This window comes from Pleurodeles waltl, chromosome 2_1 (assembly GCF_031143425.1).
Source record: "Pleurodeles waltl isolate 20211129_DDA chromosome 2_1, aPleWal1.hap1.20221129, whole genome shotgun sequence".
In the NCBI taxonomy this organism is placed as follows: Eukaryota; Metazoa; Chordata; class Amphibia; order Caudata; family Salamandridae; genus Pleurodeles; species Pleurodeles waltl.
The window spans coordinates 525,490,227-525,562,315 of NC_090438.1; the positions used below are offsets into that span (position 1 = coordinate 525,490,227).

The 72,089-nt window shown below is 32.2% G+C and overlaps 4 non-coding genes across 4 annotated transcripts; all 4 read right to left on the reverse strand.

Annotated features, from left to right (window-relative positions):
- Positions 1-2,013: 2,013 nt before the first annotated feature.
- Positions 2,014-2,085, reverse strand: TRNAQ-CUG (transfer RNA glutamine (anticodon CUG)). The gene has a single exon. It is a non-coding gene; the product is annotated as a tRNA-Gln (tRNA).
- Positions 2,086-4,349: 2,264 nt separating this feature from the next.
- Positions 4,350-4,421, reverse strand: TRNAQ-CUG (transfer RNA glutamine (anticodon CUG)). The gene has a single exon. It is a non-coding gene; the product is annotated as a tRNA-Gln (tRNA).
- A 9,288-nt stretch (positions 4,422-13,709) lies between these two features.
- Positions 13,710-13,781, reverse strand: TRNAQ-CUG (transfer RNA glutamine (anticodon CUG)). The gene has a single exon. It is a non-coding gene; the product is annotated as a tRNA-Gln (tRNA).
- Positions 13,782-18,386: 4,605 nt separating this feature from the next.
- Positions 18,387-18,458, reverse strand: TRNAQ-CUG (transfer RNA glutamine (anticodon CUG)). The gene has a single exon. It is a non-coding gene; the product is annotated as a tRNA-Gln (tRNA).
- Between the last annotated feature and the right edge of the window lie 53,631 nt (positions 18,459-72,089).

A 72,089-nucleotide genomic window follows, 5' to 3' on the forward strand; every position in this document is an offset into this window, starting at 1 on the left:
CAGTATCTCTGTCTCTGGTAGAGGTGGTTCCATGGTATAATGGTTAGCTCTTTGAAATTTGAATTCAATTATCTGACTTCATCTTTAGTGGGCCGTTTTGTTGCTCATGAACTACTACTCATCTGTCAGCTTTGCTCATTGATTGCACACAGCAAATATCAGTAGGCTGAAATAGTCATTACATTATTGTTTTCTAAATGTCTTTCAGCTGTTTGCAAGTTGTAGAAACTCAAAATGTGCAATACATGTGACACAAAGGTCTTGTCAAAATACCTAGACATTTTTAAATCATATCCTGTTTTTCTCAAACACATTTCAGAGAGCTAATTCACAACACTACCTTTTTAACCTTCCTGTTATTGATCAGGACAAGATAGCACATTTTAAAGTAGACGCAGTCCTCAAAACAAAACTAGAGGAATCAAAATTGCAGCATTATTGAGATACAAGATTTGTCATTCTGAACATTAATGTTGGACTTGTGTAGTAGAAAGGTCCTCAGACAGATTTCCAAGAGTCAATCTGCAATCATAAAGTATAATCATTTGATTAGATGTATTATAGGTAGATACTGATCTGATTTTCTTTTTACCACTATACACAACTCATGCGCACTGTATAAATCAGCTATATTGTTACAAAATCAATGAGCAAAAAACAACTATCTCAATTTCTGAATATATAGAAAAAAGAGGAAAAGATACTCATGATTCAAATGTGGATAGGCATCAACTCTTTGTTATTTTCACCTCTACTAGCTATGTTTAGTTATGATTTATATGTTTATATTTTAATATAGTCATACACACTCGCACTGCTACATATGCATAAATACTTATCTATAGGGTAATAAGTCACAGTAAGTTCTTAAATATTACATTTTTCAAACCAAAAATTCCAACAAGTAAAGTCAAACAATAATCTTACAGCTCAGGAAGGTCAAACTGAAATTTGAACAGGGATCACTGGATTAAGTGTTCAAGGTGCCTACCATTACATTATGGACGGCTTCTGTACTAGTGTGAAGTTTCCATTGTTACCGAAGATAATTCCTCAGTTTGCCGCTTATATGTTATTGCAAAAAGATACCCCATGTGGTAAGGAATATCCAACAAAGTTTAATGTCATATAACTGCTTTGGGCAACATCCTTTCCAAGCAGTTTTAAATATGCAAATGTTTACCAAAATATGAAATTAATAAAATGCTGTTCATCTTAGTTTGCGTAATATTAAAAACTACCATATTTCAAAATTGCTGCAGCAATTTGTGCTTTTTTTTTTTGCATGAGTGGTTCTATGATGTAATGGTTAGCACTTGGGCCTTTGAATCCAGCTATCTGAGTTCAAATCGCTGAGGGGCCATTTTACAAATATATCAGGGTTTTTTAAAAACTCATTTCAGAAGGATTACTCAAGACACTACATTTTTAAATCTTCTGTTTACTGATAATGTAAATGGGGCATAATTTAATTAACAAGCCTCCATAAACCATGAGTAGAGGAATCAAAAGTGGGGTATTACTGTGATTGAAGAAATACAGTTTTGATCTTAACCTTGAAACTGAAAAAGGAAACAAACTTCACACTGTTTTTCAATGGTAATTCCACAATCAAAAAATACTCTCATTTGATTAGACGTATCATAGGTATTAATCTTGTTTTCTCTTTCAAAATAATTAACATATGAAATGCACTGTAGAAGTTAAGAATATGGTCAGAAAGAAATGAGCAAAAAGAAACTATCTCATTTCCTGGACATAGAGAAGATAGAGGAAAATCTACTTGTGTTAAAATGTGGATAGACAACATCTGTTTCTGATTTTCACCTCTACAGATTCAATATTTAATCATTTGTATTTTATATTTTCATGGAGCTACAAAGAAAGATATGGCTACATACACATCGATGGCTATATACAAGTTTATATGTATAAGTATATAAAGTGAAGATTATATTTTCTGAGACTAAAATTCTTAAAAGTCAATGGCATATTAAATTCTAAAAGGTTGGAAGGTCCCACCGAGATTTGAACTCGGATCACTGGATTCAGAGTCCAGAGTGCTGACCATTACAGCATGGAACCCTCCATGAGTTTAGATTTTTTGCCATTGTGAAAGAAATGAATGCCTCAGTGGGTAGCTTTATTGTTGCTGCAAAAATTATATCCCAATTGGATATTAATAGTAAAAAGAGTTATAATGCTATTTGTATTTTTTGAATGGCATCCTTCCATAAGTATTTTAAATATGTAAAAGTTTACCATATTATGAAAGTTATAAAATGTTGTTCGTTTTTGATTGTACAACAATAAAACCGTTTAAATTTACAAATTGCTGCAGCAGTATCTCTGTCTCTGGTAGAGGTGGTTCCATAGTATAATGGTTAGCTCTTTGAAATTTGAATTCAATTATCTGACTTCATCTTTAGTGGGCCGTTTTGTTGCTCATGAACTACTACTCATCTGTCAGCTTTGCTCATTGATTGCACACAGCAAATACCAGTAGGCTGAAATAGTCATTACATTATTGTTTTCTAAATGTCTTTCAGCTGTTTGCAAGTTGTAGAAACTCAAAATGTGCAATACATTTGACACAAAGGTCTTGTCAAAATACCTAGACATTTTTAAATCATATCCTGTTTTTCTCAAACACATTTCAGAGAGCTAATTCACAACACTACCTTTTTAACCTTCCTGTTATTGATCAGGACAAGATAGCACATTTTAAAGTAGACGCAGTCCTCAAAACAAAACTAGAGGAATCAAAATTGCAGCATTATTGAGATACAAGATTTGTCATTCTGAACATTAGTGTTGGACTTGTGTAGTAGAAAGGTCCTCAGACAGATTTCCAAGAGTCAATCTGCAATCATAAAGTATAATCATTTGATTAGATGTATTATAGGTAGATACTGATCTGATTTTCTTTTCACCACTATACACAACTCATGCGCACTGTATAAATCAGCTATATTGTTACAAAAACAATGAGCAAAAAACAACTATCTCAATTTCTGAATATATAGAAAAAAGAGGAAAAGATACTCATGATTCAAATGTGGATAGGCATCAACTCTTTGTTATTTTCACCTCTACTAGCTATGTTTAGTTATGATTTATATGTTTATATTTTAATATAGTCATACACACTCGCACTGCTACATATGCATAAATACTTATCTATAGGGTAATAAGTCACAGTAAGTTCTTAAATATTACATTTTTCAAACGAAAAATTCCAACAAGTAAAGGCAAACAATAATCTTACAGCTCAGGAAGGTCAAACTGAAATTTGAACAGGGATAACTGGATTAAGTGTTCAAGGTGCCTACCATTACATTATGGACGGCTTCTGTACTAGTGTGAAGTTTCCATTGTTATCGAAGATAATTCCTCAGTTTGCCGCTTATATGTTATTGCAAAAAGATACCCCATGTGGTAAGGAATATCCAACAAAGTTTAATGTCATATAACTGCTTTGGGCAACATCCTTTCCAAGCAGTTTTAAATATGCAAATGTTTAACAAAATATGAAATTAATAAAATGCTGTTCATCTTAGTTTGCGTAATATTAAAAACTACCATATTTCAAAATTGCTGCAGCAATTTGTGCTTTTTTTTTTAACATGAGTGGTTCTATGATGGTTAGCACTTGGGCCTTTGAATCCAGCTATCTGAGTTCAAATCGCTGTGGGGCCATTTTACAAATATATAAGGGATTTTTTCAAACTCATTTCAGAAGGATTACTCAAGACACTACATTTTTAAATCTTCTGTTTACTGATAATGTAAATGGGGCATAATTTAATTAACAAGCCTCCATAAACCATGAGTAGAGGAATCAAAAGTGGGGTATTACTGCGATTGAAGAAATACAGTTTTGATGTTAACCTTGAAACTGAAAAAGGAAACAAACTTCACACTGATTTTCAATGGTAATTCCACAATCAAAAAATACTCTCATTTGATTAGACGTATCATAGGTATTAATCTTGTTTTCTCTTTCAAAATAATTAACATATGAAATGCACTGTAGAAGTTAAGAATATGGTCAGAAAGAAATGAGCAAAAAGAAACTATCTCATTTCCTGGACATAGAGAAGATAGAGGAAAATCTACTTGTGTTAAAATGTGGATAGACAACATCTGTTTCTGATTTTCACCTCTACAGATTCAATATTTAATCATTTGTATTTTATATTTTCATGGAGCTACAAAGAAAGATATGGCTACATACACATCGATGGCTATATACAAGTTTATATGTATAAGTATATAAAGTGAAGATTATATTTTCTGAGACTAAAATTCTTAAAAGTCAATGGCATATTAAATTCTAAAAGGTTGGAAGGTCCCACCGAGATTTGAACTCGGATCACTGGATTCAGAGTCCAGAGTGCTGACCATTACAGCATGGAACCCTCCATGAGTTTAGATTTTTTGCCATTGTGAAAGAAATGAATGCCTCAGTGGGTAGCTTTATTGTTGCTGCAAAAATTATATCCCAATTGGATATTAATAGTAAAAAGAGTTATAATGCTATTTGTATTTTTTGAATGGCATCCTTCCATAAGTATTTTAAATATGTAAAAGTTTACCATATTATGAAAGTTATAAAATGTTGTTCGTTTTTGATTGTACAACAATAAAACCGTTTAAATTTACAAATTGCTGCAGCAGTATCTCTGTCTCTGGTAGAGGTGGTTCCATAGTATAATGGTTAGCTCTTTGAAATTTGAATTCAATTATCTGACTTCATCTTTAGTGGGCCGTTTTGTTGCTCATGAACTACTACTCATCTGTCAGCTTTGCTCATTGATTGCACACAGCAAATACCAGTAGGCTGAAATAGTCATTACATTATTGTTTTCTAAATGTCTTTCAGCTGTTTGCAAGTTGTAGAAACTCAAAATGTGCAATACATTTGACACAAAGGTCTTGTCAAAATACCTAGACATTTTTAAATCATATCCTGTTTTTCTCAAACACATTTCAGAGAGCTAATTCACAACACTACCTTTTTAACCTTCCTGTTATTGATCAGGACAAGATAGCACATTTTAAAGTAGACGCAGTCCTCAAAACAAAACTAGAGGAATCAAAATTGCAGCATTATTGAGATACAAGATTTGTCATTCTGAACATTAGTGTTGGAATTGTGTAGTAGAAAGGTCCTCAGACAGATTTCCAAGAGTCAATCTGCAATCATAAAGTATAATCTTTTGATTAGATGTATTATAGGTAGATACTGATCTGATTTTCTTTTCACCACTATACACAACTCATGCGCACTGTATAAATCAGCTATATTGTTACAAAAACAATGAGCAAAAAACCACTATCTCAATTTCTGAATATATAGAAAAAAGAGGAAAAGATACTCATGATTCAAATGTGGATAGGCATCAACTCTTTGTTATTTTCACCTCTACTAGCTATGTTTAGTTATGATTTATATGTTTATATTTTAATATAGTCATACACACTCGCACTGCTACATATGCATAAATACTTATCTATAGGGTAATAAGTCACAGTAAGTTCTTAAATATTACATTTTTCAAACGAAAAATTCCAACAAGTAAAGGCAAACAATAATCTTACAGCTCAGGAAGGTCAAACTGAAATTTGAACAGGGATCACTGGATTAAGTGTTCAAGGTGCCTACCATTACATTATGGACGGCTTCTGTACTAGTGTGAAGTTTCCATTGTTACTGAAGATAATTCCTCAGTTTGCCGCTTATATGTTATTGCAAAAAGATACCCCATGTGGTAAGGAATATCCAACAAAGTTTAATGTCATATAACTGCTTTGGGCAACATCCTTTCCAAGCAGTTTTAAATATGCAAATGTTTACCAAAATATGAAATTAATAAAATGCTGTTCATCTTAGTTTGCGTAATATTAAAAACTACCATATTTCAAAATTGCTGCAGCAATTTGTGCTTTTTTTTTTTGCATGAGTGGTTCTATGATGTAATGGTTAGCACTTGGGCCTTTGAATCCAGCTATCTGAGTTCAAATCGCTGAGGGGCCATTTTACAAATATATCAGGGTTTTTTAAAAACTCATTTCAGAAGGATTACTCAAGACACTACATTTTTAAATCTTCTGTTTACTGATAATGTAAATGGGGCATAATTTAATTAACAAGCCTCCATAAACCATGAGAAGAGGAATCAAAAGTGGGTTATTAGTGCGATTGAAGAAATACAGTTTTGATCTTAACCTTGAAACTGAAAAAGGAAACAAACTTCACACTGTTTTTCAATGGTAATTCCATAATCAAAAAATACTCTCATTTGATTAGACGTATCATAGGTATTAATCTTGTTTTCTCTTTCAAAATAATTAACATATGAAATGCACTGTAGAAGTTAAGAATATGGTCAGAAAGAGATGAGCAAAAAGAAACTATCTCATTTCCTGGACATGGAGAAGATAGAGGAAAATCTACTTGTGTTAAAATGTGGATAGACAACATCTGTTTCTGATTTTCACCTCTACAGATTCAATATTTAATCATTTGTATTTTATATTTTCATGGAGCTACAAAGAAAGATATGGCTACATACACATCGATGGCTATATACAAGTTTATATGTATAAGTATATAAAGTAAAGATTATATTTTCTGAGACTAAAATTCTTAAAAGTCAATGGCATATTAAATTCTAAAAGGTTGGAAGGTCCCACCGAGATTTGAACTCGGATCACTGGATTCAGAGTCAAGAGTGCTGACCATTACAGCATGGAACCCTCCATGAGTTTAGATTTTTTGCCATTTTGAAAGAAATGAATGCCTCAGTGGGTAGCTTTATTGTTGCTGCAAAAACTATATCCCAATTGGATATTAATAGTAAAAAGAGTTATAATGCTATTTGTATTTTTTGAATGGCATCCTTCCATAAGTATTTTAAATATGTAAAAGTTTACCATATTATGAAAGTTATAAAATGTTGTTCGTTTTTGATTGTACAACAATAAAACCGTTTAAATTTACAAATTGCTGCAGCAGTATCTCTGTCTCTGGTAGAGGTGGTTCCATAGTATAATGGTTAGCTCTTTGAAATTTGAATTCAATTATCTGACTTCGTCTTTAGTGGGCCGTTTTGTTGCTCATGAACTACTACTCATCTGTCAGCTTTGCTCATTGATTGCACACAGCAAATACCAGTAAGCTGAAATAGTCATTACATTATTGTTTTCTAAATGTCTTTCAGCTGTTTGCAAGTTGTAGAAACTCAAAATGTGCAATACATTTGACACAAAGGTCTTGTCAAAATACCTAGACATTTTTAAATCATATCCTGTTTTTCTCAAACACATTTCAGAGAGCTAATTCACAACACTACCTTTTTAACCTTCCTGTTATTGATCAGGACAAGATAGCACATTTTAAAGTAGACGCAGTCCTCAAAACAAAACTAGAGGAATCAAAATTGCAGCATTATTGAGATACAAGATTTGTCATTCTGAACATTAATGTTGGACTTGTGTAGTAGAAAGGTCCTCAGACAGATTTCCAAGAGTCAATCTGCAATCATAAAGTATAATCATTTGATTAGATGTATTATAGGTAGATACTGATCTGATTTTCTTGTTACCACTATACACAACTCATGCGCACTGTATAAATCAGCTATATTGTTACAAAAACAATGAGCAAAAAACAACTATCTCAATTTCTGAATATATAGAAAAAAGAGGAAAAGATACTCATGATTCAAATGTGGATAGGCATCAACTCTTTGTTATTTTCACCTCTACTAGCTATGTTTAGTTATGATTTATATGTTTATATTTTAATATAGTCATACACACTCGCACTGCTACATATGCATAAATACTTATCTATAGGGTAATAAGTCACAGTAAGTTCTTAAATATTACATTTTTCAAACGAAAAATTCCAACAAGTAAAGGCAAACAATAATCTTACAGCTCAGGAAGGTCAAACTGAAATTTGAACAGGGATCACTGGATTAAGTGTTCAAGGTGCCCACCATTACATTATGGACGGCTTCTGTACTAGTGTGAAGTTTCCATTGTTACCGAAGATAATTCCTCAGTTTGCCGCTTATATGTTATTGCAAAAAGATACCCTATGTGGTAAGGAATATCCAACAAAGTTTAATGTCATATAACTGCTTTGGGCAACATCCTTTCCAAGCAGTTTTAAATATGCAAATGTTTACCAAAATATGAAATTAATAAAATGCTGTTCATCTTAGTTTGCGTAATATTAAAAACTACCATATTTCAAAATTGCTGCAGCAATTTGTGCTTTTTTTTTTTTGCATGAGTGGTTCTATGATGTAATGGTTAGCACTTGGGCCTTTGAATCCAGCTATCTGAGTTCAAATCGCTGAGGGGCCATTTTACAAATATATCAGGGTTTTTTAAAAACTCATTTCAGAAGGATTACTCAAGACACTACATTTTTAAATCTTCTGTTTACTGATAATGTAAATGGGGCATAATTTAATTAACAAGCCTCCATAAACCATGAGTAGAGGAATCAAAAGTGGGGTATTACTGTGATTGAAGAAATACAGTTTTGATCTTAACCTTGAAACTGAAAAAGGAAACAAACTTCACACTGTTTTTCAATGGTAATTCCACAATCAAAAAATACTCTCATTTGATTAGACGTATCATAGGTATTAATCTTGTTTTCTCTTTCAAAATAATTAACATATGAAATGCACTGTAGAAGTTAAGAATATGGTCAGAAAGAAATGAGCAAAAAGAAACTATCTCATTTCCTGGACATAGAGAAGATAGAGGAAAATCTACTTGTGTTAAAATGTGGATAGACAACATCTGTTTCTGATTTTCACCTCTACAGATTCAATATTTAATCATTTGTATTTTATATTTTCATGGAGCTACAAAGAAAGATATGGCTACATACACATCGATGGCTATATACAAGTTTATATGTATAAGTATATAAAGTGAAGATTATATTTTCTGAGACTAAAATTCTTAAAAGTCAATGGCATATTAAATTCTAAAAGGTTGGAAGGTCCCACCGAGATTTGAAATCGGATCACTGGATTCAGAGTCCAGAGTGCTGACCATTACAGCATGGAACCCTCCATGAGTTTAGATTTTTTGCCATTGTGAAAGAAATGAATGCCTCAGTGGGTAGCTTTATTGTTGCTGCAAAAATTATATCCCAATTGGATATTAATAGTAAAAAGAGTTATAATGCTATTTGTATTTTTTGAATGGCATCCTTCCATAAGTATTTTAAATATGTAAAAGTTTACCATATTATGAAAGTTATAAAATGTTGTTCGTTTTTGATTGTACAACAATAAAACCGTTTAAATTTACAAATTGCTGCAGCAGTATCTCTGTCTCTGGTAGAGGTGGTTCCATAGTATAATGGTTAGCTCTTTGAAATTTGAATTCAATTATCTGACTTCGTCTTTAGTGGGCCGTTTTGTTGCTCATGAACTACTACTCATCTGTCAGCTTTGCTCATTGATTGCACACAGCAAATACCAGTAGGCTGAAATAGTCATTACATTATTGTTTTCTAAATGTCTTTCAGCTGTTTGCAAGTTGTAGAAACTCAAAATGTGCAATACATTTGACACAAAGGTCTTGTCAAAATACCTAGACATTTTTAAATCATATCCTGTTTTTCTCAAACACATTTCAGAGAGCTAATTCACAACACTACCTTTTTAACCTTCCTGTTATTGATCAGGACAAGATAGCACATTTTAAAGTAGACGCAGTCCTCAAAACAAAACTAGAGGAATCAAAATTGCAGCATTATTGAGATACAAGATTTGTCATTCTGAACATTAGTGTTGGAATTGTGTAGTAGAAAGGTCCTCAGACAGATTTCCAAGAGTCAATCTGCAATCATAAAGTATAATCTTTTGATTAGATGTATTATAGGTAGATACTGATCTGATTTTCTTTTCACCACTATACACAACTCATGCGCACTGTATAAATCAGCTATATTGTTACAAAAACAATGAGCAAAAAACCACTATCTCAATTTCTGAATATATAGAAAAAAGAGGAAAAGATACTCATGATTCAAATGTGGATAGGCATCAACTCTTTGTTATTTTCACCTCTACTAGCTATGTTTAGTTATGATTTATATGTTTATATTTTAATATAGTCATACACACTCGCACTGCTACATATGCATAAATACTTATCTATAGGGTAATAAGTCACAGTAAGTTCTTAAATATTACATTTTTCAAACGAAAAATTCCAACAAGTAAAGGCAAACAATAATCTTACAGCTCAGGAAGGTCAAACTGAAATTTGAACAGGGATCACTGGATTAAGTGTTCAAGGTGCCTACCATTACATTATGGACGGCTTCTGTACTAGTGTGAAGTTTCCATTGTTACCGAAGATAATTCCTCAGTTTGCCGCTTATATGTTATTGCAAAAAGATACCCCATGTGGTAAGGAATATCCAACAAAGTTTAATGTCATATAACTGCTTTGGGCAACATCCTTTCCAAGCAGTTTTAAATATGCAAATGTTTACCAAAATATGAAATTAATAAAATGCTGTTCATCTTAGTTTGCGTAATATTAAAAACTACCATATTTCAAAATTGCTGCAGCAATTTGTGCTTTTTTTTTTTGCATGAGTGGTTCTATGATGTAATGGTTAGCACTTGGGCCTTTGAATCCAGCTATCTGAGTTCAAATCGCTGAGGGGCCATTTTACAAATATATCAGGGTTTTTTAAAAACTCATTTCAGAAGGATTACTCAAGACACTACATTTTTAAATCTTCTGTTTACTGATAATGTAAATGGGGCATAATTTAATTAACAAGCCTCCATAAACCATGAGTAGAGGAATCAAAAGTGGGGTATTACTGCGATTGAAGAAATACAGTTTTGATCTTAACCTTGAAACTGAAAAAGGAAACAAACTTCACACTGTTTTTCAATGGTAATTCCACAATCAAAAAATACTCTCATTTGATTAGACGTATCATAGGTATTAATCTTGTTTTCTCTTTCAAAATAATTAACATATGAAATGCACTGTAGAAGTTAAGAATATGGTCAGAAAGAAATTAGCAAAAAGAAACTATCTCATTTCCTGGACATGGAGAAGATAGAGGAAAATCTACTTGTGTTAAAATGTGGATAGACAACATCTGTTTCTGATTTTCACCTCTACAGATTCAATATTTAATCATTTGTATTTTATATTTTCATGGAGCTACAAAGAAAGATATGGCTACATACACATCGATGGCTATATACAAGTTCATATGTATAAGTATATAAAGTAAAGATTATATTTTCTGAGACTAAAATTCTTAAAAGTCAATGGCATATTAAATTCTAAAAGGTTGGAAGGTCCCACCGAGATTTGAACTCGGATCACTGGATTCAGAGTCAAGAGTGCTGACCATTACAGCATGGAACCCTCCATGAGTTTAGATTTTTTGCCATTTTGAAAGAAATGAATGCCTCAGTGGGTAGCTTTATTGTTGCTGCAAAAACTATATCCCAATTGGATATTAATAGTAAAAAGAGTTATAATGCTATTTGTATTTTTTGAATGGCATCCTTCCATAAGTATTTTAAATATGTAAAAGTTTACCATATTATGAAAGTTATAAAATGTTGTTCGTTTTTGATTGTACAACAATAAAACCGTTTAAATTTACAAATTGCTGCAGCAGTATCTCTGTCTCTGGTAGAGGTGGTTCCATAGTATAATGGTTAGCTCTTTGAAATTTGAATTCAATTATCTGACTTCGTCTTTAGTGGGCCGTTTTGTTGCTCATGAACTACTACTCATCTGTCAGCTTTGCTCATTGATTGCACACAGCAAATACCAGTAGGCTGAAATAGTCATTACATTATTGTTTTCTAAATGTCTTTCAGCTGTTTGCAAGTTGTAGAAACTCAAAATGTGCAATACATTTGACACAAAGGTCTTGTCAAAATACCTAGACATTTTTAAATCATATCCTGTTTTTCTCAAACACATTTCAGAGAGCTAATTCACAACACTACCTTTTTAACCTTCCTGTTATTGATCAGGACAAGATAGCACATTTTAAAGTAGACGCAGTCCTCAAAACAAAACAAGAGGAATCAAAATTGCAGCATTATTGAGATACAAGATTTGTCATTCTGAACATTAGTGTTGGACTTGTGTAGTAGAAAGGTCCTCAGACAGATTTCCAAGAGTCAATCTGCAATCATAAAGTATAATCATTTGATTAGATGTATTATAGGTAGATACTGATCTGATTTTCTTTTCACCACTATACACAACTCATGCGCACTGTATAAATCAGCTATATTGTTACAAAAACAATGAGCAAAAAACAACTATCTCAATTTCTGAATATATAGAAAAAAGAGGAAAAGATACTCATGATTCAAATGTGGATAGGCATCAACTCTTTGTTATTTTCACCTCTACTAGCTATGTTTAGTTATGATTTATATGTTTATATTTTAATATAGTCATACACACTCGCACTGCTACATATGCATAAATACTTATCTATAGGGTAATAAGTCACAGTAAGTTCTTAAATATTACATTTTTCAAACCAAAAATTCCAACAAGTAAAGGCAAACAATAATCTTACAGCTCAGGAAGGTCAAACTGAAATTTGAACAGGGATCACTGGATTAAGTGTTCAAGGTGCCTACCATTACATTATGGACGGCTTCTGTACTAGTGTGAAGTTTCCATTGTTACCGAAGATAATTCCTCAGTTTGCCTCTTATATGTTATTGTAAAAAGATACCCCATGTGGTAAGGAATATCCAACAAAGTTTAATGTTATATAACTGCTTTGGGCAACATCCTTTCCAAGCAGTTTTAAATATGCAAATGTTTACCAAAATATGAAATTAATAAAATGCTGTTCATCTTAGTTTGCGTAATATTAAAAACTACCATATTTCAAAATTGCTGCAGCAATTTGTGCTTTTTTTTTTAACATGAGTGGTTCTATGATGGTTAGCACTTGGGCCTTTGAATCCAGCTATCTGAGTTCAAATCGCTGTGGGGCCATTTTACAAATATATAAGGGATTTTTTCAAACTCATTTCAGAAGGATTACTCAAGACACTACATTTTTAAATCTTCTGTTTACTGATAATGTAAATGGGGCATAATTTAATTAACAAGCCTCCATAAACCATGAGTAGAGGAATCAAAAGTGGGGTATTACTGCGATTGAAGAAATACAGTTTTGATGTTAACCTTGAAACTGAAAAAGGAAACAAACTTCACACTGATTTTCAATGGTAATTCCACAATCAAAAAATACTCTCATTTGATTAGACGTATCATAGGTATTAATCTTGTTTTCTCTTTCAAAATAATTAACATATGAAATGCACTGTAGAAGTTAAGAATATGGTCAGAAAGAAATGAGCAAAAAGAAACTATCTCATTTCCTGGACATGGAGAAGATAGAGGAAAATCTACTTGTGTTAAAATGTGGATAGACAACATCTGTTTCTGATTTTCACCTCGACAGATTCAATATTTAATCATTTGTATTTTATATTTTCATGGAGCTACAAAGAAAGATATGGCTACATACACATCGATGGCTATATACAAGTTTATATGTATAAGTATATAAAGTAAAGATTATATTTTCTGAGACTAAAATTCTTAAAAGTCAATGGCATATTAAATTCTAAAAGGTTGGAAGGTCCCACCGAGATTTGAACTCGGATGACTGGATTCAGAGTCCAGAGTGCTGACCATTACAGCATGGAACCCTCCATGAGTTTAGATTTTTTGCCATTTTGAAAGAAATGAATGCCTCAGTGGGTAGCTTTATTGTTGCTGCAAAAACTATATCCCAATTGGATATTAATAGTAAAAAGAGTTATAATGCTATTTGTATTTTTTGAATGGCATCCTTCCATAAGTATTTTAAATATGTAAAAGTTTACCATATTATGAAAGTTATAAAATGTTGTTCGTTTTTGATTGTACAACAATAAAACCTTTTAAATTTACAAATTGCTGCAGCAGTATCTCTGTCTCTGGTAGAGGTGGTTCCATGGTATAATGGTTAGCTCTTTGAAATTTGAATTCAATTATCTGACTTCATCTTTAGTGGGCCGTTTTGTTGCTCATGAACTACTACTCATCTGTCAGCTTTGCTCATTGATTGCACACAGCAAATATCAGTAGGCTGAAATAGTCATTACATTATTGTTTTCTAAATGTCTTTCAGCTGTTTGCAAGTTGTAGAAACTCAAAATGTGCAATACATGTGACACAAAGGTCTTGTCAAAATACCTAGACATTTTTAAATCATATCCTGTTTTTCTCAAACACATTTCAGAGAGCTAATTCACAACACTACCTTTTTAACCTTCCTGTTATTGATCAGGACAAGATAGCACATTTTAAAGTAGACGCAGTCCTCAAAACAAAACTAGAGGAATCAAAATTGCAGCATTATTGAGATACAAGATTTGTCATTCTGAACATTAATGTTGGACTTGTGTAGTAGAAAGGTCCTCAGACAGATTTCCAAGAGTCAATCTGCAATCATAAAGTATAATCATTTGATTAGATGTATTATAGGTAGATACTGATCTGATTTTCTTTTTACCACTATACACAACTCATGCGCACTGTATAAATCAGCTATATTGTTACAAAAACAATGAGCAAAAAACAACTATCTCAATTTCTAAATATATAGAAAAAAGAGGAAAAGATACTCATGATTCAAATGTGGATAGGCATCAACTCTTTGTTATTTTCACCTCTACTAGCTATGTTTAGTTATGATTTATATGTTTATATTTTAATATAGTGATACACACTCGCACTGCTACATATGCATAAATACTTATCTATAGGGTAATAAGTCACAGTAAGTTCTTAAATATTACATTTTTCAAACGAAAAATTCCAACAAGTAAAGGCAAACAATAATCTTACAGCTCAGGAAGGTCAAACTGAAATTTGAACAGGGATCACTGGATTAAGTGTTCAAGGTGCCTACCATTACATTATGGACGGCTTCTGTACTAGTGTGAAGTTTCCATTGTTACCGAAGATAATTTCTCAGTTTGCCGCTTATATGTTATTGCAACAAGATACCCCATGTGGTAAGGAATATCCAACAAAGTTTAATGTCATATAACTGCTTTGGGCAACATCCTTTCCAAGCAGTTTTAAATATGCAAATGTTTACCAAAATATGAAATTAATAAAATGCTGTTCATCTTAGTTTGCGTAATATTAAAAACTACCATATTTCAAAATTGCTGCAGCAATTTGTGCTTTTTTTTTTTGCATGAGTGGTTCTATGATGTAATGGTTAGCACTTGGGCCTTTGAATCCAGCTATCTGAGTTCAAATCGCTGAGGGGCCATTTTACAAATATATCAGGGTTTTTTAAAAACTCATTTCAGAAGGATTACTCAAGACACTACATTTTTAAATCTTCTGTTTACTGATAATGTAAATGGGGCATAATTTAATTAACAAGCCTCCATAAACCATGAGTAGAGGAATCAAAAGTGGGGTATTACTGCGATTGAAGAAATACAGTTTTGATCTTAACCTTGAAACTGAAAAAGGAAACAAACTTCACACTGTTTTTCAATGGTAATTCCACAATCAAAAAATACTCTCATTTGATTAGACGTATCATAGGTATTAATCTTGTTTTCTCTTTCAAAATAATTAACATATGAAATGCACTGTAGAAGTTAAGAATATGGTCAGAAAGAAATGAGCAAAAAGAAACTATCTCATTTCCTGGACATGGAGAAGATAGAGGAAAATCTACTTGTGTTAAAATGTGGATAGACAACATCTGTTTCTGATTTTCACCTCTACAGATTCAATATTTAATCATTTGTATTTTATATTTTCATGGAGCTACAAACAAAGATATGGCTACATACACATCGATGGCTATATACAAGTTTATATGTACAAGTATATAAAGTAAAGATTATATTTTCTGAGACTAAAATTCTTAAAAGTCAATGGCATATTAAATTCTAAAAGGTTGGAAGGTCCCACCGAGATTTGAACTCGGATCACTGGATTCAGAGTCAAGAGTGCTGACCATTACAGCATGGAACCCTCCATGAGTTTAGATTTTTTGCCATTTTGAAAGAAATGAATGCCTCAGTGGGTAGCTTTATTGTTGCTGCAAAAACTATATCCCAATTGGATATTAATAGTAAAAAGAGTTATAATGCTATTTGTATTTTTTGAATGGCATCCTTCCATAAGTATTTTAAATATGTAAAAGTTTACCATATTATGAAAGTTATAAAATGTTGTTCGTTTTTGATTGTACAACAATAAAACCGTTTAAATTTACAAATTGCTGCAGCAGTATCTCTGTCTCTGGTAGAGGTGGTTCCATAGTATAATGGTTAGCTCTTTGAAATTTGAATTCAATTATCTGACTTCATCTTTAGTGGGCCGTTTTGTTGCTCATGAACTACTACTCATCTGTCAGCTTTGCTCATTGATTGCACACAGCAAATACCAGTAGGCTGAAATAGTCATTACATTATTGTTTTCTAAATGTCTTTCAGCTGTTTGCAAGTTGTAGAAACTCAAAATGTGCAATACATTTGACACAAAGGTCTTGTCAAAATACCTAGACATTTTTAAATCATATCCTGTTTTTCTCAAACACATTTCAGAGAGCTAATTCACAACACTACCTTTTTAACCTTCCTGTTATTGATCAGGACAAGATAGCACATTTTAAAGTAGACGCAGTCCTCAAAACAAAACTAGAGGAATCAAAATTGCAGCATTATTGAGATACAAGATTTGTCATTCTGAACATTAGTGTTGGACTTGTGTAGTAGAAAGGTCCTCAGACAGATTTCCAAGAGTCAATCTGCAATCATAAAGTATAATCTTTTGATTAGATGTATTATAGGTAGATACTGATCTGATTTTCTTTTCACCACTATACACAACTCATGCGCACTGTATAAATCAGCTATATTGTTACAAAAACAATGAGCAAAAAACAACTATCTCAATTTCTGAATATATAGAAAAAAGAGGAAAAGATACTCATGATTCAAATGTGGATAGGCATCAACTCTTTGTTATTTTCACCTCTACTAGCTATGTTTAGTTATGATTTATATGTTTATATTTTAATATAGTCATACACACTCGCACTGCTACATATGCATAAATACTTATCTATAGGGTAATAAGTCACAGTAAGTTCTTAAATATTACATTTTTCAAACCAAAAATTCCAACAAGTAAAGGCAAACAATAATCTTACAGCTCAGGAAGGTCAAACTGAAATTTGAACAGGGATCACTGGATTAAGTGTTCAAGGTGCCTACCATTACATTATGGACGGCTTCTGTACTAGTGTGAAGTTTCCATTGTTACCGAAGATAATTCCTCAGTTTGCTGCTTATATGTTATTGCAAAAAGATACCCCATGTGGTAAGGAATATCCAACAAAGTTTAATGTCATATAACTGCTTTGGGCAACATCCTTTCCAAGCAGTTTTAAATATGCAAATGTTTACCAAAATATGAAATTAATAAAATGCTGTTCATCTTAGTTTGCGTAATATTAAAAACTACCATATTTCAAAATTGCTGCAGCAATTTGTGCTTTTTTTTTTAACATGAGTGGTTCTATGATGGTTAGCACTTGGGCCTTTGAATCCAGCTATCTGAGTTCAAATCGCTGTGGGGCCATTTTACAAATATATAAGGGATTTTTTCAAACTCATTTCAGAAGGATTACTCAAGACACTACATTTTTAAATCTTCTGTTTACTGATAATGTAAATGGGGCATAATTTAATTAACAAGCCTCCATAAACCATGAGTAGAGGAATCAAAAGTGGGGTATTACTGCGATTGAAGAAATACAGTTTTGATGTTAACCTTGAAACTGAAAAAGGAAACAAACTTCACACTGATTTTCAATGGTAATTCCACAATCAAAAAATACTCTCATTTGATTAGACGTATCATAGGTATTAATCTTGTTTTCTCTTTCAAAATAATTAACATATGAAATGCACTGTAGAAGTTAAGAATATGGTCAGAAAGAAATGAGCAAAAAGAAACTATCTCATTTCCTGGACATGGAGAAGATAGAGGAAAATCTACTTGTGTTAAAATGTGGATAGACAACATCTGTTTCTGATTTTCACCTCTACAGATTCAATATTTAATCATTTGTATTTTATATTTTCATGGAGCTACAAAGAAAGATATGGCTACATACACATCGATGGCTATATACAAGTTTATATGTATAAGTATATAAAGTAAAGATTATATTTTCTGAGACTAAAATTCTTAAAAGTCAATGGCATATTAAATTCTAAAAGGTTGGAAGGTCCCACCGAGATTTGAACTCGGATGACTGGATTCAGAGTCCAGAGTGCTGACCATTACAGCATGGAACCCTCCATGAGTTTAGATTTTTTGCCATTTTGAAAGAAATGAATGCCTCAGTGGGTAGCTTTATTGTTGCTGCAAAAACTATATCCCAATTGGATATTAATAGTAAAAAGAGTTATAATGCTATTTGTATTTTTTGAATGGCATCCTTCCATAAGTATTTTAAATATGTAAAAGTTTACCATATTATGAAAGTTATAAAATGTTGTTCGTTTTTGATTGTACAACAATAAAACCTTTTAAATTTACAAATTGCTGCAGCAGTATCTCTGTCTCTGGTAGAGGTGGTTCCATGGTATAATGGTTAGCTCTTTGAAATTTGAATTCAATTATCTGACTTCATCTTTAGTGGGCCGTTTTGTTGCTCATGAACTACTACTCATCTGTCAGCTTTGCTCATTGATTGCACACAGCAAATACCAGTAGGCTGAAATAGTCATTACATTATTGTTTTCTAAATGTCTTTCAGCTGTTTGCAAGTTGTAGAAACTCAAAATGTGCAATACATTTGACACAAAGGTCTTGTCAAAATACCTAGACATTTTTAAATCATATCCTGTTTTTCTCAAACACATTTCAGAGAGCTAATTCACAACACTACCTTTTTAACCTTCCTGTTATTGATCAGGACAAGATAGCACATTTTAAAGTAGACGCAGTCCTCAAAACAAAACTAGAGGAATCAAAATTGCAGCATTATTGAGATACAAGATTTGTCATTCTGAACATTAGTGTTGGACTTGTGTAGTAGAAAGGTCCTCAGACAGATTTCCAAGAGTCAATCTGCAATCATAAAGTATAATCATTTGATTAGATGTATTATAGGTAGATACTGATCTGATTTTCTTTTCACCACCATACACAACTCATGCGCACTGTATAAATCAGCTATATTGTTACAAAAACAATGAGCAAAAAACAACTATCTCAATTTCTGAATATATAGAAAAAAGAGGAAAAGATACTCATGATTCAAATGTGGATAGGCATCAACTCTTTGTTATTTTCACCTCTACTAGCTATGTTTAGTTATGATTTATATGTTTATATTTTAATATAGTCATACACACTCGCACTGCTACATATGCATAAATACTTATCTATAGGGTAATAAGTCACAGTAAGTTCTTAAATATTACATTTTTCAAACGAAAAATTCCAACAAGTAAAGGCAAACAATAATCTTACAGCTCAGGAAGGTCAAACTGAAATTTGAACAGGGATCACTGGATTAAGTGTTCAAGGTGCCTACCATTACATTATGGACGGCTTCTGTACTAGTGTGAAGTTTCCATTGTTACCGAAGATAATTCCTCAGTTTGCCGCTTATATGTTATTGCAAAAAGATACCCCATGTGGTAAGGAATATCCAACAAAGTTTAATGTCATATAACTGCTTTGGGCAACATCCTTTCCAAGCAGTTTTAAATATGCAAATGTTTACCAAAATATGAAATTAATAAAATGCTGTTCATCTTAGTTTGCGTAATATTAAAAACTACCATATTTCAAAATTGCTGCAGCAATTTGTGCTTTTTTTTTTTGCATGAGTGGTTCTATGATGTAATGGTTAGCACTTGGGCCTTTGAATCCAGCTATCTGAGTTCAAATCGCTGAGGGGCCATTTTACAAATATATCAGGGTTTTTTAAAAACTCATTTCAGAAGGATTACTCAAGACACTACATTTTTAAATCTTCTGTTTACTGATAATGTAAATGGGGCATAATTTAATTAACAAGCCTCCATAAACCATGAGTAGAGGAATCAAAAGTGGGGTATTACTGCGATTGAAGAAATACAGTTTTGATCTTAACCTTGAAACTGAAAAAGGAAACAAACTTCACACTGTTTTTCAATGGTAATTCCACAATCAAAAAATACTCTCATTTGATTAGACGTATCATAGGTATTAATCTTGTTTTCTCTTTCAAAATAATTAACATATGAAATGCACTGTAGAAGTTAAGAATATGGTCAGAAAGAAATGAGCAAAAAGAAACTATCTCATTTCCTGGACATGGAGAAGATAGAGGAAAATCTACTTGTGTTAAAATGTGGATAGACAACATCTGTTTCTGATTTTCACCTCTACAGATTCAATATTTAATCATTTGTATTTTATATTTTCATGGAGCTACAAAGAAAGATATGGCTACATACACATCGATGGCTATATACAAGTTTATATGTACAAGTATATAAAGTAAAGATTATATTTTCTGAGACTAAAATTCTTAAAAGTCAATGGCATATTAAATTCTAAAAGGTTGGAAGGTCCCACCGAGATTTGAACTCGGATCACTGGATTCAGAGTCAAGAGTGCTGACCATTACAGCATGGAACCCTCCATGAGTTTAGATTTTTTGCCATTTTGAAAGAAATGAATGCCTCAGTGGGTAGCTTTATTGTTGCTGCAAAAACTATATCCCAATTGGATATTAATAGTAAAAAGAGTTATAATGCTATTTGTATTTTTTGAATGGCATCCTTCCATAAGTATTTTAAATATGTAAAAGTTTACCATATTATGAAAGTTATAAAATGTTGTTCGTTTTTGATTGTACAACAATAAAACCGTTTAAATTTACAAATTGCTGCAGCAGTATCTCTGTCTCTGGTAGAGGTGGTTCCATAGTATAATGGTTAGCTCTTTGAAATTTGAATTCAATTATCTGACTTCATCTTTAGTGGGCCGTTTTGTTGCTCATGAACTACTACTCATCTGTCAGCTTTGCTCATTGATTGCACACAGCAAATACCAGTAGGCTGAAATAGTCATTACATTATTGTTTTCTAAATGTCTTTCAGCTGTTTGCAAGTTGTAGAAACTCAAAATGTGCAATACATTTGACACAAAGGTCTTGTCAAAATACCTAGACATTTTTAAATCATATCCTGTTTTTCTCAAACACATTTCAGAGAGCTAATTCACAACACTACCTTTTTAACCTTCCTGTTATTGATCAGGACAAGATAGCACATTTTAAAGTAGACGCAGTCCTCAAAACAAAACTAGAGGAATCAAAATTGCAGCATTATTGAGATACAAGATTTGTCATTCTGAACATTAGTGTTGGACTTGTGTAGTAGAAAGGTCCTCAGACAGATTTCCAAGAGTCAATCTGCAATCATAAAGTATAATCATTTGATTAGATGTATTATAGGTAGATACTGATCTGATTTTCTTTTCACCACTATACACAACTCATGCGCACTGTATAAATCAGCTATATTGTTACAAAAACAATGAGCAAAAAACAACTATCTCAATTTCTGAATATATAGAAAAAAGAGGAAAAGATACTCATGATTCAAATGTGGATAGGCATCAACTCTTTGTTATTTTCACCTCTACTAGCTATGTTTAGTTATGATTTATATGTTTATATTTTAATATAGTCATACACACTCGCACTGCTACATATGCATAAATACTTATCTATAGGGTAATAAGTCACAGTAAGTTCTTAAATATTACATTTTTCAAACCAAAAATTCCAACAAGTAAAGGCAAACAATAATCTTACAGCTCAGGAAGGTCAAACTGAAATTTGAACAGGGATCACTGGATTAAGTGTTCAAGGTGCCTACCATTACATTATGGACGGCTTCTGTACTAGTGTGAAGTTTCCATTGTTACCGAAGATAATTCCTCAGTTTGCTGCTTATATGTTATTGCAAAAAGATACCCCATGTGGTAAGGAATATCCAACAAAGTTTAATGTCATATAACTGCTTTGGGCAACATCCTTTCCAAGCAGTTTTAAATATGCAAATGTTTACCAAAATATGAAATTAATAAAATGCTGTTCATCTTAGTTTGCGTAATATTAAAAACTACCATATTTCAAAATTGCTGCAGCAATTTGTGCTTTTTTTTTTTGCATGAGTGGTTCTATGATGTAATGGTTAGCACTTGGGCCTTTGAATCCAGCTATCTGAGTTCAAATCGCTGAGGGGCCATTTTACAAATATATCAGGGTTTTTTAAAAACTCATTTCAGAAGGATTACTCAAGACACTACATTTTTAAATCTTCTGTTTACTGATAATGTAAATGGGGCATAATTTAATTAACAAGCCTCCATAAACCATGAGTAGAGGAATCAAAAGAGGGGTATTACTGCGATTGAAGAAACACAGTTTTGATGTTAACCTTGAAACTGAAAAAGGAAACACTGATTTTCAATGGTAATTCCACAATCAAAAAATACTCTCATTTGATTAGACGTATCATAGGTATTAATCTTGTTTTCTCTTTCAAAATAATTAACATAAAAAATGCACTGTAGAAGTTAAGAATATGGTCAGAAAGAAATGAGCAAAAAGAAACTATCTCATTTCCTGGACATGGAGAAGATAGAGGAAAATCTACTTGCGTTAAAATGTGGATAGACAACATCTGTTTCTGATTTTCACCTCTACAGATTCAATATTTAATCATTTGTATTTTATATTTTCATGGAGCTACAAAGAAAGATATGGCTACATAGACATCGATGGCTATATACAAGTTTATATGTATAAGTATATAAAGTAAAGATTATATTTTCAGAGACTAAAATTCTTAAAAGTCAATGGCATATTAAATTCTAAAAGGTTGGAAGGTCCCACCGAGATTTGAACTCGGATCACTGGATTCAGAGTCAAGAGTGCTGACCATTACAGCATGGAACCCTCCATGAGTTTAGATTTTTTGCCATTTTGAAAGAAATGAATGCCTCAGTGGGTAGCTTTATTGTTGCTGCAAAAACTATATCCCAATTGGATATTAATAGTAAAAAGAGTTATAATGCTATTTGTATTTTTTGAATGGCATCCTTCCATAAGTATTTTAAATATGTAAAAGTTTACCATATTATGAAAGTTATAAAATGTTGTTCGTTTTTGATTGTACAACAATAAAACCGTTTAAATTTACAAATTGCTGCAGCAGTATCTCTGTCTCTGGTAGAGGTGGTTCCATAGTATAATGGTTAGCTCTTTGAAATTTGAATTCAATTATCTGACTTCATCTTTAGTGGGCCGTTTTGTTGCTGATGAACTACTACTCATCTGTCAGCTTTGCTCATTGATTGCACACAGCAAATACCAGTAGGCTGAAATAGTCATTACATTATTGTTTTCTAAATGTCTTTCAGCTGTTTGCAAGTTGTAGAAACTCAAAATGTGCAATACATTTGACACAAAGGTCTTGTCAAAATACCTAGACATTTTTAAATCATATCCTGTTTTTCTCAAACACATTTCAGAGAGCTAATTCACAACACTACCTTTTTAACCTTCCTGTTATTGATCAGGACAAGATAGCACATTTTAAAGTAGACGCAGTCCTCAAAACAAAACTAGAGGAATCAAAATTGCAGCATTATTGAGATACAAGATTTGTCATTCTGAACATTAGTGTTGGACTTGTGTAGTAGAAAGGTCCTCAGACAGATTTCCAAGAGTCAATCTGCAATCATAAAGTATAATCTTTTGATTAGATGTATTATAGGTAGATACTGATCTGATTTTCTTTTCACCACTATACACAACTCATGCGCACTGTATAAATCAGCTATATTGTTACAAAAACAATGAGCAAAAAACAACTATCTCAATTTCTGAATATATAGAAAAAAGAGGAAAAGATACTCATGATTCAAATGTGGATAGGCATCAACTCTTTGTTATTTTCACCTCTACTAGCTATGTTTAGTTATGATTTATATGTTTATATTTTAATATAGTCATACACACTCGCACTGCTACATATGCATACATACTTATCTATAGGGTAATAAGTCACAGTAAGTTCTTAAATATTACATTTTTCAAACCAAAAATTCCAACAAGTAAAGGCAAACAATAATCTTACAGCTCAGGAAGGTCAAACTGAAATTTGAACAGGGATCACTGGATTAAGTGTTCAAGGTGCCTACCATTACATTATGGACGGCTTCTGTACTAGTGTGAAGTTTCCATTGTTACCGAAGATAATTCCTCAGTTTGCCTCTTATATGTTATTGCAAAAAGATACCCCATGTGGTAAGGAATATCCAACAAAGTTTAATGTTATATAACTGCTTTGGGCAACATCCTTTCCAAGCAGTTTTATATATGCAAATGTTTACCAAAATATGAAATTAATAAAATGCTGTTCATCTTAGTTTGCGTAATATTAAAAACTACCATATTTCAAAATTGCTGCAGCAATTTGTGCTTTTTTTTTTAACATGAGTGGTTCTATGATGGTTAGCACTTGGGCCTTTGAATCCAGCTATCTGAGTTCAAATCGCTGTGGGGCCATTTTACAAATATATAAGGGATTTTTTCAAACTCATTTCAGAAGGATTACTCAAGACACTACATTTTTAAATCTTCTGTTTACTGATAATGTAAATGGGGCATAATTTAATTAACAAGCCTCCATAAACCATGAGTAGAGGAATCAAAAGTGGGGTATTACTGCGATTGAAGAAATACAGTTTTGATGTTAACCTTGAAACTGAAAAAGGAAACAAACTTCACACTGATTTTCAATGGTAATTCCACAATCAAAAAATACTCTCATTTGATTAGACGTATCATAGGTATTAATCTTGTTTTCTCTTTCAAAATAATTAACATATGAAATGCACTGTAGAAGTTAAGAATATGGTCAGAAAGAAATGAGCAAAAAGAAACTATCTCATTTCCTGGACATGGAGAAGAGAGGAAAATCTACTTGTGTTAAAATGTGGATAGACAACATCTGTTTCTGATTTTCACCTCTACAGATTCAATATTTAATCATTTGTATTTTATATTTTCATGGAGCTACAAAGAAAGATATGGCTACATACACATCGATGGCTATATACAAGTTTATATGTATAAGTATGTAAAGTAAAGATTATATTTTCTGAGACAAAAATTCTTAAAAGTCAATGGCATATTAAATTCTAAAAGGTTGGAAGGTCCCACCGAGATTTGAACTCGGATGAGTGGATTCAGAGTCCAGAGTGCTGACCATTACAGCATGGAACCCTCCATGAGTTTAGATTTTTTGCCATTTTGAAAGAAATGAATGCCTCAGTGGGTAGCTTTATTGTTGCTGCAAAAACTATATCCCAATTGGATATTAATAGTAAAAAGAGTTATAATGCTATTTGTATTTTTTGAATGGCATCCTTCCATAAGTATTTTAAATATGTAAAAGTTTACCATATTACGAAAGTTATAAAATGTTGTTCGTTTTTGATTGTACAACAATAAAACCTTTTAAATTTACAAATTGCTGCAGCAGTATCTCTGTCTCTGGTAGAGGTGGTTCCATGGTATAATGGTTAGCTCTTTGAAATTTGAATTCAATTATCTGACTTCATCTTTAGTGGGCCGTTTTGTTGCTCATGAACTACTACTCATCTGTCAGCTTTGCTCATTGATTGCACACAGCAAATACCAGTAGGCTGAAATAGTCATTACATTATTGTTTTCTAAATGTCTTTCAGCTGTTTGCAAGTTGTAGAAACTCAAAATGTGCAATACATGTGACACAAAGGTCTTGTCAAAATACCTAGACATTTTTAAATCATATCCTGTTTTTCTCAAACACATTTCAGAGAGCTAATTCACAACACTACCTTTTTAACCTTCCTGTTATTGATCAGGACAAGATAGCACATTTTAAAGTAGACGCAGTCCTCAAAACAAAACTAGAGGAATCAAAATTGCAGCATTATTGAGATACAAGATTTGTCATTCTGAACATTAGTGTTGGACTTGTGTAGTAGAAAGGTCCTCAGACAGATTTCCAAGAGTCAATCTGCAATCATAAAGTATAATCATTTGATTAGATGTATTATAGGTAGATACTGATCTGATTTTCTTTTTACCACTATACACAACTCATGCGCACTGTATAAATCAGCTATATTGTTACAAAAACAATGAGCAAAAAACAACTATCTCAATTTCTGAATATATAGAAAAAAGAGGAAAAGATACTCATGATTCAAATGTGGATAGGCATCAACTCTTTGTTATTTTCACCTCTACTAGCTATGTTTAAGTATGATTTATATGTTTATATTTTAATATAGTCATACACACTCGCACTGCTACATATGCATAAATACTTATCTATAGGGTAATAAGTCACAGTAAGTTCTTAAATATTACATTTTTCAAACGAAAAATTCCAACAAGTAAAGGCAAACAATAATCTTACAGCTCAGGAAGGTCAAACTGAAATTTGAACAGGGATCACTGGATTAAGTGTTCAAGGTGCCTACCATTACATTATGGACGGCTTCTGTACTAGTGTGAAGTTTCCATTGTTACCGAAGATAATTCCTCAGTTTGCCGCTTATATGTTATTGCAAAAAGATACCCCATGTGGTAAGGAATATCCAACAAAGTTTAATGTCATATAACTGCTTTGGGCAACATCCTTTCCAAGCAGTTTTAAATATGCAAATGTTTACCAAAATATGAAATTAATAAAATGCTGTTCATCTTAGTTTGCGTAATATTAAAAACTACCATATTTCAAAATTGCTGCAGCAATTTGTGCTTTTTTTTTTGCATGAGTGGTTCTATGATGTAATGGTTAGCACTTGGGCCTTTGAATCCAGCTATCTGAGTTCAAATCGCTGAGGGGCCATTTTACAAATATATCAGGGTTTTTTAAAAACTCATTTCAGAAGGATTACTCAAGACACTACATTTTTAAATCTTCTGTTTACTGATAATGTAAATGGGGCATAATTTAATTAACAAGCCTCCATAAACCATGAGTAGAGGAATCAAAAGTGGGGTATTACTGCGATTGAAGAAATACAGTTTTGATCTTAACCTTGAAACTGAAAAAGGAAACAAACTTCACACTGTTTTTCAATGGTAATTCCACAATCAAAAAATACTCTCATTTGATTAGACGTATCATAGGTATTAATCTTGTTTTCTCTTTCAAAATAATTAACATATGAAATGCACTGTAGAAGTTAAGAATATGGTCAGAAAGAAATGAGCAAAAAGAAACTATCTCATTTCCTGGACATGGAGAAGATAGAGGAAAATCTACTTGTGTTAAAATGTGGATAGACAACATCTGTTTCTGATTTTCACCTCTACAGATTCAATATTTAATCATTTGTATTTTATATTTTCATGGAGCTACAAAGAAAGATATGGCTACATACACATCGATGGCTATATACAAGTTTATATGTATAAGTATATAAAGTAAAGATTATATTTTCTGAGACTAAAATTCTTAAAAGTCAATGGCATATTAAATTCTAAAAGGTTGGAAGGTGCCCCCGAGATTTGAACTCGGATCACTGGATTCAGAGTCAAGAGTGCTGACCATTACAGCATGGAACCCTCCATGAGTTTAGATTTTTTGCCATTTTGAAAGAAATGAATGCCTCAGTGGGTAGCTTTATTGTTGCTGCAAAAACTATATCCCAATTGGATATTAATAGTAAAAAGAGTTATAATGCTATTTGTATTTTTTGAATGGCATCCTTCCATAAGTATTTTAAATATGTAAAAGTTTACCATATTATGAAAGTTATAAAATGTTGTTCGTTTTTGATTGTACAACAATAAAACCGTTTAAATTTACAAATTGCTGCAGCAGTATCTCTGTCTCTGGTAGAGGTGGTTCCATAGTATAATGGTTAGCTCTTTGAAATTTGAATTCAATTATCTGACTTCATCTTTAGTGGGCCGTTTTGTTGCTGATGAACTACTACTCATCTGTCAGCTTTGCTCATTGATTGCACACAGCAAATACCAGTAGGCTGAAATAGTCATTACATTATTGTTTTCTAAATGTCTTTCAGCTGTTTGCAAGTTGTAGAAACTCAAAATGTGCAATACATTTGACACAAAGGTCTTGTCAAAATACCTAGACATTTTTAAATCATATCCTGTTTTTCTCAAACACATTTCAGAGAGCTAATTCACAACACTACCTTTTTAACCTTCCTGTTTTTGATCAGGACAAGATAGCACATTTTAAAGTAGACGCAGTCCTCAAAACAAAACTAGAGGAATCAAAATTGCAGCATTATTGAGATACAAGATTTGTCATTCTGAACATTAGTGTTGGACTTGTGTAGTAGAAAGGTCCTCAGACAGATTTCCAAGAGTCAATCTGCAATCATAAAGTATAATCTTTTGATTAGATGTATTATAGGTAGATACTGATCTGATTTTCTTTTCACCACTATACACAACTCATGCGCACTGTATAAATCAGCTATATTGTTACAAAAACAATGAGCAAAAAACAACTATCTCAATTTCTGAATATATAGAAAAAAGAGGAAAAGATACTCATGATTCAAATGTGGATAGGCATCAACTCTTTGTTATTTTCACCTCTACTAGCTATGTTTAGTTATGATTTATATGTTTATATTTTAATATAGTCATACACACTCGCACTGCTACATATGCATAAATACTTATCTATAGGGTAATAAGTCACAGTAAGTTCTTAAATATTACATTTTTCAAACCAAAAATTCCAACAAGTAAAGGCAAACAATAATCTTACAGCTCAGGAAGGTCAAACTGAAATTTGAACAGGGATCACTGGATTAAGTGTTCAAGGTGCCTCCCATTACATTATGGACGGCTTCTGTACTAGTGTGAAGTTTCCATTGTTACCGAAGATAATTCCTCAGTTTGCCTCTTATATGTTATTGCAAAAAGATACCCCATGTGGTAAGGAATATCCAACAAAGTTTAATGTTATATAACTGCTTTGGGCAACATCCTTTCCAAGCAGTTTTATATATGCAAATGTTTACCAAAATATGAAATTAATAAAATGCTGTTCATCTTAGTTTGCGTAATATTAAAAACTACCATATTTCAAAATTGCTGCAGCAATTTGTGCTTTTTTTTTTAACATGAGTGGTTCTATGATGGTTAGCACTTGGGCCTTTGAATCCAGCTATCTGAGTTCAAATCGCTGTGGGGCCATTTTACAAATATATAAGGGATTTTTTCAAACTCATTTCAGAAGGATTACTCAAGACACTACATTTTTAAATCTTCTGTTTACTGATAATGTAAATGGGGCATAATTTAATTAACAAGCCTCCATAAACCATGAGTAGAGGAATCAAAAGTGGGGTATTACTGCGATTGAAGAAATACAGTTTTGATGTTAACCTTGAAACTGAAAAAGGAAACAAACTTCACACTGATTTTCAATGGTAATTCCACAATCAAAAAATACTCTCATTTGATTAGACGTATCATAGGTATTAATCTTGTTTTCTCTTTCAAAATAATTAACATATGAAATGCACTGTAGAAGTTAAGAATATGGTCAGAAAGAAATGAGCAAAAAGAAACTATCTCATTTCCTGGACATGGAGAAGATAGAGGAAAATCTACTTGTGTTAAAATGTGGATAGACAACATCTGTTTCTGATTTTCACCTCTACAGATTCAATATTTAATCATTTGTATTTTATATTTTCATGGAGCTACAAAGAAAGATATGGCTACATACACATCGATGGCTATATACAAGTTTATATGTATAAGTATGTAAAGTAAAGATTATATTTTCTGAGACAAAAATTCTTAAAAGTCAATGGCATATTAAATTCTAAAAGGTTGGAAGGTCCCACCGAGATTTGAACTCGGATGAGTGGATTCAGAGTCCAGAGTGCTGACCATTACAGCATGGAACCCTCCATGAGTTTAGATTTTTTGCCATTTTGAAAGAAATGAATGCCTCAGTGGGTAGCTTTATTGTTGCTGCAAAAACTATATCCCAATTGGATATTAATAGTAAAAAGAGTTATAATGCTATTTGTATTTTTTGAATGGCATCCTTCCATAAGTATTTTAAATATGTAAAAGTTTACCATATTATGAAAGTTATAAAATTTTGTTCGTTTTTGATTGTACAACAATAAAACCTTTTAAATTTACAAATTGCTGCAGCAGTATCTCTGTCTCTGGTAGAGGTGGTTCCATGGTATAATGGTTAGCTCTTTGAAATTTGAATTCAATTATCTGACTTCATCTTTAGTGGGCCGTTTTGTTGCTCATGAACTACTACTCATCTGTCAGCTTTGCTCATTGATTGCACACAGCAAATACCAGTAGGCTGAAATAGTCATTACATTATTGTTTTCTAAATGTCTTTCAGCTGTTTGCAAGTTGTAGAAACTCAAAATGTGCAATACATGTGACACAAAGGTCTTGTCAAAATACCTAGACATTTTTAAATCATATCCTGTTTTTCTCAAACACATTTCAGAGAGCTAATTCACAACACTACCTTTTTAACCTTCCTGTTATTGATCAGGACAAGATAGCACATTTTAAAGTAGACGCAGTCCTCAAAACAAAACTAGAGGAATCAAAATTGCAGCATTATTGAGATACAAGATTTGTCATTCTGAACATTAGTGTTGGACTTGTGTAGTAGAAAGGTCCTCAGACAGATTTCCAAGAGTCAATCTGCAATCATAAAGTATAATCATTTGATTAGATGTATTATAGGTAGATACTGATCTGATTTTCTTTTTACCACTATACACAACTCATGCGCACTGTATAAATCAGCTATATTGTTACAAAAACAATGAGCAAAAAACAACTATCTCAATTTCTGAATATATAGAAAAAAGAGGAAAAGATACTCATGATTCAAATGTGGATAGGCATCAACTCTTTGTTATTTTCACCTCTACTAGCTATGTTTAGTTATGATTTATATGTTTATATTTTAATATAGTCATACACACTCGCACTGCTACATATGCATAAATACTTATCTATAGGGTAATAAGTCACAGTAAGTTCTTAAATATTACATTTTTCAAACCAAAAATTCCAACAAGTAAAGGCAAACAATAATCTTACAGCTCAGGAAGGTCAAACTGAAATTTGAACAGGGATCACTGGATTAAGTGTTCAAGGTGCCTACCATTACATTATGGACGGCTTCTGTACTAGTGTGAAGTTTCCATTGTTACCGAAGATAATTCCTCAGTTTGCCTCTTATATGTTATTGCAAAAAGATACCCCATGTGGTAAGGAATATCCAACAAAGTTTAATGTTATATAACTGCTTTGGGCAACATCCTTTCCAAGCAGTTTTATATATGCAAATGTTTACCAAAATATGAAATTAATAAAATGCTGTTCATCTTAGTTTGCGTAATATTAAAAACTACCATATTTCAAAATTGCTGCAGCAATTTGTGCTTTTTTTTTTAACATGAGTGGTTCTATGATGGTTAGCACTTGGGCCTTTGAATCCAGCTATCTGAGTTCAAATCGCTGTGGGGCCATTTTACAAATATATAAGGGATTTTTTCAAACTCATTTCAGAAGGATTACTCAAGACACTACATTTTTAAATCTTCTGTTTACTGATAATGTAAATGGGGCATAATTTAATTAACAAGCCTCCATAAACCATGAGTAGAGGAATCAAAAGTGGGGTATTACTGCGATTGAAGAAATACAGTTTTGATGTTAACCTTGAAACTGAAAAAGGAAACAAACTTCACACTGATTTTCAATGGTAATTCCACAATCAAAAAATACTCTCATTTGATTAGACGTATCATAGGTATTAATCTTGTTTTCTCTTTCAAAATAATTAACATATGAAATGCACTGTAGAAGTTAAGAATATGGTCAGAAAGAAATGAGCAAAAAGAAACTATCTCATTTCCTGGACATGGAGAAGATAGAGGAAAATCTACTTGTGTTAAAATGTGGATAGACAACATCTGTTTCTGATTTTCACCTCTACAGATTCAATATTTAATCATTTGTATTTTATATTTTCATGGAGCTACAAAGAAAGATATGGCTACATACACATCGATGGCTATATACAAGTTTATATGTATAAGTATGTAAAGTAAAGATTATATTTTCTGAGACAAAAATTCTTAAAAGTCAATGGCATATTAAATTCTAAAAGGTTGGAAGGTCCCACCGAGATTTGAACTCGGATGAGTGGATTCAGAGTCCAGAGTGCTGACCATTACAGCATGGAACCCTCCATGAGTTTAGATTTTTTGCCATTTTGAAAGAAATGAATGCCTCAGTGGGTAGCTTTATTGTTGCTGCAAAAACTATATCCCAATTGGATATTAATAGTAAAAAGAGTTATAATGCTATTTGTATTTTTTGAATGGCATCCTTCCATAAGTATTTTAAATATGTAAAAGTTTACCATATTATGAAAGTTATAAAATTTTGTTCGTTTTTGATTGTACAACAATAAAACCTTTTAAATTTACAAATTGCTGCAGCAGTATCTCTGTCTCTGGTAGAGGTGGTTCCATGGTATAATGGTTAGCTCTTTGAAATTTGAATTCAATTATCTGACTTCATCTTTAGTGGGCCGTTTTGTTGCTCATGAACTACTACTCATCTGTCAGCTTTGCTCATTGATTGCACACAGCAAATACCAGTAGGCTGAAATAGTCATTACATTATTGTTTTCTAAATGTCTTTCAGCTGTTTGCAAGTTGTAGAAACTCAAAATGTGCAATACATGTGACACAAAGGTCTTGTCAAAATACCTAGACATTTTTAAATCATATCCTGTTTTTCTCAAACACATTTCAGAGAGCTAATTCACAACACTACCTTTTTAACCTTCCTGTTATTGATCAGGACAAGATAGCACATTTTAAAGTAGACGCAGTCCTCAAAACAAAACTAGAGGAATCAAAATTGCAGCATTATTGAGATACAAGATTTGTCATTCTGAACATTAGTGTTGGACTTGTGTAGTAGAAAGGTCCTCAGACAGATTTCCAAGAGTCAATCTGCAATCATAAAGTATAATCATTTGATTAGATGTATTATAGGTAGATACTGATCTGATTTTCTTTTTACCACTATACACAACTCATGCGCACTGTATAAATCAGCTATATTGTTACAAAAACAATGAGCAAAAAACAACTATCTCAATTTCTGAATATATAGAAAAAAGAGGAAAAGATACTCATGATTCAAATGTGGATAGGCATCAACTCTTTGTTATTTTCACCTCTACTAGCTATGTTTAGTTATGATTTATATGTTTATATTTTAATATAGTCATACACACTCGCACTGCTACATATGCATAAATACTTATCTATAGGGTAATAAGTCACAGTAAGTTCTTAAATATTACATTTTTCAAACGAAAAATTCCAACAAGTAAAGGCAAACAATAATCTTACAGCTCAGGAAGGTCAAACTGAAATTTGAACAGGGATCACTGGATTAAGTGTTCAAGGTGCCTACCATTACATTATGGACGGCTTCTGTACTAGTGTGAAGTTTCCATTGTTACCGAAGATAATTCCTCAGTTTGCCGCTTATATGTTATTGCAAAAAGATACCTCATGTGGTAAGGAATATCCAACAAAGTTTAATGTCATATAACTGCTTTGGGCAACATCCTTTCCAAGCAGTTTTAAATATGCAAATGTTTACCAAAATATGAAATTAATAAAATGCTGTTCATCTTAGTTTGCGTAATATTAAAAACTACCATATTTCAAAATTGCTGCAGCAATTTGTGCTTTTTTTTTTTGCATGAGTGGTTCTATGATGTAATGGTTAGCACTTGGGCCTTTGAATCCAGCTATCTGAGTTCAAATCGCTGAGGGGCCATTTTACAAATATATCAGGGTTTTTTAAAAACTCATTTCAGAAGGATTACTCAAGACACTACATTTTTAAATCTTCTGTTTACTGATAATGTAAATGGGGCATAATTTAATTAACAAGCCTCCATAAACCATGAGTAGAGGAATCAAAAGTGGGGTATTACTGCGATTGAAGAAATACAGTTTTGATCTTAACCTTGAAACTGAAAAAGGAAACAAACTTCACACTGTTTTTCAATGGTAATTCCACAATCAAAAAATACTCTCATTTGATTAGACGTATCATAGGTATTAATCTTGTTTTCTCTTTCAAAATAATTAACATATGAAATGCACTGTAGAAGTTAAGAATATGGTCAGAAAGAAATGAGCAAAAAGAAACTATCTCATTTCCTGGACATGGAGAAGATAGAGGAAAATCTACTTGTGTTAAAATGTGGATAGACAACATCTGTTTCTGATTTTCACCTCTACAGATTCAATATTTAATCATTTGTATTTTATATTTTCATGGAGCTACAAAGAAAGATATGGCTACATACACATCGATGGCTATATACAAGTTTATATGTATAAGTATATAAAGTAAAGATTATATTTTCTGAGACTAAAATTCTTAAAAGTCAATGGCATATTAAATTCTAAAAGGTTGGAAGGTCCCACCGAGATTTGAACTCGGATCACTGGATTCAGAGTCAAGAGTGCTGACCATTACAGCATGGAACCCTCCATGAGTTTAGATTTTTTGCCATTTTGAAAGAAATGAATGCCTCAGTGGGTAGCTTTATTGTTGCTGCAAAAACTATATCCCAATTGGATATTAATAGTAAAAAGAGTTATAATGCTATTTGTATTTTTTGAATGGCATCCTTCCATAAGTATTTTAAATATGTAAAAGTTTACCATATTATGAAAGTTATAAAATGTTGTTCGTTTTTGATTGTACAACAATAAAACCGTTTAAATTTACAAATTGCTGCAGCAGTATCTCTGTCTCTGGTAGAGGTGGTTCCATAGTATAATGGTTAGCTCTTTGAAATTTGAATTCAATTATCTGACTTCATCTTTAGTGGGCCGTTTTGTTGCTGATGAACTACTACTCATCTGTCAGCTTTGCTCATTGATTGCACACAGCAAATACCAGTAGGCTGAAATAGTCATTACATTATTGTTTTCTAAATGTCTTTCAGCTGTTTGCAAGTTGTAGAAACTCAAAATGTGCAATACATTTGACACAAAGGTCTTGTCAAAATACCTAGACATTTTTAAATCATATCCTGTTTTTCTCAAACACATTTCAGAGAGCTAATTCACAACACTACCTTTTTAACCTTCCTGTTTTTGATCAGGACAAGATAGCACATTTTAAAGTAGACGCAGTCCTCAAAACAAAACTAGAGGAATCAAAATTGCAGCATTATTGAGATACAAGATTTGTCATTCTGAACATTAGTGTTGGACTTGTGTAGTAGAAAGGTCCTCAGACAGATTTCCAAGAGTCAATCTGCAATCATAAAGTATAATCTTTTGATTAGATGTATTATAGGTAGATACTGATCTGATTTTCTTTTCACCACTATACACAACTCATGCGCACTGTATAAATCAGCTATATTGTTACAAAAACAATGAGCAAAAAACAACTATCTCAATTTCTGAATATATAGAAAAAAGAGGAAAAGATACTCATGATTCAAATGTGGATAGGCATCAACTCTTTGTTATTTTCACCTCTACTAGCTATGTTTAGTTATGATTTATATGTTTATATTTTAATATAGTCATACACACTCGCACTGCTACATATGCATAAATACTTATCTATAGGGTAATAAGTCACAGTAAGTTCTTAAATATTACATTTTTCAAACCAAAAATTCCAACAAGTAAAGGCAAACAATAATCTTACAGCTCAGGAAGGTCAAACTGAAATTTGAACAGGGATCACTGGATTAAGTGTTCAAGGTGCCTACCATTACATTATGGACGGCTTCTGTACTAGTGTGAAGTTTCCATTGTTACCGAAGATAATTCCTCAGTTTGCCTCTTATATGTTATTGCAAAAAGATACCCCATGTGGTAAGGAATATCCAACAAAGTTTAATGTTATATAACTGCTTTGGGCAACATCCTTTCCAAGCAGTTTTATATATGCAAATGTTTACCAAAATATGAAATTAATAAAATGCTGTTCATCTTAGTTTGCGTAATATTAAAAACTACCATATTTCAAAATTGCTGCAGCAATTTGTGCTTTTTTTTTTAACATGAGTGGTTCTATGATGGTTAGCACTTGGGCCTTTGAATCCAGCTATCTGAGTTCAAATCGCTGTGGGGCCATTTTACAAATATATAAGGGATTTTTTCAAACTCATTTCAGAAGGATTACTCAAGACACTACATTTTTAAATCTTCTGTTTACTGATAATGTAAATGGGGCATAATTTAATTAACAAGCCTCCATAAACCATGAGTAGAGGAATCAAAAGTGGGGTATTACTGCGATTGAAGAAATACAGTTTTGATGTTAACCTTGAAACTGAAAAAGGAAACAAACTTCACACTGATTTTCAATGGTAATTCCACAATCAAAAAATACTCTCATTTGATTAGACGTATCATAGGTATTAATCTTGTTTTCTCTTTCAAAATAATTAACATATGAAATGCACTGTAGAAGTTAAGAATATGGTCAGAAAGAAATGAGCAAAAAGAAACTATCTCATTTCCTGGACATGGAGAAGATAGAGGAAAATCTACTTGTGTTAAAATGTGGATAGACAACATCTGTTTCTGATTTTCACCTCTACAGATTCAATATTTAATCATTTGTATTTTATATTTTCATGGAGCTACAAAGAAAGATATGGCTACATACACATCGATGGCTATATACAAGTTTATATGTATAAGTATGTAAAGTAAAGATTATATTTTCTGAGACAAAAATTCTTAAAAGTCAATGGCATATTAAATTCTAAAAGGTTGGAAGGTCCCACCGAGATTTGAACTCGGATGAGTGGATTCAGAGTCCAGAGTGCTGACCATTACAGCATGGAACCCTCCATGAGTTTAGATTTTTTGCCATTTTGAAAGAAATGAATGCCTCAGTGGGTAGCTTTATTGTTGCTGCAAAAACTATATCCCAATTGGATATTAATAGTAAAAAGAGTTATAATGCTATTTGTATTTTTTGAATGGCATCCTTCCATAAGTATTTTAAATATGTAAAAGTTTACCATATTATGAAAGTTATAAAATTTTGTTCGTTTTTGATTGTACAACAATAAAACCTTTTAAATTTACAAATTGCTGCAGCAGTATCTCTGTCTCTGGTAGAGGTGGTTCCATGGTATAATGGTTAGCTCTTTGAAATTTGAATTCAATTATCTGACTTCATCTTTAGTGGGCCGTTTTGTTGCTCATGAACTACTACTCATCTGTCAGCTTTGCTCATTGATTGCACACAGCAAATACCAGTAGGCTGAAATAGTCATTACATTATTGTTTTCTAAATGTCTTTCAGCTGTTTGCAAGTTGTAGAAACTCAAAATGTGCAATACATGTGACACAAAGGTCTTGTCAAAATACCTAGACATTTTTAAATCATATCCTGTTTTTCTCAAACACATTTCAGAGAGCTAATTCACAACACTACCTTTTTAACCTTCCTGTTATTGATCAGGACAAGATAGCACATTTTAAAGTAGACGCAGTCCTCAAAACAAAACTAGAGGAATCAAAATTGCAGCATTATTGAGATACAAGATTTGTCATTCTGAACATTAGTGTTGGACTTGTGTAGTAGAAAGGTCCTCAGACAGATTTCCAAGAGTCAATCTGCAATCATAAAGTATAATCATTTGATTAGATGTATTATAGGTAGATACTGATCTGATTTTCTTTTTACCACTATACACAACTCATGCGCACTGTATAAATCAGCTATATTGTTACAAAACCAATGAGCAAAAAACAACTATCTCAATTTCTGAATATATAGAAAAAAGAGGAAAAGATACTCATGATTCAAATGTGGATAGGCATCAACTCTTTGTTATTTTCACCTCTACTAGCTATGTTTAGTTATGATTTATATGTTTATATTTTAATATAGTCATACACACTTGCACTGCTACATATGCATAAATACTTATCTATAGGGTAATAAGTCACAGTAAGTTCTTAAATATTACATTTTTCAAACCAAAAATTCCAACAAGTAAAGGCAAACAATAATCTTACAGCTCAGGAAGGTCAAACTGAAATTTGAACAGGGATCACTGGATTAAGTGTTCAAGGTGCCTACCATTACATTATGGACGGCTTCTGTACTAGTGTGAAGTTTCCATTGTTACCGAAGATAATTCCTCAGTTTGCCTCTTATATGTTATTGCAAAAAGATACCCCATGTGGTAAGGAATATCCAACAAAGTTTAATGTTATATAACTGCTTTGGGCAACATCCTTTCCAAGCAGTTTTATATATGCAAATGTTTACCAAAATATGAAATTAATAAAATGCTGTTCATCTTAGTTTGCGTAATATTAAAAACTACCATATTTCAAAATTGCTGCAGCAATTTGTGCTTTTTTTTTTTGCATGAGTGGTTCTATGATGTAATGGTTAGCACTTGGGCCTTTGAATCCAGCTATCTGAGTTCAAATCGCTGAGGGGCCATTTTACAAATATATCAGGGTTTTTTAAAAACTCATTTCAGAAGGATTACTCAAGACACTACATTTTTAAATCTTCTGTTTACTGATAATGTAAATGGGGCATAATTTAATTAACAAGCCTCCATAAACCATGAGTAGAGGAATCAAAAGTGGGGTATTACTGCGATTGAAGAAATACAGTTTTGATCTTAACCTTGAAACTGAAAAAGGAAACAAACTTCACACTGTTTTTCAATGGTAATTCCACAATCAAAAAATACTCTCATTTGATTAGACGTATCATAGGTATTAATCTTGTTTTCTCTTTCAAAATAATTAACATATGAAATGCACTGTAGAAGTTAAGAATATGGTCAGAAAGAAATGAGCAAAAAGAAACTATCTCATTTCCTGGACATGGAGAAGATAGAGGAAAATCTACTTGTGTTAAAATGTGGATAGACAACATCTGTTTCTGATTTTCACCTCTACAGATTCAATATTTAATCATTTGTATTTTATATTTTCATGGAGCTACAAAGAAAGATATGGCTACATACACATCGATGGCTATATACAAGTTTATATGTATAAGTATATAAAGTAAAGATTATATTTTCTGAGACTAAAATTCTTAAAAGTCAATGGCATATTAAATTCTAAAAGGTTGGAAGGTCCCACCGAGATTTGAACTCGGATCACTGGATTCAGAGTCAAGAGTGCTGACCATTACAGCATGGAACCCTCCATGAGTTTAGATTTTTTGCCATTTTGAAAGAAATGAATGCCTCAGTGGGTAGCTTTATTGTTGCTGCAAAAACTATATCCCAATTGGATATTAATAGTAAAAAGAGTTATAATGCTATTTGTATTTTTTGAATGGCATCCTTCCATAAGTATTTTAAATATGTAAAAGTTTACCATATTATGAAAGTTATAAAATGTTGTTCGTTTTTGATTGTACAACAATAAAACCGTTTAAATTTACAAATTGCTGCAGCAGTATCTCTGTCTCTGGTAGAGGTGGTTCCATAGTATAATGGTTAGCTCTTTGAAATTTGAATTCAATTATCTGACTTCATCTTTAGTGGGCCGTTTTGTTGCTGATGAACTACTACTCATCTGTCAGCTTTGCTCATTGATTGCACACAGCAAATACCAGTAGGCTGAAATAGTCATTACATTATTGTTTTCTAAATGTCTTTCAGCTGTTTGCAAGTTGTAGAAACTCAAAATGTGCAATACATTTGACACAAAGGTCTTGTCAAAATACCTAGACATTTTTAAATCATATCCTGTTTTTCTCAAACACATTTCAGAGAGCTAATTCACAACACTACCTTTTTAACCTTCCTGTTTTTGATCAGGACAAGATAGCACATTTTAAAGTAGACGCAGTCCTCAAAACAAAACTAGAGGAATCAAAATTGCAGCATTATTGAGATACAAGATTTGTCATTCTGAACATTAGTGTTGGACTTGTGTAGTAGAAAGGTCCTCAGACAGATTTCCAAGAGTCAATCTGCAATCATAAAGTATAATCTTTTGATTAGATGTATTATAGGTAGATACTGATCTGATTTTCTTTTCACCACTATACACAACTCATGCGCACTGTATAAATCAGCTATATTGTTACAAAAACAATGAGCAAAAAACAACTATCTCAATTTCTGAATATATAGAAAAAAGAGGAAAAGATACTCATGATTCAAATGTGGATAGGCATCAACTCTTTGTTATTTTCACCTCTACTAGCTATGTTTAGTTATGATTTATATGTTTATATTTTAATATAGTCATACACACTCGCACTGCTACATATGCATAAATACTTATCTATAGGGTAATAAGTCACAGTAAGTTCTTAAATATTACATTTTTCAAACCAAAAATTCCAACAAGTAAAGGCAAACAATAATCTTACAGCTCAGGAAGGTCAAACTGAAATTTGAACAGGGATCACTGGATTAAGTGTTCAAGGTGCCTACCATTACATTATGGACGGCTTCTGTACTAGTGTGAAGTTTCCATTGTTACCGAAGATAATTCCTCAGTTTGCCTCTTATATGTTATTGCAAAAAGATACCCCATGTGGTAAGGAATATCCAACAAAGTTTAATGTTATATAACTGCTTTGGGCAACATCCTTTCCAAGCAGTTTTATATATGCAAATGTTTACCAAAATATGAAATTAATAAAATGCTGTTCATCTTAGTTTGCGTAATATTAAAAACTACCATATTTCAAAATTGCTGCAGCAATTTGTGCTTTTTTTTTTAACATGAGTGGTTCTATGATGGTTAGCACTTGGGCCTTTGAATCCAGCTATCTGAGTTCAAATCGCTGTGGGGCCATTTTACAAATATATAAGGGATTTTTTCAAACTCATTTCAGAAGGATTACTCAAGACACTACATTTTTAAATCTTCTGTTTACTGATAATGTAAATGGGGCATAATTTAATTAACAAGCCTCCATAAACCATGAGTAGAGGAATCAAAAGTGGGGTATTACTGCGATTGAAGAAATACAGTTTTGAAGTTAACCTTGAAACTGAAAAAGGAAACAAACTTCACACTGATTTTCAATGGTAATTCCACAATCAAAAAATACTCTCATTTGATTAGACGTATCATAGGTATTAATCTTGTTTTCTCTTTCAAAATAATTAACATATGAAATGCACTGTAGAAGTTAAGAATATGGTCAGAAAGAAATGAGCAAAAAGAAACTATCTCATTTCCTGGACATGGAGAAGATAGAGGAAAATCTACTTGTGTTAAAATGTGGATAGACAACATCTGTTTCTGATTTTCACCTCTACAGATTCAATATTTAATCATTTGTATTTTATATTTTCATGGAGCTACAAAGAAAGATATGGCTACATACACATCGATGGCTATATACAAGTTTATATGTATAAGTATGTAAAGTAAAGATTATATTTTCTGAGACAAAAATTCTTAAAAGTCAATGGCATATTAAATTCTAAAAGGTTGGAAGGTCCCACCGAGATTTGAACTCGGATGAGTGGATTCAGAGTCCAGAGTGCTGACCATTACAGCATGGAACCCTCCATGAGTTTAGATTTTTTGCCATTTTGAAAGAAATGAATGCCTCAGTGGGTAGCTTTATTGTTGCTGCAAAAACTATATCCCAATTGGATATTAATAGTAAAAAGAGTTATAATGCTATTTGTATTTTTTGAATGGCATCCTTCCATAAGTATTTTAAATATGTAAAAGTTTACCATATTATGAAAGTTATAAAATTTTGTTCGTTTTTGATTGTACAACAATAAAACCTTTTAAATTTACAAATTGCTGCAGCAGTATCTCTGTCTCTGGTAGAGGTGGTTCCATGGTATAATGGTTAGCTCTTTGAAATTTGAATTCAATTATCTGACTTCATCTTTAGTGGGCCGTTTTGTTGCTCATGAACTACTACTCATCTGTCAGCTTTGCTCATTGATTGCACACAGCAAATACCAGTAGGCTGAAATAGTCATTACATTATTGTTTTCTAAATGTCTTTCAGCTGTTTGCAAGTTGTAGAAACTCAAAATGTGCAATACATGTGACACAAAGGTCTTGTCAAAATACCTAGACATTTTTAAATCATATCCTGTTTTTCTCAAACACATTTCAGAGAGCTAATTCACAACACTACCTTTTTAACCTTCCTGTTATTGATCAGGACAAGATAGCACATTTTAAAGTAGACGCAGTCCTCAAAACAAAACTAGAGGAATCAAAATTGCAGCATTATTGAGATACAAGATTTGTCATTCTGAACATTAGTGTTGGACTTGTGTAGTAGAAAGGTCCTCAGACAGATTTCCAAGAGTCAATCTGCAATCATAAAGTATAATCATTTGATTAGATGTATTATAGGTAGATACTGATCTGATTTTCTTTTTACCACTATACACAACTCATGCGCACTGTATAAATCAGCTATATTGTTACAAAACCAATGAGCAAAAAACAACTATCTCAATTTCTGAATATATAGAAAAAAGAGGAAAAGATACTCATGATTCAAATGTGGATAGGCATCAACTCTTTGTTATTTTCACCTCTACTAGCTATGTTTAGTTATGATTTATATGTTTATATTTTAATATAGTCATACACACTTGCACTGCTACATATGCATAAATACTTATCTATAGGGTAATAAGTCACAGTAAGTTCTTAAATATTACATTTTTCAAACCAAAAATTCCAACAAGTAAAGGCAAACAATAATCTTACAGCTCAGGAAGGTCAAACTGAAATTTGAACAGGGATCACTGGATTAAGTGTTCAAGGTGCCTACCATTACATTATGGACGGCTTCTGTACTAGTGTGAAGTTTCCATTGTTACCGAAGATAATTCCTCAGTTTGCCTCTTATATGTTATTGCAAAAAGATACCCCATGTGGTAAGGAATATCCAACAAAGTTTAATGTTATATAACTGCTTTGGGCAACATCCTTTCCAAGCAGTTTTATATATGCAAATGTTTACCAAAATATGAAATTAATAAAATGCTGTTCATCTTAGTTTGCGTAATATTAAAAACTACCATATTTCAAAATTGCTGCAGCAATTTGTGCTTTTTTTTTTAACATGAGTGGTTCTATGATGGTTAGCACTTGGGCCTTTGAATCCAGCTATCTGAGTTCAAATCGCTGTGGGGCCATTTTACAAATATATAAGGGATTTTTTCAAACTCATTTCAGAAGGATTACTCAAGACACTACATTTTTAAATCTTCTGTTTACTGATAATGTAAATGGGGCATAATTTAATTAACAAGCCTCCATAAACCATGAGTAGAGGAATCAAAAGTGGGGTATTACTGCGATTGAAGAAATACAGTTTTGATCTTAACCTTGAAACTGAAAAAGGAAACAAACTTCACACTGTTTTTCAATGGTAATTCCACAATCAAAAAATACTCTCATTTGATTAGACGTATCATAGGTATTAATCTTGTTTTCTCTTTCAAAATAATTAACATATGAAATGCACTGTAGAAGTTAAGAATATGGTCAGAAAGAAATGAGCAAAAAGAAACTATCTCATTTCCTGGACATGGAGAAGATAGAGGAAAATCTACTTGTGTTAAAATGTGGATAGACAACATCTGTTTCTGATTTTCACCTCTACAGATTCAATATTTAATCATTTGTATTTTATATTTTCATGGAGCTACAAAGAAAGATATGGCTACATACACATCGATGGCTATATACAAGTTTATATGTATAAGTATATAAAGTAAAGATTATATTTTCTGAGACTAAAATTCTTAAAAGTCAATGGCATATTAAATTCTAAAAGGTTGGAAGGTCCCACCGAGATTTGAACTCGGATCACTGGATTCAGAGTCAAGAGTGCTGACCATTACAGCATGGAACCCTCCATGAGTTTAGATTTTTTGCCATTTTGAAAGAAATGAATGCCTCAGTGGGTAGCTTTATTGTTGCTGCAAAAACTATATCCCAATTGGATATTAATAGTAAAAAGAGTTATAATGCTATTTGTATTTTTTGAATGGCATCCTTCCATAAGTATTTTAAATATGTAAAAGTTTACCATATTATGAAAGTTATAAAATGTTGTTCGTTTTTGATTGTACAACAATAAAACCGTTTAAATTTACAAATTGCTGCAGCAGTATCTCTGTCTCTGGTAGAGGTGGTTCCATAGTATAATGGTTAGCTCTTTGAAATTTGAATTCAATTATCTGACTTCATCTTTAGTGGGCCGTTTTGTTGCTGATGAACTACTACTCATCTGTCAGCTTTGCTCATTGATTGCACACAGCAAATACCAGTAGGCTGAAATAGTCATTACATTATTGTTTTCTAAATGTCTTTCAGCTGTTTGCAAGTTGTAGAAACTCAAAATGTGCAATACATTTGACACAAAGGTCTTGTCAAAATACCTAGACATTTTTAAATCATATCCTGTTTTTCTCAAACACATTTCAGAGAGCTAATTCACAACACTACCTTTTTAACCTTCCTGTTTTTGATCAGGACAAGATAGCACATTTTAAAGTAGACGCAGTCCTCAAAACAAAACTAGAGGAATCAAAATTGCAGCATTATTGAGATACAAGATTTGTCATTCTGAACATTAGTGTTGGACTTGTGTAGTAGAAAGGTCCTCAGACAGATTTCCAAGAGTCAATCTGCAATCATAAAGTATAATCTTTTGATTAGATGTATTATAGGTAGATACTGATCTGATTTTCTTTTCACCACTATACACAACTCATGCGCACTGTATAAATCAGCTATATTGTTACAAAACCAATGAGCAAAAAACAACTATCTCAATTTCTGAATATATAGAAAAAAGAGGAAAAGATACTCATGATTCAAATGTGGATAGGCATCAACTCTTTGTTATTTTCACCTCTACTAGCTATGTTTAGTTATGATTTATATGTTTATATTTTAATATAGTCATACACACTTGCACTGCTACATATGCATAAATACTTATCTATAGGGTAATAAGTCACAGTAAGTTCTTAAATATTACATTTTTCAAACCAAAAATTCCAACAAGTAAAGGCAAACAATAATCTTACAGCTCAGGAAGGTCAAACTGAAATTTGAACAGGGATCACTGGATTAAGTGTTCAAGGTGCCTACCATTACATTATGGACGGCTTCTGTACTAGTGTGAAGTTTCCATTGTTACCGAAGATAATTCCTCAGTTTGCCTCTTATATGTTATTGCAAAAAGATACCCCATGTGGTAAGGAATATCCAACAAAGTTTAATGTTATATAACTGCTTTGGGCAACATCCTTTCCAAGCAGTTTTATATATGCAAATGTTTACCAAAATATGAAATTAATAAAATGCTGTTCATCTTAGTTTGCGTAATATTAAAAACTACCATATTTCAAAATTGCTGCAGCAATTTGTGCTTTTTTTTTTAACATGAGTGGTTCTATGATGGTTAGCACTTGGGCCTTTGAATCCAGCTATCTGAGTTCAAATCGCTGTGGGGCCATTTTACAAATATATAAGGGATTTTTTCAAACTCATTTCAGAAGGATTACTCAAGACACTACATTTTTAAATCTTCTGTTTACTGATAATGTAAATGGGGCATAATTTAATTAACAAGCCTCCATAAACCATGAGTAGAGGAATCAAAAGTGGGGTATTACTGCGATTGAAGAAATACAGTTTTGAAGTTAACCTTGAAACTGAAAAAGGAAACAAACTTCACACTGATTTTCAATGGTAATTCCACAATCAAAAAATACTCTCATTTGATTAGACGTATCATAGGTATTAATCTTGTTTTCTCTTTCAAAATAATTAACATATGAAATGCACTGTAGAAGTTAAGAATATGGTCAGAAAGAAATGAGCAAAAAGAAACTATCTCATTTCCTGGACATGGAGAAGATAGAGGAAAATCTACTTGTGTTAAAATGTGGATAGACAACATCTGTTTCTGATTTTCACCTCTACAGATTCAATATTTAATCATTTGTATTTTATATTTTCATGGAGCTACAAAGAAAGATATGGCTACATACACATCGATGGCTATATACAAGTTTATATGTATAAGTATGTAAAGTAAAGATTATATTTTCTGAGACAAAAATTCTTAAAAGTCAATGGCATATTAAATTCTAAAAGGTTGGAAGGTCCCACCGAGATTTGAACTCGGATGAGTGGATTCAGAGTCCAGAGTGCTGACCATTACAGCATGGAACCCTCCATGAGTTTAGATTTTTTGCCATTTTGAAAGAAATGAATGCCTCAGTGGGTAGCTTTATTGTTGCTGCAAAAACTATATCCCAATTGGATATTAATAGTAAAAAGAGTTATAATGCTATTTGTATTTTTTGAATGGCATCCTTCCATAAGTATTTTAAATATGTAAAAGTTTACCATATTATGAAAGTTATAAAATTTTGTTCGTTTTTGATTGTACAACAATAAAACCTTTTAAATTTACAAATTGCTGCAGCAGTATCTCTGTCTCTGGTAGAGGTGGTTCCATGGTATAATGGTTAGCTCTTTGAAATTTGAATTCAATTATCTGACTTCATCTTTAGTGGGCCGTTTTGTTGCTCATGAACTACTACTCATCTGTCAGCTTTGCTCATTGATTGCACACAGCAAATACCAGTAGGCTGAAATAGTCATTACATTATTGTTTTCTAAATGTCTTTCAGCTGTTTGCAAGTTGTAGAAACTCAAAATGTGCAATACATGTGACACAAAGGTCTTGTCAAAATACCTAGACATTTTTAAATCATATCCTGTTTTTCTCAAACACATTTCAGAGAGCTAATTCACAACACTACCTTTTTAACCTTCCTGTTATTGATCAGGACAAGATAGCACATTTTAAAGTAGACGCAGTCCTCAAAACAAAACTAGAGGAATCAAAATTGCAGCATTATTGAGATACAAGATTTGTCATTCTGAACATTAGTGTTGGACTTGTGTAGTAGAAAGGTCCTCAGACAGATTTCCAAGAGTCAATCTGCAATCATAAAGTATAATCATTTGATTAGATGTATTATAGGTAGATACTGATCTGATTTTCTTTTTACCACTATACACAACTCATGCGCACTGTATAAATCAGCTATATTGTTACAAAACCAATGAGCAAAAAACAACTATCTCAATTTCTGAATATATAGAAAAAAGAGGAAAAGATACTCATGATTCAAATGTGGATAGGCATCAACTCTTTGTTATTTTCACCTCTACTAGCTATGTTTAGTTATGATTTATATGTTTATATTTTAATATAGTCATACACACTTGCACTGCTACATATGCATAAATACTTATCTATAGGGTAATAAGTCACAGTAAGTTCTTAAATATTACATTTTTCAAACCAAAAATTCCAACAAGTAAAGGCAAACAATAATCTTACAGCTCAGGAAGGTCAAACTGAAATTTGAACAGGGATCACTGGATTAAGTGTTCAAGGTGCCTACCATTACATTATGGACGGCTTCTGTACTAGTGTGAAGTTTCCATTGTTACCGAAGATAATTCCTCAGTTTGCCTCTTATATGTTATTGCAAAAAGATACCCCATGTGGTAAGGAATATCCAACAAAGTTTAATGTTATATAACTGCTTTGGGCAACATCCTTTCCAAGCAGTTTTATATATGCAAATGTTTACCAAAATATGAAATTAATAAAATGCTGTTCATCTTAGTTTGCGTAATATTAAAAACTACCATATTTCAAAATTGCTGCAGCAATTTGTGCTTTTTTTTTTAACATGAGTGGTTCTATGATGGTTAGCACTTGGGCCTTTGAATCCAGCTATCTGAGTTCAAATCGCTGTGGGGCCATTTTACAAATATATAAGGGATTTTTTCAAACTCATTTCAGAAGGATTACTCAAGACACTACATTTTTAAATCTTCTGTTTACTGATAATGTAAATGGGGCATAATTTAATTAACAAGCCTCCATAAACCATGAGTAGAGGAATCAAAAGTGGGGTATTACTGCGATTGAAGAAATACAGTTTTGATCTTAACCTTGAAACTGAAAAAGGAAACAAACTTCACACTGTTTTTCAATGGTAATTCCACAATCAAAAAATACTCTCATTTGATTAGACGTATCATAGGTATTAATCTTGTTTTCTCTTTCAAAATAATTAACATATGAAATGCACTGTAGAAGTTAAGAATATGGTCAGAAAGAAATGAGCAAAAAGAAACTATCTCATTTCCTGGACATGGAGAAGATAGAGGAAAATCTACTTGTGTTAAAATGTGGATAGACAACATCTGTTTCTGATTTTCACCTCTACAGATTCAATATTTAATCATTTGTATTTTATATTTTCATGGAGCTACAAAGAAAGATATGGCTACATACACATCGATGGCTATATACAAGTTTATATGTATAAGTATATAAAGTAAAGATTATATTTTCTGAGACTAAAATTCTTAAAAGTCAATGGCATATTAAATTCTAAAAGGTTGGAAGGTCCCACCGAGATTTGAACTCGGATCACTGGATTCAGAGTCAAGAGTGCTGACCATTACAGCATGGAACCCTCCATGAGTTTAGATTTTTTGCCATTTTGAAAGAAATGAATGCCTCAGTGGGTAGCTTTATTGTTGCTGCAAAAACTATATCCCAATTGGATATTAATAGTAAAAAGAGTTATAATGCTATTTGTATTTTTTGAATGGCATCCTTCCATAAGTATTTTAAATATGTAAAAGTTTACCATATTATGAAAGTTATAAAATGTTGTTCGTTTTTGATTGTACAACAATAAAACCGTTTAAATTTACAAATTGCTGCAGCAGTATCTCTGTCTCTGGTAGAGGTGGTTCCATAGTATAATGGTTAGCTCTTTGAAATTTGAATTCAATTATCTGACTTCATCTTTAGTGGGCCGTTTTGTTGCTGATGAACTACTACTCATCTGTCAGCTTTGCTCATTGATTGCACACAGCAAATACCAGTAGGCTGAAATAGTCATTACATTATTGTTTTCTAAATGTCTTTCAGCTGTTTGCAAGTTGTAGAAACTCAAAATGTGCAATACATTTGACACAAAGGTCTTGTCAAAATACCTAGACATTTTTAAATCATATCCTGTTTTTCTCAAACACATTTCAGAGAGCTAATTCACAACACTACCTTTTTAACCTTCCTGTTTTTGATCAGGACAAGATAGCACATTTTAAAGTAGACGCAGTCCTCAAAACAAAACTAGAGGAATCAAAATTGCAGCATTATTGAGATACAAGATTTGTCATTCTGAACATTAGTGTTGGACTTGTGTAGTAGAAAGGTCCTCAGACAGATTTCCAAGAGTCAATCTGCAATCATAAAGTATAATCTTTTGATTAGATGTATTATAGGTAGATACTGATCTGATTTTCTTTTCACCACTATACACAACTCATGCGCACTGTATAAATCAGCTATATTGTTACAAAACCAATGAGCAAAAAACAACTATCTCAATTTCTGAATATATAGAAAAAAGAGGAAAAGATACTCATGATTCAAATGTGGATAGGCATCAACTCTTTGTTATTTTCACCTCTACTAGCTATGTTTAGTTATGATTTATATGTTTATATTTTAATATAGTCATACACACTTGCACTGCTACATATGCATAAATACTTATCTATAGGGTAATAAGTCACAGTAAGTTCTTAAATATTACATTTTTCAAACCAAAAATTCCAACAAGTAAAGGCAAACAATAATCTTACAGCTCAGGAAGGTCAAACTGAAATTTGAACAGGGATCACTGGATTAAGTGTTCAAGGTGCCTACCATTACATTATGGACGGCTTCTGTACTAGTGTGAAGTTTCCATTGTTACCGAAGATAATTCCTCAGTTTGCCTCTTATATGTTATTGCAAAAAGATACCCCATGTGGTAAGGAATATCCAACAAAGTTTAATGTTATATAACTGCTTTGGGCAACATCCTTTCCAAGCAGTTTTATATATGCAAATGTTTACCAAAATATGAAATTAATAAAATGCTGTTCATCTTAGTTTGCGTAATATTAAAAACTACCATATTTCAAAATTGCTGCAGCAATTTGTGCTTTTTTTTTTAACATGAGTGGTTCTATGATGGTTAGCACTTGGGCCTTTGAATCCAGCTATCTGAGTTCAAATCGCTGTGGGGCCATTTTACAAATATATAAGGGATTTTTTCAAACTCATTTCAGAAGGATTACTCAAGACACTACATTTTTAAATCTTCTGTTTACTGATAATGTAAATGGGGCATAATTTAATTAACAAGCCTCCATAAACCATGAGTAGAGGAATCAAAAGTGGGGTATTACTGCGATTGAAGAAATACAGTTTTGATGTTAACCTTGAAACTGAAAAAGGAAACAAACTTCACACTGATTTTCAATGGTAATTCCACAATCAAAAAATACTCTCATTTGATTAGACGTATCATAGGTATTAATCTTGTTTTCTCTTTCAAAATAATTAACATATGAAATGCACTGTAGAAGTTAAGAATATGGTCAGAAAGAAATGAGCAAAAAGAAACTATCTCATTTCCTGGACATGGAGAAGATAGAGGAAAATCTACTTGTGTTAAAATGTGGATAGACAACATCTGTTTCTGATTTTCACCTCTACAGATTCAATATTTAATCATTTGTATTTTATATTTTCATGGAGCTACAAAGAAAGATATGGCTACATACACATCGATGGCTATATACAAGTTTATATGTATAAGTATATAAAGTAAAGATTATATTTTCTGAGACTAAAATTCTTAAAAGTCAATGGCATATTAAATTCTAAAAGGTTGGAAGGTCCCACCGAGATTTGAACTCGGATGAGTGGATTCAGAGTCCCGAGTGCTGACCATTACAGCATGGAACCCTCCATGAGTTTAGATTTTTTGCCATTTTGAAAGAAATGAATGCCTCAGTGGGTAGCTTTATTGTTGCTGCAAAAACTATATCCCAATTGGATATTAATAGTAAAAAGAGTTATAATGCTATTTGTATTTTTTGAATGGCATCCTTCCATAAGTATTTTAAATATGTAAAAGTTTACCATATTATGAAAGTTATAAAATGTTGTTCGTTTTTGATTGTACAACAATAAAACCTTTTAAATTTACAAATTGCTGCAGCAGTATCTCTGTCTCTGGTAGAGGTGGTTCCATGGTATAATGGTTAGCTCTTTGAAATTTGAATTCAATTATCTGACTTCATCTTTAGTGGGCCGTTTTGTTGCTCATGAACTACTACTCATCTGTCAGCTTTGCTCATTGATTGCACACAGCAAATACCAGTAGGCTGAAATAGTCATTACATTATTGTTTTCTAAATGTCTTTCAGCTGTTTGCAAGTTGTAGAAACTCAAAATGTGCAATACATGTGACACAAAGGTCTTGTCAAAATACCTAGACATTTTTAAATCATATCCTGTTTTTCTCAAACACATTTCAGAGAGCTAATTCACAACACTACCTTTTTAACCTTCCTGTTATTGATCAGGACAAGATAGCACATTTTAAAGTAGATGCAGTCCTCAAAACAAAACTAGAGGAATCAAAATTGCAGCATTATTGAGATACAAGATTTGTCATTCTGAACATTAGTGTTGGACTTGTGTAGTAGAAAGGTCCTCAGACAGATTTCCAAGAGTCAATCTGCAATCATAAAGTATAATCATTTGATTAGATGTATTATAGGTAGATACTGATCTGATTTTCTTTTTACCACTATACACAACTCATGCGCACTGTATAAATCAGCTATATTGTTACAAAAACAATGAGCAAAAAACAACTATCTCAATTTCTGAATATATAGAAAAAAGAGGAAAAGATACTCATGATTCAAATGTGGATAGGCATCAACTCTTTGTTATTTTCACCTCTACTAGCTATGTTTAGTTATGATTTATATGTTTATATTTTAATATAGTCATACACACTCGCACTGCTACATATGCATAAATACTTATCTATAGGGTAATAAGTCACAGTAAGTTCTTAAATATTACATTTTTCAAACGAAAAATTCCAACAAGTAAAGGCAAACAATAATCTTACAGCTCAGGAAGGTCAAACTGAAATTTGAACAGGGATCACTGGATTAAGTGTTCAAGGTGCCTACCATTACATTATGGACGGCTTCTGTACTAGTGTGAAGTTTCCATTGTTACCGAAGATAATTCCTCAGTTTGCCGCTTATATGTTATTGCAAAAAGATACCCCATGTGGTAAGGAATATCCAACAAAGTTTAATGTCATATAACTGCTTTGGGCAACATCCTTTCCAAGCAGTTTTAAATATGCAAATGTTTACCAAAATATGAAATTAATAAAATGCTGTTCATCTTAGTTTGCGTAATATTAAAATCTACCATATTTCAAAATTGCTGCAGCAATTTGTGCTTTTTTTTTTAACATGAGTGGTTCTATGATGGTTAGCACTTGGGCCTTTGAATCCAGCTATCTGAGTTCAAATCGCTGTGGGGCCATTTTACAAATATATAAGGGATTTTTTCAAACTCATTTCAGAAGGATTACTCAAGACACTACATTTTTAAATCTTCTGTTTACTGATAATGTAAATGGGGCATAATTTAATTAACAAGCCTCCATAAACCATGAGTAGAGGAATCAAAAGTGGGGTATTACTGTGATTGAAGAAATACAGTTTTGATGTTAACCTTGAAACTGAAAAAGGAAACACTGATTTTCAATGGTAATTCCACAATCAAAAAATACTCTCATTTGATTAGACGTATCATAGGTATTAATCTTGTTTTCTCTTTCAAAATAATTAACATATGAAATGCACTGTAGAAGTTAAGAATATGGTCAGAAAGAAATGAGCAAAAAGAAACTATCTCATTTCCTGGACATGGAGAAGATAGAGGAAAATCTACTTGTGTTAAAATGTGGATAGACAACATCTGTTTCTGATTTTCACCTCTACAGATTCAATATTTAATCATTTGTATTTTATATTTTCATGGAGCTACAAAGAAAGATATGGCTACATACACATCGATGGCTATATACAAGTTTATATGTATAAGTATATAAAGTAAAGATTATATTTTCTGAGACTAAAATTCTTAAAAGTCAATGGCATATTAAATTCTAAAAGGTTGGAAGGTCCCACCGAGATTTGAACTCGGATCACTGGATTCAGAGTCAAGAGTGCTGACCATTACAGCATGGAACCCTCCATGAGTTTAGATTTTTTGCCATTGTGAAAGAAATGAATGCCTCAGTGGGTAGCTTTATTGTTGCTGCAAAAACTATATCCCAATTGGATATTTATAGTAAAAAGAGTTATAATGCTATTTGTATTTTTTGAATGGCATCCTTCCATAAGTATTTTAAATATGTAAAAGTTTACCATATTATGAAAGTTATAAAATGTTGTTAGTTTTTGATTGTACAACAATAAAACCGTTTAAATTTACAAATTGCTACAGCAGTATCTCTGTCTCTGGTAGAGGTGGTTCCATAGTATAATGGTTAGCTCTTTGAAATTTGAATTCAATTATCTGACTTCATCTTTAGTGGGCCGTTTTGTTGCTCATGAACTACTACTCATCTGTCAGCTTTGCTCATTGATTGCACACAGCAAATACCAGTAGGCTGAAATAGTCATTACATTATTGTTTTCTAAATGTCTTTCAGCTGTTTGCAAGTTGTAGAAACTCAAAATGTGCAATACATTTGACACAAAGGTCTTGTCAAAATACCTAGACATTTTTAAATCATATCCTGTTTTTCTCAAACACATTTCAAAGAGCTAATTCACAACACTACCTTTTTAACCTTCCTGTTATTGATCAGGACAAGATAGCACATTTTAAAGTAGACACAGTCCTCAAAACAAAACTAGAGGAATCAAAATTGCAGCATTATTGAGATACAAGATTTGTCATTCTGAACATTAGTGTTGGACTTGTGTAGTAGAAAGGTCCTCAGACAGATTTCCAAGAGTCAATCTGCAATCATAAAGTATAATCTTTTGATTAGATGTATTATAGGTAGATACTGATCTGATTTTCTTTTCACCACTATACACAACTCATGCGCACTGTATAAATCAGCTATATTGTTACAAAAACAATGAGCAAAAAACAACTATCTCAATTTCTGAATATATAGAAAAAAGAGGAAAAGATACTCATGATTCAAATGTGGATAGGCATCAACTCTTTGTTATTTTCACCTCTACTAGCTATGTTTAGTTATGATTTATATGTTTATATTTTAATATAGTCATACACACTCGCACTGCTACATATGCATAAATACTTATCTATAGGGTAATAAGTCACAGTAAGTTCTTAAATATTACATTTTTCAAACCAAAAATTCCAACAAGTAAAGGCAAACAATAATCTTACAGCTCAGGAAGGTCAAACTGAAATTTGAACAGGGATCACTGGATTAAGTGTTCAAGGTGCCTACCATTACATTATGGACGGCTTCTGTACTAGTGTGAAGTTTCCATTGTTACCGAAGATAATTCCTCAGTTTGCCTCTTATATGTTATTGCAAAAAGATACCCCATGTGGTAAGGAATATCCAACAAAGTTTAATGTTATATAACTGCTTTGGGCAACATCCTTTCCAAGCAGTTTTAAATATGCAAATGTTTACCAAAATATGAAATTAATAAAATGCTGTTCATCTTAGTTTGCGTAATATTAAAAACTACCATATTTCAAAATTGCTGCAGCAATTTGTGCTTTTTTTTTTAACATGAGTGGTTCTATGATGGTTAGCACTTGGGCCTTTGAATCCAGCTATCTGAGTTCAAATCGCTGTGGGGCCATTTTACAAATATATAAGGGATTTTTTCAAACTCATTTCAGAAGGATTACTCAAGACACTACATTTTTAAATCTTCTGTTTACTGATAATGTAAATGGGGCATAATTTAATTAACAAGCCTCCATAAACCATGAGTAGAGGAATCAAAAGTGGGGTATTACTGCGATTGAAGAAATACAGTTTTGATCTTAACCTTGAAACTGAAAAAGGAAACAAACTTCACACTGTTTTTCAATGGTAATTCCACAATCAAAAAATACTCTCATTTGATTAGACGTATCATAGGTATTAATCTTGTTTTCTCTTTCAAAATAATTAACATATGAAATGCACTGTAGAAGTTAAGAATATGGTCAGAAAGAAATGAGCAAAAAGAAACTATCTCATTTCCTGGACATGGAGAAGATAGAGGAAAATCTACTTGTGTTAAAATGTGGATAGACAACATCTGTTTCTGATTTTCACCTCTACAGATTCAATATTTAATCATTTGTATTTTATATTTTCATGGAGCTACAAAGAAAGATATGGCTACATACACATCGATGGCTATATGCAAGTTTATATGTATAAGTATATAAAGTAAAGATTATATTTTCTGAGACTAAAATTCTTAAAAGTCAATGGCATATTAAATTCTAAAAGGTTGGAAGGTCCCACCGAGATTTGAACTCGGATCACTGGATTCAGAGTCAAGAGTGCTGACCATTACAGCATGGAACCCTCCATGAGTTTAGATTTTTTGCCATTTTGAAAGAAATGAATGCCTCAGTGGGTAGCTTTATTGTTGCTGCAAAAACTATATCCCAATTGGATATTAATAGTAAAAAGAGTTATAATGCTATTTGTATTTTTTGAATGGCATCCTTCCATAAGTATTTTAAATATGTAAAAGTTTACCATATTATGAAAGTTATAAAATTTTGTTCGTTTTTGATTGTACAACAATAAAACCTTTTAAATTTACAAATTGCTGCAGCAGTATCTCTGTCTCTGGTAGAGGTGGTTCCATGGTATAATGGTTAGCTCTTTGAAATTTGAATTCAATTATCTGACTTCATCTTTAGTGGGCCGTTTTGTTGCTCATGAACTACTACTCATCTGTCAGCTTTGCTCATTGATTGCACACAGCAAATACCAGTAGGCTGAAATAGTCATTACATTATTGTTTTCTAAATGTCTTTCAGCTGTTTGCAAGTTGTAGAAACTCAAAATGTGCAATACATGTGACACAAAGGTCTTGTCAAAATACCTAGACATTTTTAAATCATATCCTGTTTTTCTCAAACACATTTCAGAGAGCTAATTCACAACACTACCTTTTTAACCTTCCTGTTATTGATCAGGACAAGATAGCACATTTTAAAGTAGACGCAGTCCTCAAAACAAAACTAGAGGAATCAAAATTGCAGCATTATTGAGATACAAGATTTGTCATTCTGAACATTAGTGTTGGACTTGTGTAGTAGAAAGGTCCTCAGACAGATTTCCAAGAGTCAATCTGCAATCATAAAGTATAATCATTTGATTAGATGTATTATAGGTAGATACTGATCTGATTTTCTTTTTACCACTATACACAACTCATGCGCACTGTATAAATCAGCTATATTGTTACAAAACCAATGAGCAAAAAACAACTATCTCAATTTCTGAATATATAGAAAAAAGAGGAAAAGATACTCATGATTCAAATGTGGATAGGCATCAACTCTTTGTTATTTTCACCTCTACTAGCTATGTTTAGTTATGATTTATATGTTTATATTTTAATATAGTCATACACACTCGCACTGCTACATATGCATAAATACTTATCTATAGGGTAATAAGTCACAGTAAGTTCTTAAATATTACATTTTTCAAACCAAAAATTCCAACAAGTAAAGGCAAACAATAATCTTACAGCTCAGGAAGGTCAAACTGAAATTTGAACAGGGATCACTGGATTAAGTGTTCAAGGTGCCTACCATTACATTATGGACGGCTTCTGTACTAGTGTGAAGTTTCCATTGTTACCGAAGATAATTCCTCAGTTTGCCTCTTATATGTTATTGCAAAAAGATACCCCATGTGGTAAGGAATATCCAACAAAGTTTAATGTTATATAACTGCTTTGGGCAACATCCTTTCCAAGCAGTTTTAAATATGCAAATGTTTACCAAAATATGAAATTAATAAAATGCTGTTCATCTTAGTTTGCGTAATATTAAAAACTACCATATTTCAAAATTGCTGCAGCAATTTGTGCTTTTTTTTTTAACATGAGTGGTTCTATGATGGTTAGCACTTGGGCCTTTGAATCCAGCTATCTGAGTTCAAATCGCTGTGGGGCCATTTTACAAATATATAAGGGATTTTTTCAAACTCATTTCAGAAGGATTACTCAAGACACTACATTTTTAAATCTTCTGTTTACTGATAATGTAAATGGGGCATAATTTAATTAACAAGCCTCCATAAACCATGAGTAGAGGAATCAAAAGTGGGGTATTACTGCGATTGAAGAAATACAGTTTTGATCTTAACCTTGAAACTGAAAAGGGAAACAAACTTCACACTGTTTTTCAATGGTAATTCCACAATCAAAAAATACTCTCATTTGATTAGACGTATCATAGGTATTAATCTTGTTTTCTCTTTCAAAATAATTAACATATGAAATGCACTGTAGAAGTTAAGAATATGGTCAGAAAGAAATGAGCAAAAAGAAACTATCTCATTTCCTGGACATGGAGAAGATAGAGGAAAATCTACTTGTGTTAAAATGTGGATAGACAACCTCTGTTTCTGATTTTCACCTCTACAGATTCAATATTTAATCATTTGTATTTTATATTTTCATGGAGCTACAAAGAAAGATATGGCTACATACACATTGATGGCTATATACAAGTTTATATGTATAAGTATATAAAGTAAAGATTATATTTTCTGAGACTAAAATTCTTAAAAGTCAATGGCATATTAAATTCTAAAAGGTTGGAAGGTCCCACCGAGATTTGAACTCGGATCACTGGATTCAGAGTCAAGAGTGCTGACCATTACAGCATGGAACCCTCCATGAGTTTAGATTTTTTGCCATTTTGAAAGAAATGAATGCCTCAGTGGGTAGCTTTATTGTTGCTGCAAAAACTATATCCCAATTGGATATTAATAGTAAAAAGAGTTATAATGCTATTTGTATTTTTTGAATGGCATCCTTCCATAAGTATTTTAAATATGTAAAAGTTTACCATATTATGAAAGTTATAAAATGTTGTTCGTTTTTGATTGTACAACAATAAAACCGTTTAAATTTACAAATTGCTGCAGCAGTATCTCTGTCTCTGGTAGAGGTGGTTCCATAGTATAATGGTTAGCTCTTTGAAATTTGAATTCAATTATCTGACTTCATCTTTAGTGGGCCGTTTTGTTGCTGATGAACTACTACTCATCTGTCAGCTTTGCTCATTGATTGCACACAGCAAATACCAGTAGGCTGAAATAGTCATTACATTATTGTTTTCTAAATGTCTTTCAGCTGTTTGCAAGTTGTAGAAACTCAAAATGTGCAATACATTTGACACAAAGGTCTTGTCAAAATACCTAGACATTTTTAAATCATATCCTGTTTTTCTCAAACACATTTCAGAGAGCTAATTCACAACACTACCTTTTTAACCTTCCTGTTTTTGATCAGGACAAGATAGCACATTTTAAAGTAGACGCAGTCCTCAAAACAAAACTAGAGGAATCAAAATTGCAGCATTATTGAGATACAAGATTTGTCATTCTGAACATTAGTGTTGGACTTGTGTAGTAGAAAGGTCCTCAGACAGATTTCCAAGAGTCAATCTGCAATCATAAAGTATAATCTTTTGATTAGATGTATTATAGGTAGATACTGATCTGATTTTCTTTTCACCACTATACACAACTCATGCGCACTGTATAAATCAGCTATATTGTTACAAAAACAATGAGCAAAAAACAACTATCTCAATTTCTGAATATATAGAAAAAAGAGGAAAAGATACTCATGATTCAAATGTGGATAGGCATCAACTCTTTGTTATTTTCACCTCTACTAGCTATGTTTAGTTATGATTTATATGTTTATATTTTAATATAGTCATACACACTCGCACTGCTACATATGCATAAATACTTATCTATAGGGTAATAAGTCACAGTAAGTTCTTAAATATTACATTTTTCAAACCAAAAATTCCAACAAGTAAAGGCAAACAATAATCTTACAGCTCAGGAAGGTCAAACTGAAATTTGAACAGGGATCACTGGATTAAGTGTTCAAGGTGCCTACCATTACATTATGGACGGCTTCTGTACTAGTGTGAAGTTTCCATTGTTACCGAAGATAATTCCTCAGTTTGCCTCTTATATGTTATTGCAAAAAGATACCCCATGTGGTAAGGAATATCCAACAAAGTTTAATGTTATATAACTGCTTTGGGCAACATCCTTTCCAAGCAGTTTTATATATGCAAATGTTTACCAAAATATGAAATTAATAAAATGCTGTTCATCTTAGTTTGCGTAATATTAAAAACTACCATATTTCAAAATTGCTGCAGCAATTTGTGCTTTTTTTTTTAACATGAGTGGTTCTATGATGGTTAGCACTTGGGCCTTTGAATCCAGCTATCTGAGTTCAAATCGCTGTGGGGCCATTTTACAAATATATAAGGGATTTTTTCAAACTCATTTCAGAAGGATTACTCAAGACACTACATTTTTAAATCTTCTGTTTACTGATAATGTAAATGGGGCATAATTTAATTAACAAGCCTCCATAAACCATGAGTAGAGGAATCAAAAGTGGGGTATTACTGCGATTGAAGAAATACAGTTTTGATGTTAACCTTGAAACTGAAAAAGGAAACAAACTTCACACTGATTTTCAATGGTAATTCCACAATCAAAAAATACTCTCATTTGATTAGACGTATCATAGGTATTAATCTTGTTTTCTCTTTCAAAATAATTAACATATGAAATGCACTGTAGAAGTTAAGAATATGGTCAGAAAGAAATGAGCAAAAAGAAACTATCTCATTTCCTGGACATGGAGAAGATAGAGGAAAATCTACTTGTGTTAAAATGTGGATAGACAACATCTGTTTCTGATTTTCACCTCTACAGATTCAATATTTAATCATTTGTATTTTATATTTTCATGGAGCTACAAAGAAAGATATGGCTACATACACATCGATGGCTATATACAAGTTTATATGTATAAGTATGTAAAGTAAAGATTATATTTTCTGAGACAAAAATTCTTAAAAGTCAATGGCATATTAAATTCTAAAAGGTTGGAAGGTCCCACCGAGATTTGAACTCGGATGAGTGGATTCAGAGTCCAGAGTGCTGACCATTACAGCATGGAACCCTCCATGAGTTTAGATTTTTTGCCATTTTGAAAGAAATGAATGCCTCAGTGGGTAGCTTTATTGTTGCTGCAAAAACTATATCCCAATTGGATATTAATAGTAAAAAGAGTTATAATGCTATTTGTATTTTTTGAATGGCATCCTTCCATAAGTATTTTAAATATGTAAAAGTTTACCATATTATGAAAGTTATAAAATTTTGTTCGTTTTTGATTGTACAACAATAAAACCTTTTAAATTTACAAATTGCTGCAGCAGTATCTCTGTCTCTGGTAGAGGTGGTTCCATGGTATAATGGTTAGCTCTTTGAAATTTGAATTCAATTATCTGACTTCATCTTTAGTGGGCCGTTTTGTTGCTCATGAACTACTACTCATCTGTCAGCTTTGCTCATTGATTGCACACAGCAAATACCAGTAGGCTGAAATAGTCATTACATTATTGTTTTCTAAATGTCTTTCAGCTGTTTGCAAGTTGTAGAAACTCAAAATGTGCAATACATGTGACACAAAGGTCTTGTCAAAATACCTAGACATTTTTAAATCATATCCTGTTTTTCTCAAACACATTTCAGAGAGCTAATTCACAACACTACCTTTTTAACCTTCCTGTTATTGATCAGGACAAGATAGCACATTTTAAAGTAGACGCAGTCCTCAAAACAAAACTAGAGGAATCAAAATTGCAGCATTATTGAGATACAAGATTTGTCATTCTGAACATTAGTGTTGGACTTGTGTAGTAGAAAGGTCCTCAGACAGATTTCCAAGAGTCAATCTGCAATCATAAAGTATAATCATTTGATTAGATGTATTATAGGTAGATACTGATCTGATTTTCTTTTTACCACTATACACAACTCATGCGCACTGTATAAATCAGCTATATTGTTACAAAACCAATGAGCAAAAAACAACTATCTCAATTTCTGAATATATAGAAAAAAGAGGAAAAGATACTCATGATTCAAATGTGGATAGGCATCAACTCTTTGTTATTTTCACCTCTACTAGCTATGTTTAGTTATGATTTATATGTTTATATTTTAATATAGTCATACACACTTGCACTGCTACATATGCATAAATACTTATCTATAGGGTAATAAGTCACAGTAAGTTCTTAAATATTACATTTTTCAAACCAAAAATTCCAACAAGTAAAGGCAAACAATAATCTTACAGCTCAGGAAGGTCAAACTGAAATTTGAACAGGGATCACTGGATTAAGTGTTCAAGGTGCCTACCATTACATTATGGACGGCTTCTGTACTAGTGTGAAGTTTCCATTGTTACCGAAGATAATTCCTCAGTTTGCCTCTTATATGTTATTGCAAAAAGATACCCCATGTGGTAAGGAATATCCAACAAAGTTTAATGTTATATAACTGCTTTGGGCAACATCCTTTCCAAGCAGTTTTATATATGCAAATGTTTACCAAAATATGAAATTAATAAAATGCTGTTCATCTTAGTTTGCGTAATATTAAAAACTACCATATTTCAAAATTGCTGCAGCAATTTGTGCTTTTTTTTTTAACATGAGTGGTTCTATGATGGTTAGCACTTGGGCCTTTGAATCCAGCTATCTGAGTTCAAATCGCTGTGGGGCCATTTTACAAATATATAAGGGATTTTTTCAAACTCATTTCAGAAGGATTACTCAAGACACTACATTTTTAAATCTTCTGTTTACTGATAATGTAAATGGGGCATAATTTAATTAACAAGCCTCCATAAACCATGAGTAGAGGAATCAAAAGTGGGGTATTACTGCGATTGAAGAAATACAGTTTTGATGTTAACCTTGAAACTGAAAAAGGAAACAAACTTCACACTGATTTTCAATGGTAATTCCACAATCAAAAAATACTCTCATTTGATTAGACGTATCATAGGTATTAATCTTGTTTTCTCTTTCAAAATAATTAACATATGAAATGCACTGTAGAAGTTAAGAATATGGTCAGAAAGAAATGAGCAAAAAGAAACTATCTCATTTCCTGGACATGGAGAAGATAGAGGAAAATCTACTTGTGTTAAAATGTGGATAGACAACATCTGTTTCTGATTTTCACCTCTACAGATTCAATATTTAATCATTTGTATTTTATATTTTCATGGAGCTACAAAGAAAGATATGGCTACATACACATCGATGGCTATATACAAGTTTATATGTATAAGTATATAAAGTAAAGATTATATTTTCTGAGACTAAAATTCTTAAAAGTCAATGGCATATTAAATTCTAAAAGGTTGGAAGGTCCCACCGAGATTTGAACTCGGATGAGTGGATTCAGAGTCCCGAGTGCTGACCATTACAGCATGGAACCCTCCATGAGTTTAGATTTTTTGCCATTTTGAAAGAAATGAATGCCTCAGTGGGTAGCTTTATTGTTGCTGCAAAAACTATATCCCAATTGGATATTAATAGTAAAAAGAGTTATAATGCTATTTGTATTTTTTGAATGGCATCCTTCCATAAGTATTTTAAATATGTAAAAGTTTACCATATTATGAAAGTTATAAAATGTTGTTCGTTTTTGATTGTACAACAATAAAACCTTTTAAATTTACAAATTGCTGCAGCAGTATCTCTGTCTCTGGTAGAGGTGGTTCCATGGTATAATGGTTAGCTCTTTGAAATTTGAATTCAATTATCTGACTTCATCTTTAGTGGGCCGTTTTGTTGCTCATGAACTACTACTCATCTGTCAGCTTTGCTCATTGATTGCACACAGCAAATACCAGTAGGCTGAAATAGTCATTACATTATTGTTTTCTAAATGTCTTTCAGCTGTTTGCAAGTTGTAGAAACTCAAAATGTGCAATACATGTGACACAAAGGTCTTGTCAAAATACCTAGACATTTTTAAATCATATCCTGTTTTTCTCAAACACATTTCAGAGAGCTAATTCACAACACTACCTTTTTAACCTTCCTGTTATTGATCAGGACAAGATAGCACATTTTAAAGTAGACGCAGTCCTCAAAACAAAACTAGAGGAATCAAAATTGCAGCATTATTGAGATACAAGATTTGTCATTCTGAACATTAGTGTTGGACTTGTGTAGTAGAAAGGTCCTCAGACAGATTTCCAAGAGTCAATCTGCAATCATAAAGTATAATCATTTGATTAGATGTATTATAGGTAGATACTGATCTGATTTTCTTTTTACCACTATACACAACTCATGCGCACTGTATAAATCAGCTATATTGTTACAAAAACAATGAGCAAAAAACAACTATCTCAATTTCTGAATATATAGAAAAAAGAGGAAAAGATACTCATGATTCAAATGTGGATAGGCATCAACTCTTTGTTATTTTCACCTCTACTAGCTATGTTTAGTTATGATTTATATGTTTATATTTTAATATAGTCATACACACTCGCACTGCTACATATGCATAAATACTTATCTATAGGGTAATAAGTCACAGTAAGTTCTTAAATATTACATTTTTCAAACGAAAAATTCCAACAAGTAAAGGCAAACAATAATCTTACAGCTCAGGAAGGTCAAACTGAAATTTGAACAGGGATCACTGGATTAAGTGTTCAAGGTGCCTACCATTACATTATGGACGGCTTCTGTACTAGTGTGAAGTTTCCATTGTTACCGAAGATAATTCCTCAGTTTGCCGCTTATATGTTATTGCAAAAAGATACCCCATGTGGTAAGGAATATCCAACAAAGTTTAATGTCATATAACTGCTTTGGGCAACATCCTTTCCAAGCAGTTTTAAATATGCAAATGTTTACCAAAATATGAAATTAATAAAATGCTGTTCATCTTAGTTTGCGTAATATTAAAATCTACCATATTTCAAAATTGCTGCAGCAATTTGTGCTTTTTTTTTTAACATGAGTGGTTCTATGATGGTTAGCACTTGGGCCTTTGAATCCAGCTATCTGAGTTCAAATCGCTGTGGGGCCATTTTACAAATATATAAGGGATTTTTTCAAACTCATTTCAGAAGGATTACTCAAGACACTACATTTTTAAATCTTCTGTTTACTGATAATGTAAATGGGGCATAATTTAATTAACAAGCCTCCATAAACCATGAGTAGAGGAATCAAAAGTGGGGTATTACTGTGATTGAAGAAATACAGTTTTGATGTTAACCTTGAAACTGAAAAAGGAAACACTGATTTTCAATGGTAATTCCACAATCAAAAAATACTCTCATTTGATTAGACGTATCATAGGTATTAATCTTGTTTTCTCTTTCAAAATAATTAACATATGAAATGCACTGTAGAAGTTAAGAATATGGTCAGAAAGAAATGAGCAAAAAGAAACTATCTCATTTCCTGGACATGGAGAAGATAGAGGAAAATCTACTTGTGTTAAAATGTGGATAGACAACATCTGTTTCTGATTTTCACCTCTACAGATTCAATATTTAATCATTTGTATTTTATATTTTCATGGAGCTACAAAGAAAGATATGGCTACATACACATCGATGGCTATATACAAGTTTATATGTATAAGTATATAAAGTAAAGATTATATTTTCTGAGACTAAAATTCTTAAAAGTCAATGGCATATTAAATTCTAAAAGGTTGGAAGGTCCCACCGAGATTTGAACTCGGATCACTGGATTCAGAGTCAAGAGTGCTGACCATTACAGCATGGAACCCTCCATGAGTTTAGATTTTTTGCCATTGTGAAAGAAATGAATGCCTCAGTGGGTAGCTTTATTGTTGCTGCAAAAACTATATCCCAATTGGATATTTATAGTAAAAAGAGTTATAATGCTATTTGTATTTTTTGAATGGCATCCTTCCATAAGTATTTTAAATATGTAAAAGTTTACCATATTATGAAAGTTATAAAATGTTGTTAGTTTTTGATTGTACAACAATAAAACCGTTTAAATTTACAAATTGCTACAGCAGTATCTCTGTCTCTGGTAGAGGTGGTTCCATAGTATAATGGTTAGCTCTTTGAAATTTGAATTCAATTATCTGACTTCATCTTTAGTGGGCCGTTTTGTTGCTCATGAACTACTACTCATCTGTCAGCTTTGCTCATTGATTGCACACAGCAAATACCAGTAGGCTGAAATAGTCATTACATTATTGTTTTCTAAATGTCTTTCAGCTGTTTGCAAGTTGTAGAAACTCAAAATGTGCAATACATTTGACACAAAGGTCTTGTCAAAATACCTAGACATTTTTAAATCATATCCTGTTTTTCTCAAACACATTTCAAAGAGCTAATTCACAACACTACCTTTTTAACCTTCCTGTTATTGATCAGGACAAGATAGCACATTTTAAAGTAGACACAGTCCTCAAAACAAAACTAGAGGAATCAAAATTGCAGCATTATTGAGATACAAGATTTGTCATTCTGAACATTAGTGTTGGACTTGTGTAGTAGAAAGGTCCTCAGACAGATTTCCAAGAGTCAATCTGCAATCATAAAGTATAATCTTTTGATTAGATGTATTATAGGTAGATACTGATCTGATTTTCTTTTCACCACTATACACAACTCATGCGCACTGTATAAATCAGCTATATTGTTACAAAAACAATGAGCAAAAAACAACTATCTCAATTTCTGAATATATAGAAAAAAGAGGAAAAGATACTCATGATTCAAATGTGGATAGGCATCAACTCTTTGTTATTTTCACCTCTACTAGCTATGTTTAGTTATGATTTATATGTTTATATTTTAATATAGTCATACACACTCGCACTGCTACATATGCATAAATACTTATCTATAGGGTAATAAGTCACAGTAAGTTCTTAAATATTACATTTTTCAAACCAAAAATTCCAACAAGTAAAGGCAAACAATAATCTTACAGCTCAGGAAGGTCAAACTGAAATTTGAACAGGGATCACTGGATTAAGTGTTCAAGGTGCCTACCATTACATTATGGACGGCTTCTGTACTAGTGTGAAGTTTCCATTGTTACCGAAGATAATTCCTCAGTTTGCCTCTTATATGTTATTGCAAAAAGATACCCCATGTGGTAAGGAATATCCAACAAAGTTTAATGTTATATAACTGCTTTGGGCAACATCCTTTCCAAGCAGTTTTAAATATGCAAATGTTTACCAAAATATGAAATTAATAAAATGCTGTTCATCTTAGTTTGCGTAATATTAAAAACTACCATATTTCAAAATTGCTGCAGCAATTTGTGCTTTTTTTTTTAACATGAGTGGTTCTATGATGGTTAGCACTTGGGCCTTTGAATCCAGCTATCTGAGTTCAAATCGCTGTGGGGCCATTTTACAAATATATAAGGGATTTTTTCAAACTCATTTCAGAATGATTACTCAAGACACTACATTTTTAAATCTTCTGTTTACTGATAATGTAAATGGGGCATAATTTAATTAACAAGCCTCCATAAACCATGAGTAGAGGAATCAAAAGTGGGGTATTACTGCGATTGAAGAAATACAGTTTTGATCTTAACCTTGAAACTGAAAAAGGAAACAAACTTCACACTGTTTTTCAATGGTAATTCCACAATCAAAAAATACTCTCATTTGATTAGACGTATCATAGGTATTAATCTTGTTTTCTCTTTCAAAATAATTAACATATGAAATGCACTGTAGAAGTTAAGAATATGGTCAGAAAGAAATGAGCAAAAAGAAACTATCTCATTTCCTGGACATGGAGAAGATAGAGGAAAATCTACTTGTGTTAAAATGTGGATAGACAACATCTGTTTCTGATTTTCACCTCTACAGATTCAATATTTAATCATTTGTATTTTATATTTTCATGGAGCTACAAAGAAAGATATGGCTACATACACATCGATGGCTATATACAAGTTTATATGTATAAGTATATAAAGTAAAGATTATATTTTCTGAGACTAAAATTCTTAAAAGTCAATGGCATATTAAATTCTAAAATGTTGGAAGGTCCCACCGAGATTTGAACTCGGATCACTGGATTCAGAGTCAAGAGTGCTGACCATTACAGCATGGAACCCTCCATGAGTTTAGATTTTTTGCCATTTTGAAAGAAATGAATGCCTCAGTGGGTAGCTTTATTGTTGCTGCAAAAACTATATCCCAATTGGATATTAATAGTAAAAAGAGTTATAATGCTATTTGTATTTTTTGAATGGCATCCTTCCATAAGTATTTTAAATATGTAAAAGTTTACCATATTATGAAAGTTATAAAATTTTGTTCGTTTTTGATTGTACAACAATAAAACCTTTTAAATTTACAAATTGCTGCAGCAGTATCTCTGTCTCTGGTAGAGGTGGTTCCATGGTATAATGGTTAGCTCTTTGAAATTTGAATTCAATTATCTGACTTCATCTTTAGTGGGCCGTTTTGTTGCTCATGAACTACTACTCATCTGTCAGCTTTGCTCATTGATTGCACACAGCAAATACCAGTAGGCTGAAATAGTCATTACATTATTGTTTTCTAAATGTCTTTCAGCTGTTTGCAAGTTGTAGAAACTCAAAATGTGCAATACATGTGACACAAAGGTCTTGTCAAAATACCTAGACATTTTTAAATCATATCCTGTTATTCTCAAACACATTTCAGAGAGCTAATTCACAACACTACCTTTTTAACCTTCCTGTTATTGATCAGGACAAGATAGCACATTTTAAAGTAGACGCAGTCCTCAAAACAAAACTAGAGGAATCAAAATTGCAGCATTATTGAGATACAAGATTTGTCATTCTGAACATTAGTGTTGGACTTGTGTAGTAGAAAGGTCCTCAGACAGATTTCCAAGAGTCAATCTGCAATCATAAAGTATAATCATTTGATTAGATGTATTATAGGTAGATACTGATCTGATTTTCTTTTTACCACTATACACAACTCATGCGCACTGTATAAATCAGCTATATTGTTACAAAACCAATGAGCAAAAAACAACTATCTCAATTTCTGAATATATAGAAAAAAGAGGAAAAGATACTCATGATTCAAATGTGGATAGGCATCAACTCTTTGTTATTTTCACCTCTACTAGCTATGTTTAGTTATGATTTATATGTTTATATTTTAATATAGTCATACACACTCGCACTGCTACATATGCATAAATACTTATCTATAGGGTAATAAGTCACAGTAAGTTCTTAAATATTACATTTTTCAAACCAAAAATTCCAACAAGTAAAGGCAAACAATAATCTTACAGCTCAGGAAGGTCAAACTGAAATTTGAACAGGGATCACTGGATTAAGTGTTCAAGGTGCCTACCATTACATTATGGACGGCTTCTGTACTAGTGTGAAGTTTCCATTGTTACCGAAGATAATTCCTCAGTTTGCCTCTTATATGTTATTGCAAAAAGATACCCCATGTGGTAAGGAATATCCAACAAAGTTTAATGTTATATAACTGCTTTGGGCAACATCCTTTCCAAGCAGTTTTAAATATGCAAATGTTTACCAAAATATGAAATTAATAAAATGCTGTTCATCTTAGTTTGCGTAATATTAAAAACTACCATATTTCAAAATTGCTGCAGCAATTTGTGCTTTTTTTTTTAACATGAGTGGTTCTATGATGGTTAGCACTTGGGCCTTTGAATCCAGCTATCTGAGTTCAAATCGCTGTGGGGCCATTTTACAAATATATAAGGGATTTTTTCAAACTCATTTCAGAAGGATTACTCAAGACACTACATTTTTAAATCTTCTGTTTACTGATAATGTAAATGGGGCATAATTTAATTAACAAGCCTCCATAAACCATGAGTAGAGGAATCAAAAGTGGGGTATTACTGCGATTGAAGAAATACAGTTTTGATCTTAACCTTGAAACTGAAAAGGGAAACAAACTTCACACTGTTTTTCAATGGTAATTCCACAATCAAAAAATACTCTCATTTGATTAGACGTATCATAGGTATTAATCTTGTTTTCTCTTTCAAAATAATTAACATATGAAATGCACTGTAGAAGTTAAGAATATGGTCAGAAAGAAATGAGCAAAAAGAAACTATCTCATTTCCTGGACATGGAGAAGATAGAGGAAAATCTACTTGTGTTAAAATGTGGATAGACAACCTCTGTTTCTGATTTTCACCTCTACAGATTCAATATTTAATCATTTGTATTTTATATTTTCATGGAGCTACAAAGAAAGATATGGCTACATACACATTGATGGCTATATACAAGTTTATATGTATAAGTATATAAAGTAAAGATTATATTTTCTGAGACTAAAATTCTTAAAAGTCAATGGCATATTAAATTCTAAAAGGTTGGAAGGTCCCACCGAGATTTGAACTCGGATCACTGGATTCAGAGTCAAGAGTGCTGACCATTACAGCATGGAACCCTCCATGAGTTTAGATTTTTTGCCATTTTGAAAGAAATGAATGCCTCAGTGGGTAGCTTTATTGTTGCTGCAAAAACTATATCCCAATTGGATATTAATAGTAAAAAGAGTTATAATGCTATTTGTATTTTTTGAATGGCATCCTTCCATAAGTATTTTAAATATGTAAAAGTTTACCATATTATGAAAGTTATAAAATGTTGTTCGTTTTTGATTGTACAACAATAAAACCGTTTAAATTTACAAATTGCTGCAGCAGTATCTCTGTCTCTGGTAGAGGTGGTTCCATAGTATAATGGTTAGCTCTTTGAAATTTGAATTCAATTATCTGACTTCATCTTTAGTGGGCCGTTTTGTTGCTGATGAACTACTACTCATCTGTCAGCTTTGCTCATTGATTGCACACAGCAAATACCAGTAGGCTGAAATAGTCATTACATTATTGTTTTCTAAATGTCTTTCAGCTGTTTGCAAGTTGTAGAAACTCAAAATGTGCAATACATTTGACACAAAGGTCTTGTCAAAATACCTAGACATTTTTAAATCATATCCTGTTTTTCTCAAACACATTTCAGAGAGCTAATTCACAACACTACCTTTTTAACCTTCCTGTTTTTGATCAGGACAAGATAGCACATTTTAAAGTAGACGCAGTCCTCAAAACAAAACTAGAGGAATCAAAATTGCAGCATTATTGAGATACAAGATTTGTCATTCTGAACATTAGTGTTGGACTTGTGTAGTAGAAAGGTCCTCAGACAGATTTCCAAGAGTCAATCTGCAATCATAAAGTATAATCTTTTGATTAGATGTATTATAGGTAGATACTGATCTGATTTTCTTTTCACCACTATACACAACTCATGCGCACTGTATAAATCAGCTATATTGTTACAAAAACAATGAGCAAAAAACAACTATCTCAATTTCTGAATATATAGAAAAAAGAGGAAAAGATACTCATGATTCAAATGTGGATAGGCATCAACTCGTTGTTATTTTCACCTCTACTAGCTATGTTTAGTTATGATTTATATGTTTATATTTTAATATAGTCATACACACTCGCACTGCTACATATGCATAAATACTTATCTATAGGGTAATAAGTCACAGTAAGTTCTTAAATATTACATTTTTCAAACCAAAAATTCCAACAAGTAAAGGCAAACAATAATCTTACAGCTCAGGAAGGTCAAACTGAAATTTGAACAGGGATCACTGGATTAAGTGTTCAAGGTGCCTACCATTACATTATGGACGGCTTCTGTACTAGTGTGAAGTTTCCATTGTTACCGAAGATAATTCCTCAGTTTGCCTCTTATATGTTATTGCAAAAAGATACCCCATGTGGTAAGGAATATCCAACAAAGTTTAATGTTATATAACTGCTTTGGGCAACATCCTTTCCAAGCAGTTTTATATATGCAAATGTTTACCAAAATATGAAATTAATAAAATGCTGTTCATCTTAGTTTGCGTAATATTAAAAACTACCATATTTCAAAATTGCTGCAGCAATTTGTGCTTTTTTTTTTAACATGAGTGGTTCTATGATGGTTAGCACTTGGGCCTTTGAATCCAGCTATCTGAGTTCAAATCGCTGTGGGGCCATTTTACAAATATATAAGGGATTTTTTCAAACTCATTTCAGAAGGATTACTCAAGACACTACATTTTTAAATCTTCTGTTTACTGATAATGTAAATGGGGCATAATTTAATTAACAAGCCTCCATAAACCATGAGTAGAGGAATCAAAAGTGGGGTATTACTGCGATTGAAGAAATACAGTTTTGATGTTAACCTTGAAACTGAAAAAGGAAACAAACTTCACACTGATTTTCAATGGTAATTCCACAATCAAAAAATACTCTCATTTGATTAGACGTATCATAGGTATTAATCTTGTTTTCTCTTTCAAAATAATTAACATATGAAATGCACTGTAGAAGTTAAGAATATGGTCAGAAAGAAATGAGCAAAAAGAAACTATCTCATTTCCTGGACATGGAGAAGATAGAGGAAAATCTACTTGTGTTAAAATGTGGATAGACAACATCTGTTTCTGATTTTCACCTCTACAGATTCAATATTTAATCATTTGTATTTTATATTTTCATGGAGCTACAAAGAAAGATATGGCTACATACACATCGATGGCTATATACAAGTTTATATGTATAAGTATATAAAGTAAAGATTATATTTTCTGAGACTAAAATTCTTAAAAGTCAATGGCATA